General features: G+C 38.4%; 5 protein-coding genes across 11 annotated transcripts; 2 read left to right on the top strand and 3 right to left on the bottom strand.

The window, feature by feature from the left end:
- Nucleotides 1–22,383: 22,383 nt before the first annotated feature.
- kcnf1b (potassium voltage-gated channel, subfamily F, member 1b) lies at nt 22,384–25,702 on the bottom strand. Its single transcript, XM_088433257.1, has one exon. It carries the CDS (start codon nt 25,569–25,571, stop codon nt 24,231–24,233), a length of 1,341 nt encoding a protein of 446 aa, XP_088289383.1. The 5' UTR covers nt 25,572–25,702; the 3' UTR covers nt 22,384–24,230.
- A 1,817-nt stretch (nt 25,703–27,519) lies between these two features.
- atp6v1c2 (ATPase H+ transporting V1 subunit C2) lies at nt 27,520–36,382 on the bottom strand. 7 transcript variants are annotated; one of them, XM_088433162.1, is made up of 17 exons: nt 36,288–36,370; nt 36,175–36,196; nt 35,656–35,748; nt 34,957–35,040; nt 34,617–34,795; nt 34,159–34,226; nt 33,699–33,784; nt 33,442–33,504; nt 33,182–33,276; nt 32,772–32,863; nt 32,598–32,693; nt 32,412–32,480; nt 31,430–31,522; nt 31,249–31,354; nt 30,442–30,539; nt 30,227–30,356; nt 27,520–28,021 (listed from the first exon to the last, which is right to left on the bottom strand). In XM_088433162.1, the coding sequence occupies exons 5-17, from the start codon at nt 34,743–34,745 to the stop codon at nt 27,890–27,892; spliced, it is 1,257 nt and encodes a 418-aa protein (XP_088289288.1). In that variant the 5' UTR covers nt 34,746–34,795; nt 34,957–35,040; nt 35,656–35,748; nt 36,175–36,196; nt 36,288–36,370; the 3' UTR covers nt 27,520–27,889. The 7 variants fall into 7 exon arrangements, with proteins under 7 accessions (XP_088289288.1, XP_088289291.1, XP_088289290.1 ...); XM_088433165.1 differs by having other exon boundaries at nt 34,957–35,037; XM_088433164.1 differs by lacking the exon at nt 35,656–35,748 and having other exon boundaries at nt 34,957–35,037; nt 36,288–36,382.
- nol10 (nucleolar protein 10) lies at nt 36,331–49,605 on the top strand. The gene is made up of 21 exons (XM_088433160.1): nt 36,331–36,545; nt 36,753–36,798; nt 37,296–37,394; nt 38,472–38,549; nt 38,650–38,687; nt 39,376–39,512; nt 39,619–39,684; nt 39,783–39,843; nt 40,833–40,918; nt 41,031–41,109; nt 41,283–41,432; nt 41,622–41,688; nt 42,343–42,395; nt 43,869–43,995; nt 45,607–45,686; nt 47,151–47,249; nt 47,754–47,846; nt 47,922–48,092; nt 48,217–48,536; nt 48,658–48,760; nt 49,069–49,605. The coding sequence occupies exons 1-21, from the start codon at nt 36,480–36,482 to the stop codon at nt 49,216–49,218; spliced, it is 2,169 nt and encodes a 722-aa protein (XP_088289286.1). The 5' UTR covers nt 36,331–36,479; the 3' UTR covers nt 49,219–49,605.
- A 6,346-nt stretch (nt 49,606–55,951) lies between these two features.
- On the top strand, nt 55,952–60,843 carry odc1 (ornithine decarboxylase 1). The gene is made up of 11 exons (XM_088433970.1): nt 55,952–56,115; nt 56,871–57,020; nt 57,102–57,229; nt 57,315–57,488; nt 58,471–58,643; nt 58,738–58,954; nt 59,149–59,232; nt 59,324–59,486; nt 59,559–59,674; nt 59,754–59,968; nt 60,064–60,843. Exons 3-11 carry the CDS (start codon nt 57,137–57,139, stop codon nt 60,197–60,199), a joined length of 1,371 nt encoding a protein of 456 aa, XP_088290096.1. The 5' UTR covers nt 55,952–56,115; nt 56,871–57,020; nt 57,102–57,136; the 3' UTR covers nt 60,200–60,843.
- A 405-nt stretch (nt 60,844–61,248) lies between these two features.
- LOC148413140 (G protein-coupled receptor family C group 6 member A-like) lies at nt 61,249–66,860 on the bottom strand. Its single transcript, XM_088433440.1, has 6 exons — nt 66,670–66,860; nt 66,288–66,585; nt 64,582–65,397; nt 63,039–63,251; nt 62,830–62,953; nt 61,249–62,356 (listed from the first exon to the last, which is right to left on the bottom strand). Exons 1-6 carry the CDS (start codon nt 66,828–66,830, stop codon nt 61,434–61,436), a joined length of 2,535 nt encoding a protein of 844 aa, XP_088289566.1. The 5' UTR covers nt 66,831–66,860; the 3' UTR covers nt 61,249–61,433.
- Between the last annotated feature and the right edge of the window lie 527 nt (nt 66,861–67,387).

The raw sequence follows: 67,387 nt of genomic DNA, 5'->3' as shown, positions 1-67,387 counted from the left end.
TGATAATGGTGTGTGTGTGTGTTTTTGTATGTATAAATATTTCTCTATAAAACAAAAATACATGGCAAATACATTTAACAAAAGTACATTTAAAACAAAAATCTTCATAATATTTTGATATGTTTGCACCACAGTGGCTGACTGTTTTTCACATTCAAACTTTACAACTCTGCTTTATTTTCATTGAGAAGTCACATGCCAGCTAAAAATCACTGGCGCTGCTGACACCAGTTTGGCTCTCCTGTTAAGCAGGTGCTGCATGTCTGTGAGTCTATTTTATCATTAGTCATCAGCATTTGTCATGCCATTTGGGTTGAATAGAGCCTCAACTGTTCTTGTATGTGTGATGCTGGAGGAAATTTGGAATAGTCTTCTGCTCACTTTAGTGGCAAATTTAACAAGTGGACACACAGAATTAATGCCAGACCAGCACATGAAGTTTAAATGTACAAGCAGCCAACTAATAGTTACATAAATTTAACATACAATAATTGAGACTTGAACATTGTCAAGCTTTTCAATCATTAGATATTTCTATATCCTGTGAGCTCCTGGCAACCAGTCCAGGGTTCAGTCTGCCTTTTGTTACAGTTTTACAGACAGGGTAAATTGTATAGAAAATTGGTGGATGGGTATAGATCAGTGCTTCTCAATTTTGCCAAGCTCCCCCTAGGAAAGAGAACCCCACCCACCAACTCGATGCACTGACTATAAATAAGATTATTATCTATAAATACTGAAGCTTTCGATTTGTATGCAAAAGTAAACATGGATTCAGCCTGCACACTTGTCTACTGGGTTGATCATCTGTCAACTACAAGGCAGAGAGCCATTCACACCAAATGCTAATTTAGAGTCGTCAATTTACCACATAGAAAAGGCCAGGCAAACTTCTTTTGATAATGCAAATGTAATGCTTTTGAGTGTATATAATTTTGTTCAATGTTTTATTATTCGTGTGCTATGTGGTGAACCTAACGAGGACAAGTTTTATGGGAAATATATGCATGGAAGTTTCAAGTAAATGCAGCTTGATCTGCCTTGAATTTGACCTTTACATTCTTCCTAAAGGACTAGTAGTTTCAAGACTGCTGGGAGGCTTATCCTTGCTTTTTAAACCCAATCAGGAAAAAAACACGAACAGTATAATCTATGTTGTCCAGAGTGGTCTGTCTTTGACATCAAGCACTATTGGGGCACATTGCTGTTAGCTGATATCATGCTTGAGCTCAAGGACACATGGACCTCGTCAATTGTCTATTTTCAAGTTAATCCTCAAGCTGTAATCAATTCTCCACCAGTGTGAGAGTTTGCCACTGGGGACAGCTACGTTGTTAAAAAAAAAAAAAAAAAAAAAAAAAAAAACAGAACAAAAGATGGTTAGCAACGAGAGAGGATGACAGCAATAGCAATAACTTTGAACATCAAACGCGACAAAGGCCTCTGTGGTATTGTCCTGATGATACAATGTTGTGAATGCACATTGATTGTACTGGCCTGATAATCACTTTCCCAGACAGACCTAGGGAAATTCATAATGGCGTTTGGGCTAGAATCCACAACAATTGTTGTTTCATCTGAAAGTACTGTACAAGCTAGTTCTTGTTCTACAAAACATAGCATTGGACTACTTTCATTTTAATCGTAAATTATTCAGTCGTTGCAGAAATAAAAACAATGTTTATTTAACCATATAATGCAAACACTTCATAAAGTGTGCAATAACTCATCCATATTGCGCTATGTTGCTAAATTTTCAAGTATGCATAATTGAATAATAATATTCATAGTTTTCATGTGAAATGGTGCATAATAATAAGTTGGTATATCGGAGCAAAATGTCAAGGATGCAAACATTACATGAGGATTGAGCATAGATCTATAAATAAGTAAACATTTCACATACTGTCGAAACTGCATTGACCTCTCGCTCAATGCACAGTGTCAGTCAGATGAACAGCCTGACAACTTGAGGGAAAGGTTCTGGTTTCTATTTTTACCAGTTTAGATGGAATCCTGAAGAATCTTTAGATGTACAGCAGATGTTAAGTATGTCTTCTGAGACATGAATGAAGTATTTTATGCAACATTTTAGTAAATTGTTGTCCTTGGTGATCTGGACTAACCACCCGTGTGTAATGCTGTAGGGTGTTGCAATTTGATGCAGTGCACATTTCCCATCCAGGTGGTGATGCAGCTGCTAAGGATACTCTCAGAGGTCCCCGTGTAGAATAGTGTGGGAGGTGGGACACATGGTTTGTTTCCTCAGCTTGCAATGACAGTAGAGACGCTTCCAGGCAAAGTTGGCGAGTTTGCCTGCCAGATGACCACCGACAGAATCTTACACAATCAACTATTTTGTGTTGCATAAAACCTTTACAGAATTCATTCATTCATGGGCCAAATTGTGTGTTATTTGAATAATTCCTGCTGAAAATGACACAAGAAAATGGAAAAGTGTTTGTAAAGCGGAGAACTTTGCATTCTACAGGATTAAATCTAAATGATTTTGGTCATTTGCAAAATAATACAGGGCACTGTATTATAAGCAGTTTTACTAATAAATTTCACACACTCAACACACCGCGTCTCAGTTTACTCACAATTTGACTTGTTGCATATAACCAGTGGAGCTGCTGAAATAAAGACAAAGCATACAAACTCACCACAAGGCAACAAACAGATGCTTCTCAAAGTATGTATGTTGCTGTAGATCAGTGGTTCTCAACGTGGGATCCAGGTACCCCCAGGGCTCCATGACTTGACTGCTGGGGGTCCGTGAAATAATTTGGGTGTTTTGGACCTGATTTAGTTTATCTTGTAACAATTACAGATGTGTGCTTTGTTTGGTTTAGCCTTTGTTTTTTTGTTGTTGTTTTTTTTTTTACGTCATCTGCGGCCGCTGTTGAAAGTGCATTTTGTGCTGGGGAAGAAGGGTATGGCTTCATTTGGGAGAAGTTGCTGTTGGTGCATACGTGTTGTTCCTTCTCGTTGTGAGATCTGGCGCACGAGTGTCTGTGAGTTGTGTTTTCTTCGTTGGAATGTTGTCATTTATGATAATATGCCCAAAATTAGTTGTTTGTAGGTCCAACTTGTGACTGTAGATAACATGCTAGCTAATGTTTTTTTTTTTTTTTTTTTAATCTTCAGTATGTTATATAATGTTGCCTTGTATGTGTTCAGCTCATTAGCATTTTAGTTTGTGCTAGGTATTTCGTTTTGGTAAATGTTAGCATATGCAAATGTTTTGCAATGATAATCATACTCGTTTGCATCTACAGTAATTAACAATTTGTATTGAAAAGAATATCAATTGTAATTCAGTTATATGACTGATTTAATCCATTTGGCATATGGCATTTACCTGAGTTATGTTTGGTTTATTTTTTTTCTTTACAGTTTTCAATATAAATGATTGAGCGCTGTACTACTGACACAATTATTAGGTGTGTCTACAATTCCTTGCTAATGAGGCAATAAAGCCAGCAAAGCTAAAAAGGCATTTTATTTTATAATGTTTTTTTTTATTTACGAAATAATTGACCGCAACCTCTATGGGGTTGACCCGGTTTGCAAATTGAGGCGTGCTATTTCCAATTTTTATTTTTTAAACTTCAGTATCTGAAAAGTAACAAATATACCTGTATATTTGTTATATACTTGTATCCAGTGCATTTGAATGGATTACATGGATTTTTGCTATTCCTGGGCAGGCACACATTTTGTCCATATTTAAAATGGCATATTTTGATATGGTTTTACATATTGCTGCATATTGGTTCCCCCCAGTTGTCCTGGTGAAATATTGTGGCTCTCTTCATCATTTAAATTGCGCATATCTGATAAAGAACTTCAGATATTCCCTTGTTTTGTCATTTCGAAGTTGAAGCTTCTTTCATCCTTTTGATCATTACAAGGGGCAAAGAAGCTACTCAATAAGCAAATATTTTGAACTGTGGTCTTTACTTGGCCTTACTCAGTCCAAAGCATGAGCCAAAATGGCATAAAAACGAGTGGGTTCTTCACTTAATTTGTATTACACAAACGTACTATTAATAAATATCAAATCAATATAAAATTTAAAAAAAAACATTTCGAATTAGCTTCCCATGTAAGGGCATGCAAATCTGCATGTGGTGGTCCTGTATAATTTAATCAATTGCCATCTTTCTTTTTACACTCAGATTAACGTCCGATGTAATTAAAAAATCATGATTTGATGAAACTTGAGAATGGATTTTACTTATTTTAAGATTCTCTCATCACGACAATTTTCATTTGATGAACGGCTGTCTGCTGTATCACATCAGTGGAGTTGTTCCTGACCGGCAATAGTTGAGGATGTGCCCATTGACCTATATGATGACCCACGGCAGGATGTCCCAACAGTCATGGTCTGCCTCATTTAAAGGCGCTATTATTAACTTCTGCAGAGGTGAAGCACTTTCTAGTTCTAGATTAATGAAAAGGTAGTCAGCAAATGAATAATTCAAGTTTATCTTCCTGATTCATTGCTGAACTCTCTTTGGGCACTTAATTCCTCAGTTATTTTGCCTTTCAGCTGCTCTTCATTGCATAGCTGCACAGTTTTGAGGGAATGTTTTGTTGCAGTCTTATGAATAAGTCATGAATACAAACAAAAAAAAACTGTATAAAACTGTAAAAAGAGACGAATTCTAAGGATGGCCTTTCAGCTAGTGAAAATACCACTCTTTGACCATTTGCCCTTCATATTGAAGTTCTAAGCCAAGGGTAATTAAAATTCAAAGACATGCTGAGAATGCAGATATGGAAATATTTGTAAGCCATTTCAGCTTTTCATTTTGCTTTTGCACATTTTCCCTCCAGGATTTAGTGCCGACTAGGGTCATTAGAATGCTGCAATGCGGTTCCCTTCAGTATGACCTTGTCATGAAGTTTAAATTACAGTCATCATTCTCAAAGTGGTTTTCCACAATGTCAGAGGATTACAAACACTATCACCTAAAAAAAAAAAAAAAAAACCCCAATACTTACTTGTAAATGAGACTTGTTAAGAAAAACTGAATTTTTGAAGACTTGTCTGCAAACAGTTAGTGAATGAAATAACCCAACCAAGTAAATATTTTTTGAGTTGCCCAGTTCCAGGAATGCGACTAAAATAGAAGATTGGCACAGATTCACAAAGCGACATCCTATTTGTAATAATTCTCGTGGTAAGCAGAGCTGCACTGAATTACTAACATCTAAGCGGCACACACTTTGGACCTGTTGGATCTTCTTTGTTGCCGCTAGAAGGAGGTCTTTTAAAATTTCCTATAGTTCAGCAGTTTGGTGGCAAAGTATTGATATAAGCCGTCAAAGTAAAATCTATAGTATCTCTGAGGAGGTTCACTTTGCACTTTTTTGACTTGACGTGAGAAGACCACCACTCTAAGCAGGGTAATTTCACAAAGCCAAATAAATAGAGATGCCAAGTGTCCAGTAATTCTTGATCATAATAAACAAATGATTAAAGAAAGCAGTCAAACAAGTGCAACCAATCATATGTTGCCAAACCTTCACCATGGATTGAAATAGTTCCTACCTAATTTTGCAGCCGGTGGCATTTTAAAGAGTAAAAAAAAAAATAATGAGAAAATGAAGCTCTATCAGCCATAAGATTGACTTTTCCCTCATGTCCTTTACACTATCCTTAAAACTGTCTTAACTACTGACTAGGAGGGCATGCAGCTCAGAAGCTATGACGACAATCCTCTGCAGGGTTTTTTCAAAGTTAAATTGAAGTATTAGTCATAGCTGAAAGGGCACCCACTTTTTACATAATGACTGAATTGCTGAAGCTCACTTGTACAGCACCTTCTTCTCATGTCAACACTTGAATAAAGTGAACATACATGTGAATAAACATATTGTATTTCTCCAAGTATTCCCCAAGATTGGACTAATTAAAGTATAATATATATATCTATATTAATATATATATATATATATATATATATATATATATATATATATATATATATATATATATTAAAAAAAATATATATATATATATATATATATATATATATATATATATATATATATATATATATATATATATATATAAGAGGGGTGCACAAAACAAGCGACTTGGCATGCTTGTAAGTGAATGAAGCCACACTGTGCTGGATTCGTATAGACTCGATTTATTTAAATAATCAAACAACAACAACGAGGGTGAGACTATGTGGGTTTAATTAAGCTAGTTAAATGTGGACAACGCCTCAGTTTCGCTCCCTCATTATGTGCACTGACCGTATTCTGCATTCTGCAATGCTACGTTATACATGTTATATGCCGTATTTTTGAGGCCATAAGCCGCGACTTTTTCCCCATGTTTTGAGCCTTGCGGCTTATAGTCAGTGTGGCTTATCTGTGTTTTTTTTTTTTTTTCTGTTTCAGGTGTCAATTTTTGGAACAACTATCAAATAGAACTGAAGAAAATGTGAATCAAACGCTGTGCTCAAAAAGTATTAAAACAATATACTGTATTATTTTAAAAAAAGATGTGAATCAATGGCTGTGCTCAAAAAGAGTTAAAACAATGTATTATTTAAAAAAAATCTATCTTTCTATCCATCTATCCATCTCTCTATCTATCTATCTATCTATCTATCTATCTATCTATATATATATATATATATATATATATATATATATATATATATATATATATATATATATATATATATATATATATATATATATATATATATATACAGTGATAACTCCTACTTCACGGTCTCAGATATTGCGGTCTCAGTACTTCGCGTTTTTTTCCAGGAAAAATAAAACATATTTCAAAATAAAAAATCTTTTAAAAAATGTGCAAAAATGTACAAACATTGAAAAAAGCAAAAAAATTACATCATACAGTACTGTATTCATCAAATAACGAGGTAATATTAGTTAATAACTATGTTAAAAATTCTTAAAGCATTAGAGTTCGTGATGTGTTTTTATCTTATTTTGAACTGCATGCTTTTAATTTTTCGGGTCGCGTTGCATTTCGGTTTCTTGTTTTACGTTCTCTGTGCATTACTCGGCTGGTTACGGTGACGTAGTGAATGACAACGTAAGCTCATATTTATAGTTTATTATCATTTATGTTGATAACGCACGCTACTGCCTGTGTTTAGTAAGCGATGAGTGTTTATTGTGTTTATGTGTTCGTTTGTGTAGAGGTTGCACTTTATAGTTAGTAGTTAGTTTTTGCTAACCCGCTAATGTCGGCTAAAAATACAATAAATTCATAGATTAAGTGTTTATATGTTAGTTTACTGACTTTAAGATTGTTGTTGATTTATTATTCAACAGATACTACATGATACACCAAACATGAGCCAAAATAAATGTGAAGTTTATGTGATGACTTGCGTACTCTTTCACCGGAGTCTTGGTGCAGATAACCAGTCCTGAGAACAAATTTTCAAAAAACTAAGTAATATTAGTTATTTAATGAATATACAATAATGTTAATAAGGATAATGTAATGTTAAATAATAGGAGAAAGGAAATAAAATAGGCAAAAAATACCCCCCCCCAAAAAAAGGATTGTTTATGGTTACTGCGGCTATATTGGGGCGTACATAGAAATCTAGGAACTGATACCCTACTTCGCGGGTTTCAGACTTCGCGAGGGGTTGACAGCTCCCAATAACCGCGAAGTAGGGGGATCACTGTATATATATATATATATATATATATATATATATATATATATATATATATATATATATATATATATATATATATATATATATATATATATATATATATATATATATATATATATATATACTGTATATATATATATATATATATACTATTGAAGTATTGATTTTGATTTTGAACTGCTATGTAACTAAAAGATATCCATCCATCCATTTTCTATAAATATGTTGGGGCTAAACATGCAGGCATGTTCAGTCTGTTAAAGAGAGGATGTTGCTGTTGGTGGACAATTACAATTACAAAAAAGTAAATAACTAAAAAAAAATGATAAACTTCATATCCCATATATATTACCTGCGGCTTATAGTCCAGTGCGTCTTATCCGTGACAAAAATCTTTTTTGTTGTTTTTTTTTTTTTTGCTCATATTTTGCTGCAGTTTATATACCAGTGTGCCTTATAGTTCGGAAAATACGTTAGTTATGGTTTGCGTGGTTCGTTCGGGACCCAGTTTAATTAGTCCAGAGGTAAATTCTCCTTCACTTTAGAGTGACAACGTAAATGATCTCATTCACACGCTCACGAGAATGATACACAGTTCCGACAGTGAGTACAAGCCGCTTCAATAAATAACCTAATATCCTCAGAATAGGAAGACATGAGACACGGCATGTTAGTTTAATGACAGACAAGGAGAAAATTATTAGACAGAGCCTGTGTTGTTGCTGCAGTTTGTCTCACAACCTAGCGATTAGGGTAATTAGCAATTGCTTCTCAATTAGCTTGTTTGTTAGCCATAAATTGTGCTCCATTCATATGTTCTTTTCATACTCGTCATATAAATGATGGCTGAAAATGTTCAACTCTGGATCAAATGCACCTGCTTTCTCTGTTAGATGAGGACATGAGTGGTAAATCTTGCACAACATTTAAGTGTGTGTCATGCCACGCAAAACTTTGCAGGAAAAAAAGTGTTCAGCTCAGGTTGCTGTCATGGGTAAAAGTTAGGTATGGTATGTAAATGGGAAGGGATGCACTCAACGTTATGCATCAGTGTTTTCTGTCGCGCATGCGTACCACTTATGTGCATTCCTGTATACACACGCACACGCGGACACACGCATACACACAATTGTCTGTCCATCTATCTATCTATCTATCTATCTATCTATCTATCTATCTATCTATCTATCTATCTATCTATCTATCTATCTATCTATCTATCTATCTATCTATCTATCTATCTATCTATCTATCTATCTATCTATCTTTCTACCTACCTACCTACCTACCTACCTACCTACCTACCTACCTACCTATCTATCTATCTATCTATCTATCTATCTATCTATCTATCTATCTATCTATCTATCTATCTATCTATCAACAGAGTTATTTAATAAATCATCACTTGCTTTATTTGAGGAGCGTAATTTAATTTGTGGAACATTTTTTGCAGGTTTATCCCAACGACCTGAAACAAGGCTTTTACTAAACAATAAAAATATGACTTTAACAATTGATTTGCTTGTTTATATGCTCAACAGTTTATACTTACTGAATTCAGACAGTAATCAAAATAAAATATGAACTATTACAGTACTTGTTTATCTTATATATTACTGTATTTTAGTAAGATAAGTAAGATAAATATATATTCTTAGTCATTTTATAAACTTGTCAATAAAATGGTATGGGAATGCTCCTGTGGAGGCTGTTTTGTTCCTGGTATCTAAAGAGTAAATTCCTTTAAGGGGACATAGGCACTTTGTTTAATCATCTTAAATGGTTATTTTCAAAGTAAGATACGATTTATTTTCATTTTTAATTTGCCTGGCAGTCTAATGAATCACCTGTAACACCGGCTTGTTGGAGAAAAACAAGCCCTCTCATTAAATTGGTGTTAACGATGAGTTCAAATTATATGTGCACTTATTATTCGATTTATTATTCTGAATCTTATCTGGAATGTTTCAGGGGGCGACCCTGTAACTCTGTATAGGATAAGCGGTGGACAGATGGCATTTCACCTCCACAAAGCTTGTCAAAAAACACATTCTTCAGATGGCTACATATTGATGCAATGCTTCAAAAGCTATGGACCTCTATCCAACTGTGCCATTTTCAGAAAGGTTGTGCTGTATTGACCAGGAAGTGCTTTGCCAAACTAAAAAAAATGGTACACGAAGAGCCTCCGGTTGGGGAACTAGAGAACCAGCATGAGTGACCAGCTGTGAATAAATGGAAGCCTTGAGGCAATACAATGCAATCACTTACAGGGAGACACTGAGTGCTTGCTGTTAATCACACCAACACACTGAAAAGATTGTGACGTTTGAAATGTCACCTTCCTGCTGCTTTTACAAATCTGTTCTCCGAATCAATAACTCTACTTGCGGTTTTTCAAACCGATGTGACAAAATTTACGTCTCACACTTTCCATTTTTTTCCCTTGCCTTCTCAATTGCTTCTTGAGTCATCTGGTGTATGTGTCAGGACTAAATTCAAAATACATTTGAGATTTTAGGGCTTTAAGAATAACGATGCAACAAATTCAGAGAAAAAAAAACTAAACATTTTTCATCCTAATTTTATCTTCAAGAATGATTTGCAACAAATGCATTGTGTATTTTGTCAGCATAGAAAATACCATCTCCTGGTGTTCAAAAATGGTCTAATCTGAGTTGTTGTCAGTGCAGGTTGGTCAGAACACCTCCAGGATCATCACCCTCAACATGAGCTTTCCCCAGGGCTGTGTCTAAATCCCTCTGCTGTTCCCCCCATTTCAAAGGATGCCACCAATCAAAAGTCTATCTGAAAGCTGAAACTGTGATAAACCACATATGAATGAGAATGCACACCTGGGCTGTATCCCTGGGGCAGAAGTGCAATGAAATACACTGTTTCATCAACAACTTCAAGTACTTCAAGTTTTTTTTTAAATTTTTTTTAAGACCATTATTTTACAGCAGCGCCTACCCGATGTACAGCAATAACATTCCCGCCCTATCCTAATGTGGAATCTGAAGCAGTCTAAACAGTCTCTTAATACTCGGCCTTGTCAAGCCGCAAATAAAGTAAAATAAATTAGGACTTTTAGGGTCTTAAAACTGAACCACTGCTTGTCATAATACACGGATGGAGTCATGGCATTATATCAGAGGGTTTTGGCAACAACTCTTCACGGCTCTTACAGGTGGTGCACTTGTGCACTTGAGTGAGAGATCTGTGCAGACATATGTGGGGGAGGAGGTGTAACCTGATGCTCATCACACTCTGATGCACTTTGTGTTGTGTATTGTAAAAGAAAATAATGTTTGCGCACAAAAAGAGCCACATGCTTATTTGGTTTTCATACTCTGGTTAAGAGATCACTGGGCATGGGAAAGAAAGGTAAGCAAGGTTTTATTTAACACATTTCATACTCTTTATTTATGTCTGAACAATGTCCGTCATGGGGGTAAATTCTACTTGCAGAATTCCTTTATCTTTCACATTTAGGTTTCTAGTCCGCATTAACCACAAAAAAAAAAAAAAAACGAGGGGATAAGTTACTCAGGAGAATGTGCTACCTATCAATCTACTGCATTAAAGTAAAACAGCTAAATGTGCAAAGGTAAGCCAATGCTTCAAAATTAACTGTACCTTTACAAGTTTTATATCAGTGGTCCCCAACCTTTTGATCACCGCGGCCCGGTCAACGCCTTAGATTTCGACTTTTTTTTTAATCGCGGGAGGAGAGGGGAGGGGAGTGGACAGAGCTTGCTGTGCACTTTACAGTAGATCCGGAAGGAAGAGTATTGCTGAGAACGTTCACTTTTCTGGGGTGTGACAGAGCCAATATTTTCACCGACAGCACCTTTATTCTTTGCGGCAATACTCGCCTGCAAAAAATAAAAGTTTCAATGTCGCAATCGAGTGGCCGAGACCGTGCTAAATATTGTGCTGACAATGCTGCGCTATCGTTAGCTTAGCACAGTAACTACGGTTCAACAGCTGTTAAGTGAAGCAAACGCTGCACTTACCAGTTGTCCCAAGTTCTCGTTTCTGCCTTTCGACAAGCCAGGTGCCTTGGCTCTGTTTCGTATTGAAAGCTCAGCTGGCCGTGTTGGATCGCTCCCGGCGACCGCAAAGTGGCCGCCATGATTCATTCCTGCCCCCCTGCGTGAGTCGTTGAATGTTCCCGAAGTTGATTGGCTGTGGCGACTCGAAACGCGAAAAAAGTACATCAAAAATTACTTCATGCAAAAGGCGAAATTTCGCTTCTGGTGACCGCGCGCAGCCATTTGCGTCACTCCATTCGCTTCCATCGCATCGCCCGACGTGCCTTCGCGCCCAGTCATGCGAACTCCATTAAACTAAATCATCTCCAAAACATTATTTCGGGTGCAGCCCACGCGGCCCGGTACCAGTTGATCCACGGACCGGTACCGGTCCGCGGACCGGGGGTTGCGGACCACTGTATTATATGACACGAACGGTATGATTTTATTTGATGTTTCTCCCGGAAGCATGGTTGCAACAAAGGTCTACTTGATATCTTGTGTTCCCAGAGTAAGCAGCTTCCAACGTAAACAAAACAGTCTGAAATCACTGAAGTCAATTTAGGGTGCTAAAAAAAACAAACTGAATCGAGGACTTATTACTGACATTCTTTTTTTTTTGGGGGGGGGGGGGGGGGGGATTCTTTTTTTTTTTTTTTGTCTTAGTCACACTCCATGTAGTGCAATGTCATGCAGTTGACCAACAATACTTCAGCGGTGTTACCAGTCAGCCACTGTTGACACATTTAGCACCCCTGATTTACTCTGTTTAAGGTTGCGGGAACTCAAGCCTATGTCAGCTGACTTTCAACAAATAATCAATGACACCCTGAACTCCATGCCATTCAAGCATATTTAGAGACAGACACTTATTCACACTTTCCTTCCCACCATCACCCTACCTGCACACAAGTCAGGCAAGTATACATTACACCATTTGCGACCTCATTGCACTATAAAGTTGTCAGGGGTCAATTTTTGTTCATGCAATATACCCAGTAACTTAACTTTTTCAACTTTAAACCTTGTATTGCGGTTCTGCCAAATTATCAGAACTTCCATTGTGATGCTGTCAGCATTAGTAAAATGGCTGTACCCCACATTGTGTTTGAATTATTACTGTCAAGATATTTAAAACATTTTATGAGTGTTTTTTTCTAAAATGTACTCAAGTGGCTCAATACGGCTTGGCATGAGTCAATGCCTTTCTCGCCCTCTGCAATCTATCCCCCTAAATTACCATTTCTACTGTTCTAATTGGCGTTGAAATCTTCCTCGGAACATCTTTTGGAGCATGGCGTTTGCATGTTCTCCCCATGCTTGTGTGGGTTTCTTTGGGAGCTTTTCTAATACAATTAAACTATGTACATTGTCCAATCCCATTTCAAAACAATTTTCATAAATCAACCATAGTTGTGAATGTAAATGAGTGTGTACATGTGCTCTATGACTAATCATTTCAGTGTATTCCAGTTAAAACTGTGTTTTCCACAACGCTAATGAGAACAAGCAGTATCGAAAATGAATGAATATATCTGAATAAAGGTAGACTTGAGATTTCAGGTAGCCTTGTTTCCCATTTCCATGTCCACTTCAAAATTACCTCAAAATGTCTGCAATGACTCATTCTTGAAATGTGCATCACATAGAAAACATTTTGTTCCCTCTGACAACTTTATAAAATAGCAGAGCGCATTCAATGTGGGAGTCCATTTTAAAAGCGAGGTTTGGTTTAGACAGAATAATGAGAGAGCAAGCCTGTTATTTAAGACTGGTACCATGACAACTGTGGACCACTGCTGCTGAGCTCTTTTGAGAGAATATGATAAAAATGAAAATGCAGATATGTTGCTGATATACAGTACACTAAGGTGTTTTGTGACTATTATTTGACTGGTTACATTGTGCATTTTCAGACGCTTATCGCCATATTAGATTTTGTCTTGATTGGGTTAGGTTATTTGCGTAGTGATGAATGGCACGTGTGACATGGCAAGCATGTTGCACATTCATATGCCGTGAGAAGAGCTGACATCTGGGATCTAACAACCCCTATGTAATTATCAGAGAATTGTCACAAGAACAGACAGCATGAAAATTTGTTACACAAGGCATTCGTTCATTTTCAAAATAGTTAGCTTTGAGAATACTGGCAGGCTGGCAGTTACATGCATGCACTTTGGTTAGAGAATTGCCAGTTCTGCAAATGACCGAATTGTCTCAACTACGAGTCCTCACTCCTCAGTGTCATTATCTTGTATGTGTCAGGATCCTGTAATGAATTTCAGAAGAAAACTGCTTGCTGCCATCGATAGTACTGTATCAAAAATGACCCTTAGTTCCAAACGTACACCCAATTAAATCACAGGCATGGTAGGGCAAAAATTCAAACATGACCTTCAAGTCTTTGTGTCCTTGACAGAAAGATAAACTATTATAATTTTTCCCAGTTGGTTTGGCTAATTTCTTGAAACAGAAATCACACTCTAAAAGCAATATGGACAAATCCCTAAACCACCTTGCAAATGTTCATTGCAGAATGTCATTTCTCATTGATTTCATTTAATTGCAAATGGTGGTATGGTTAGCATTGTTGTTAGCCCCTAGCAATCATAATCTCCCAAACAATCACATGTAGCAATGTTGGACCAGGGAGCAGAATGCTCAGAATGAGCAACAAACAGAATGCGCTGTAGGATTTACAAACAGATGAAACGGTTGCAATATTTGAACGTTTGGTTAGCATTTTTGCTAGCCCCCAGCAATTGCAAATGAATACAAGGTTTCCCCTTTAGCTTGAGGTTAGCAACAAAACCACATGTACCAATGTTATATCATATATAAAAGGTAAAATGGAAACTCACTGCTGGCAACGCGGTCTGGTATTTACAAACCCTGAAGTAAAAGTTTGTAATCTTCGAACGTTTGATTTGCCCCCAGCAATTGCAAACGAATACAAGGTTAGTTTGCGGTTAGCAACCTTATATCAGGTTATGCCAGGTTTCCACCTTTTACCCAAACAGTCATGTGCAGCAATGTTATAAAGAAACTCAACACTTGCAATGCAGTTGAGGACTGCATTGGCTGCGTCCAGCCCAATTTCCCCAGCATTGGCTATCGTTCTGTGACCGTAAATGCTGTCCATCAAGTGGAACCACTTCCACGTCTTCCTTTGCTTCCCCGTTTGACTGTTATGATCTTTGACAGAACGGTGGTCGCTCTTCAACTTTTTAAATTTCTCTTGGCATTGAACCGAGGACCTACAAAAGTTGTGCCCCTCCATTTGTTTGGCAATCCCCTGGAACACCTTTGCGTTCCTCGTTGGCCCATCAAGCTGCCTCTGCATGTCATCGTCTGCTAATAAGGTCCAAGTATTAATTTGTCGCGCCGCCATTGTTCTAGATTCGTGGTATTTTTTTGCGAAAATTAATGGCGGTTGAGAATGGTGGCTGTTTATCTGTCCCGTGTCTTGGCGCAAGTCGATGACGATCTGTCTGGACCAATCAATGGCTTCCAAAGTAGTTACGTCACATTTTCAACCCCGGTCACTATTCCTCGGCCCAGCAAGGGAAGCGGTTCTGAAAAAAGGGGGTTGGGTAAAGTAGAGCTGGGTATTGTAGATAATGCCGGCGAAAACGGCGGAGAGTATACTCTTTGTCTAAGGAATCTCAGAGCTTTCTTGCAAATGGTTATGTACAAGTAGCCTACACTTATCACAGTCACTCCACATTAAGCTTATTGTAGGTCCCAGAACAGAATTCAATGACCTTTAAGGTTAGTGTATCTTATATCTCCCATAGTTTAAAACATAATGGATACTTTTAAAGTAAACACCTGAGATTTTAATGTGTCAGCATAAAAATCTGAGTTAAAATATTGTTAATAAATACTCATTTGAACCGGCAGTCTACATATATATCATATATCATGTCATGATGCCACCACACAGCCTGTTCTGGAAAGTCTGAAATCGAAGCCGCTCTTTATATGTCATCAATTGTGATAGATGTAGAAATTCCAAGTGATGGCAACATGTGGAAAAAGGAACACAAAAAGCTGGAGAAATACCAAGCGCTGATGGAAGAGCTCGAGAAAATGTGGAGACAACAGTTGTAGCCATAGTGATCAGGGCACTGGGGGCGCTTATCCCCAGGGTGGGTGAGTAGCTCCAGCAGATACCAGGAACAGCAATTGGCATCTCAGCGCAGAAGTGTGCAAAACCGGGAAAAGCTAAGTACCTGTGCAGAACCCTCAAGCTCCCGGGCCTCTGGTGAGGACCCAAGCTTGAAGGAGATACCACATATGATTGATGACAATCTTGTGGAATAAGAGAACACATTTACCGATTTTACAAATTCAGAATACACAAATTATGACTCTATTTTGTTACAGTTACAAAGAAAGAAAAATGAACATGCAATCAGATCACAGATACATTTATTATTTCTACAAGGATTGCAATTTCCCCACAAACAGATAATGTCGTTAAATTGTACCCCGAGTGCAACTAGGGGATAGATTGTCACTAGTGTTGTTTCAATCAATTAACTCAATAGGCGCCTCTGTTGGACAGCTCACAGGGTGTGGCCAGTTGTCTATCAACCTAGAACATTTAATAAACAACAAACATGAGGAAGACGACAAGGTTTTCTTGCAAGGAGAGCGGACAGAAACCTGACCTTCTTAGATCTCCGTCCGGTCTGGATACAGATCCTTTCCTAATTATTCATTTGGGATGGCCCGAGGTACAAAAGCCATTGCTGCTCTAAAAGGTTTGTGGGGAGACATCTTGGCAACAATGCAAACAATCAGTTTGTGATTTTGGGGGGTGTCGGTGAGTTTCCATGCTGTGATGATCTTTCTCAGGAACACAAAGACCAACCCCCTGGTGAGAGTCTATGCAAGTCTCATGCTTTGCACTTGAAAGCCTATGCAATTCTGTCCTCAGAGACGTGTCGTTTCCTCACAGCCCCCATGCTATGCAGGGGGTGCAGGGGATGTTCTGATGTTCTGCCCTTGGAGACGCTTCGTCTCCTCACACGTGCTTCACCAACAGCTCCAGCAGAAAATATCCATGTCTACTAATATACATGTTGTAAGAACAAAAATGGGATAAACTATTTTCAGTTATTCTAACAATTTATGCCTTTGTTATGGGAGTAAAACTGAGCTAATCATCTTTTTTACCAGCATAATTTGCAATCACCTATCTACATGACTGACATCACTAGTTCCCAGAAAGGACAGGTCATGAAACATCGTTGTAGTATCAGGACACTTTTTAACGTATCAGTTTATTGATGTTACTGTTGGCTCCGATACTGGTGCATCCCAATAGTGGCATGATTAACCTAATCAATTTATATGCTTCTTTGGGCCAAGCTGAATTGGGTGCAGTCAAGGTGTTTACATCATCTTGAGTCACCATCTCTGATTTTTTTAAAAAATTTTTCTGAGCGGAAATGCAAGAGGGTGCTTATTTGCCTTGATGACTCAACTTTGAGTCAGAGCACATGTGAATGGAGGCCACTCGTGAAAATGTTTTGTTTTATATGGCGACTTCAAATACAATTTTTGGCCACAATATTTAATACAGAGTAGTGCCTCAATAAATGATCTATCGCAGGGTAAATGAATAGATGCATGTGTTCAAGAGATTTTTTTCTATAAAATTACTAGCATTGTATGCGATTTCTGTGCAGCCGGGAAGCAGTCTTGAGTGTACACCAACTCTTGCCAAAGTCACCAGCTCAACAGTGACAATAACGATGATAAATACTATAGATGGGTGGATATAAATATATAAAAAACAATCATGGCACGCGTGGATGTTAGCAGTTGGAGGGAGAAACACAGCATAGAGCAACCGATCCATGCTCTGGTCTCGCCACAGTAGTCACTTGGGTAAAGAGGGCCTCAGCAAAGCATTTCCGAAGAGCTCCATTTCAAACAAATTGGACAGGTCCGAAGATGACTACCGGTGGAAGAGTAACAATGATATTTACGCAAATGACGAACAGGAAGGAGAGGACGTCCGGGATTTAAATGGGAAAAGCAATTTGGCGTGTCAGATAGTGGTGATGACTTTTAGGGCTTTTCAACAAATTCATATTCAGCTCTGTCAAAAAAATAAAGCATTGAAACTTCAATTTGTTTTATTGTTCCAATATTAGTTTTAGCATTTGCGTGTACATTGCCTCGCACTTGTCTTATTTCCACTCCATCTACTCCATTGTGTTTTTCGATATACGATGAAGAAATACTTCGAAAAGTATTTTGTCATTTTAATAACTCACACCATGTGTTTTAATGTCTCTCCTTTTGTTGCACTTCGGGATTTTATTTGTACTTTGTATTTTTAGATTCTTTTTCCTCACTTCTCGTTCGACCTTGGTTAAATAAACTCTTTTTGTACACTAACACTCTCGTGTGTATGGTTGGGGTCCTCAACCTATTCTGTGTCCCCGTGTGTATGGTTGGGGTCCTCAACCCATTCTGTGTCCTGGGGTTATTCATAATAACAATATCGTATTTATTGTGCATTTTAATGCTTAATCAAACTTGAATTGGTTAGCCATGGGTCCTAAGATTGATAGTGATGTCAAAGGTGAAATAAGAAGATGATTAGTTTGGAAACAAAGCTGGATATAATCAAGAAATACGAAGAAGGCTAGGCTACCCTCGCTAAGGAATATGGTCATAAGTAGCTCAAGTCACGTCACTCCAAAAGTAAATAAAATTGAATTTATCCTTTCTATATTTTTTATCTATGGTATTATTTAATTATATACATGGATATTACCTATAAATAGATTTTACTATACTATTTTGTTGCTAATTTTTAATATGTATATACAAATTTTATGTTTTTACCTGGGGTTTAGCACACATCAGTTAAATTACCAAAGGTTTCTAGTGATCGCCATACGACGATTACAGCTTAGGATCCCAACTCCAGAATGGACTAATTTCGTTTCGCGGGCTTCCCCTGTACTTTGTAGTAGAGACCTAACTCACCCACTCAGTTTTATTGATGATGACCAGTGGGAACTAATTATCAGTATTTACCTTTCAATAAAGACTACCGCCCACACACACGCACACAAACACACACACACTCACACACACACACTCTGCAGATCGTGGGAGCTCTTGCCTCTGATGCATCAAACCTCTCTGATAAAGCCCATTATTGACAAGTGGCTTTGATATGTTTGTTTACAGGTTTCCATTAATCAAATGTAAACAAAACAATGAACCCAAGTGAAATCGATGCATTCACATTGCCATATGGACTGTTTCCAATGTAGCGTTACTGTACAACCTGATGTGTCTGTGGCTCACAGTGCAGGAGTGACTCATCTGTAATGGTCAGCGATGCATAACATATAAAGTGCTATATTTGGTTGAAGTCAATCAACTTCACACCGGTGGGTCATACTTGAGTGTGAATGAGCAAGCCTTCATTTGGCTTAAACTTCCTTTGTGTCACATGTCAAAGCCACACATCAGGTAATTAATCAACATTCACTCATACGACAGCTATAGATATCACAGCCAGTCCAGCAAGTCATGCTGACAAGCTTGTCACCTAAGATGCTGGATGAAGGAATGAGCGGGCAGAGAGAGAGAGAGAAACAGCAGGGGGAATGAAGGCTTATGCGGTAAGAGTGTGTGGGTGTATTCCCGCTGGAGACGGCGCTTTCACCCAGAACGTTGCCTCACAACGTGTGACACGCAAGGCGCAAGCTTGCATTTACACATGGACAGAAAATTACATCAACAGACAGGTGAGGGGGGTCAACTTACTGACCCCTCATCAATTGTGATAAACAATTGCCGGCCACTTCATAAGGAACAGTACACTTGCTCGATCTAAGGCACAGGTTTCAAATTCAAGGCCTCGGGGCCAAATCCGTCCCGCCACATCATTTAAGATGCTGATTTGACTGCAGGTTTCTAGCTAAAATACCAAATTTGCAAGTTGAAAACAAAAATTTTAAGAAAATACAGTACTTTTTTTTTTCTCAACCTTGTCATTGAACAGTTTTTAGTGGCCTCTGATCTCAAAACTGCGAAAAAGTGTGTGACGAACACACTCAAAATGTATTCAACAGTATTTCGGCTTATTTTTTCAATCGTCAGTTCTATCGTTTATTCCATCTAATAATGGGAGCAGATTTTAGAGTGCCTTAAAACACAAGTGTCAAACTCAAGGCCCAGGGGCCAGATCCGGCCCACCACATCATTTTATGTGGGCCGCAAAATGCTGTCCCCCTTCAAGTTTCGAGCTAAAATACCAACCTTGCAAGTTGTCTTCAACTTTTAAAAGTTTTGGAGGAAGAAAAAAAAAACAACCTTTTTTTTCGGTCCCAATCTCTCTTTTGTAAAAATTTTACAGAACTTTGACTTCTAAACTAGCTAAGTGTTTGATGAACTTGAAAACTGATTTTACTTTACAGTTATTCCGGCCCTCTGACAGAAAGTATAACTACTTTGTACAATGTGGTTAGATTCTAAGGGGATCCAATTTTGCTGTGATTTACGCCGAATTAGATATTGTTTTAAAGTTGTATCCACAAGCAAGTGCATTTTGACAACAACAAAAACAGACATAAAACTGTGCTGTGCCAACTGTGTTTCATTGATCAAACTTAGGCACTGCATTTTCAGTAATAAATCTAGGGGTATTTCATTCAGTCACTCTAGAAGGTAGATAGTGTAACTGAAACATCCTGTGTCCCTAATGTGTTGTCCTGTTTGCAGATTGGGGAGCAGAACCACTGGCCACACACCTGCTCCTCATTCCAATCAGGAGACTATTTAGGTGCGGTCAGAGCTGGAGGGCATCGCCCGATTATTGCGTCTGTAGCCCTCTCGTGTACATGCCAGTTCCTCGTTGATCGTTCCCTCGATTCCTAGCGCCTTTGCCCTAGTGTTTTATTTGCTACTTTTCCTCCTTGCCTCCAGTCTGCCAGTTGGTCAGCTCTTTACTTTGTTACTTTGTATTTTCGGCGAGGCCCTCCTGCTAGTTCTGCCCCCCAAGCCTTAGTAAGTTACTTGCTTTTTTGCATAGTCTCTTTTAGTTGTACTTTGAGTCCCCTATTCATCTTTTTGTTGTACTTTGAAGTAACTTGGTTAGAAACCCACGCGGTGCGTGCTTTTTGTGTTATAAACCGTTTTCTCTACTCCACGCTGTCTCCTGTGTGCCCCGGGGTTCACAATCAACCTGCCCGAGTCACAACTGTGACAGTAACCATCTATATTATGTCTTGGTGGAAAGTTTCTCACTAATGACTAATGACTATATAAACTACTTTTTCCACTAATGGCAATGTGCATCTGTATAAAACTCAACAAAATAAAAGCAACAAAGGTGTCATTATACCACACTTTACCAATAAGTCGCTTTATGTTCTAATTAATGTGCTCTTAATTTGGAAAGAATTTGTACTGTTCCAGTCACAGTATCACAAAGCTCCAAATTAGATTTTTCGGAGTCCTGCCAAAACTGTTTTAAAATCTCACATACTTCCTGAAGGGCCTTTACATACCCCCAGGGCTACACATACCTCTATTTGCAAACTGCTGCATTATTGTATCAAAAATTATGCTTTTACGTCAGCTTAGAAGTCTTAGCATTAATGAATGTTGTATAAATGTTGCATTATTATATTCTCTCAGTCCTATATCATGATGTATTAATGCAGTGCTTCTCAATTATATTTTTGCCAAGCCCCGCATAGGTAAGAGAAAACATTTTGAACCCCCCTCCCTACTCGACGCGCTGAGTATAAATAAGATTATTATCTATAAAAATTGTATAAGTACAGTATAACTAAAACTATTATTTTTAGCATTAGCAAAAGAAAAGCAATAATCAACTTTCAACAACTGTTAATTACTTTTACAGCGTTTTCTATGTATGTTATATGTTTATATTACAGCTTAGTCTAAAACAGAACAAAATAAACAAGTACAGTACATCAAAGTGCCTGAAACTTCAAAAGGATGAAAATCACAATTTTATTGAAATTAAACTTCACATGACGAAAATCAAGCCCCTTCTCTGTGGTATTCCGCGCCACCCCAGGGGGACCTGCCCCACAATTTTAGAAGCAATGGCTTAATGGGATATTCATATTGTGATCACAATGAAGAAGTGTTTTTTTTTTGGAGCTACAGTAGTGAAAAATGCCACAGTAAATTAAAAGGTTTGATTGCAAAAAAACAAAATTGCCACTTCCCTTGCATCCCTTTGACTTTTTTTGTTTTGTTTTCAATCCTACTTTATATTAAAAATGTTACAGGACCAGAGTGTTTTCACCTCATCATTGCATTAGATTTATGAGTTAATGCCTCATGTATTTACAAAGCATTTGGAACTTTTGGAAAGTGAAACATGTTCACTGTTAATCATAGAATGTTCTTTTTTTCTTTTCTCTTCTTTTTGCTAATGAAAATGCTTAAAAGCATATTCTGCAAGGAATATTGTGCAAGAAAGAAAAAATATCAACATTGGAAAGTGAAAGATGTTCACTGTTAATCATAGAATGTTCTTTTTTTTTCTTTTCTTTTTGCTAATGAAAATGCTTAAAAGCGTATTCTGGAAGGAGTAACAGTGTGCAAGAAAGAAAAAAAGATCAACATTGATGACACCTTTATTTTATGTTCTCCAGATTTATGAGCACAATTGAATCAAAATACTTATATGATCACTGAATGCAAAAACGAACAATTAATGCATGAAATGAAATTACTTGCTCCTTTGAAAAAAATTCCACAATTTGTTTTTCATTATTTAGTTTTGTACATTATACTTCTGCACAAGTGTCTCTTTTGAATAATATTGGCAGTTATGCCACAAAGAATCGCAGAGGTGTGCATGCCCCGATGCAGTTGAAGAACATTTTCAAAGATAGTCCAGCGACTGTGACAGTTTTTTGTATGAAGGGCGTCCACTTTTGATCAAGGAGGCATAGGGTTCTTCTTACCCCAGCAGAGACCACACACCAATCTCCAGTCAACAAAAACCGTTATGTTTTGTTTGTCCAGCCGTGCAAAAATAGTCTATATACTTGCCGAAGGGGCTTGATTTGCACTGGGGGATCTACCCAACAGCCTCCTATCCCCCTTCGACAAAATATTTTTCAGGGGTTTGTTCGCCAAGGGCATCTGGCGAGCTTTGCATGCCACTGCCAGACATTCTTTATTATATTAATAATGCTTTGTTGTAAATGTCAGAGTTTCCACTTGCAATGTCATGTATTTTGTGGTCTGCAGCACAGAGAGAACTCAATTACACACACAGGCAGAGAGCAAGGGTATTTGCTGCAACTCCTCAGCTGGGATTAGAGAATGCCTTGCTCATGGGCACTTCAACAGCAGTAAGAAAGCGGACGAACAACTCCAACGGCTACTTTATTCTTTTTTTCTTTATTTTTGACCATGCCAATACTTTACGCTGAACTTCCAGTTCCCTCTTTTATCACTGTTTTAAAATTAACCGTGTTTTGTCTCACACAACTTGAATACTAGCTCTGCAACTTTAGGTTTTTTTTTTCTTTATAGTCGTGACAGTTTATTCAAAAATATTTTATGATACTGCATATATATGGATGGACTACATCATATGATTGGTGCAAGTAAGATCCTCATAAAATCATCACTTCTCAGGCACTGCATTGAGAAAAACAGATATTTTTTTAATATTGGTCATTATTATCCACACGTGTGGATTGACCGGTAGTACAGATGTAAAATATAAAATATCAGAATCAGCAATCTGTAACTGACGCCAGTGAAATCCAACTGCAGCTGCTTATTGATGGTGTCGGGCTAAAACCTCATGGAAACTTCACAGAGCGTATCCATCTTGATACACTCTGGTTGTCTCCAAGCATGAAATTAGCACTAGATTGGTCCAACCTACAACACAGGTGTGTCCAAGCTTATTCTTCCAAGGGCCGCAACAAAATTGAAGGTAGCAGTGTGCTCTTTAGCATTCGTTACCCTAAATTGAATCAACACTTTAAAAAGAATCCATGCATGTACTGTAGGCAAAATAGATGCTATGCAGTTTCTTTTTTTAATTATTGCTTTTTTTTATATAGACACCTATTGTTCATATATATATATATATATATATATATATATATATATATATATATATATATATATATATATATATATATATATATATATATACTCACACACACACATATATTTTGAACTGGATTTTGCGAAAACTAATTTTGTTTCTACATTTTTGTGAAGGAAGCAAGAGATTCAAGAAACCTTTTCCTGCCTTGCCACCAAATGCAGAAAGTTATACAATGCAGTCTTAAAGACCTTTTATTTAATGCTACTCAAAAAGGAATTTTTGACTGCAAACGGCCCTTGGACCACAGTTTGGACAAACCTCCTGTCACTTTTTACGTAGTGTTATTTTTTTATGCTGAAGTGTGAAATGTTTTATATTATCATCCTTCTAGCTGTCATCTTTGTTACTGTCTTTTCTGCGTGCACCGCCGCCAGACTTGAGCTCCATCAGTTCCACTTCATGTTTGGCTGCAGTCTCCAACACTTGCTGCTTGTTGTAAAACACCACAAAGTTATTAATGATGGGGTGTATGGGTAAGGCTATGGCTATGACCCCGCATAGGAAGCTCACGGCTGCGTTGCACTTGCCCAGTGTGGTTTTGGGGTAGATGTCTCCATACCCGACCGTCGTCATGGTGATGATGGCCCACCAGAAGGATTGTGGAATGCTCCTGAACAGAGTCTCAGGGTGACTTTGCTCCATGGTGTAGCCCAGAGCGGAGAACACGAAAATACCCACGCCCATGTACATGAGCAGCAGCCCCAGTTCTTTGAGGCTTCTCTTGAGCGCGTACGTGAGAGTTTGCAGTCCCGACGAGTGGCGCGCCAACTTGAAAACACGCGCGATGCGCATAATGCGCAGCGCCTGTACCGCCTGCTGAACGTTTCCCAGTTCCATCAGGGATGTCGTGCCGAGGTAGGTTAGACTGAGGACCACGTAGAAAGGCATAATAGCCATGAAGTCCACGATGTTCATGAAGGAGAGCGCAAAGTGTAGTTTATTGGGCGAGGAAGCCAGGCGCAGCAGGTACTCAGCGGTGAACCACAACATGCACGCCGTTTCGATGGCATCCAGAGTCGGGTGCTCCACGAGCTCTCCCTCAGCGTCTTTTACTTGTAATTCTGGGATGGTTCCCACGCACATCACCACTGCTGAGACCAGGACGGAGAGGAACGAGGCGATGGCAATGACGCGCGCGGGGAAAGAGGATCCGGGCTTCTCCATGAGCCTCCACAAAAAACGTTGGCACCTCTGCGTGCCCGTGGCACTCTGGTCCACCTCCATGTCCTCCAAAATCACCTTCACTTTGCTCGCTATCTCCCTCAGCTCGTCCTCTTTCTCATTCAAATAACTTTTGCAGCACTCATCCAAAGCACTTTGGTCTATTTTCCAGAACTCCATCTCCTTGATGAAACAAATGGGGCAAATACCGCGTTTGATGTGGATTTCATCGAAGTAATAAACATCAACGATGCACTTGAACGCATCCGGATCTCGGTCAAAGTAAAACTCCTTTCGGCCAGGGTCGAAGTCGTCACAAAGAGAAGAAATAAGTTCATAGTTCTGTGCAGAAGAGCAGCTCAGCAACTCGGCCAGTCTGCTCTCCGGGTAACGACACAAAACATCCCCGAAAAGCACCACTCGGACCCCGCCGATGTTCACAGTGATTTTAGGCTCACCATCACCACAAGAACTGCTTCTGTATCTTGGCTTCGGAATAGTCCACATTGTGACAATTGTTTTGTTTGAGCAAACAAAAAGTACTATTGCGTAGTGATGCGCACTAACTAGAGTGGATGCACACTTCAATGTGCAACATGTTTTCTTCTCAAAGCTGACAGACTGAATGACAGCTTGTATGTGTCCCTTTTCTTACCACTTCCTCTAGCACGCGCAGAGAGAAAGGGCGGGGGAGAGAAAGGGAGAGCGGCTATCTTTGAGTATTTACTAAAAGTGTATTGTGCAAAAGTTATGCCCCCTAGCTCTCAGCTATTGTATTACATTTCTTGACGCCTCGTGCATCGTTCAACCGAACAATGGGCTCCAATAGCAACGGGTCCCATCTATCCACACCGCATGTAATAATTTACTATGCATAAAATACGTTTTACAAAGCATGGATATAAATAAGTGTGATCATAGTTACACAAACTTGTCATTACAAAATGTTGTACTACAAAATAGTTTCCTCACAATTTGTTCTGGAGTGCAGTGGTTCTCAAAGTGGGGTCTGCGGACCCTTGGGAGTCCGTAGCCTGACTGCAGGAGGTCCGTGAAATAATTTTGGTTATCATTTGTGACTCTTCAATAAAGCAATCAATTCAACCAGTTTAATATATTTTTATAAATGTAATTTTGTTATTTGTCGCATAGACTCACGTAATGCACGTCATCATCAAAAAGCTTGATTATTTAGTCACTCAAAATTTGGCAGCAACCTGTTTAGGGGGAAATTGACCCAGTTTGTTTTGAGGAGGCGTGCAATTTGCAAATTTTATTTCATAAACTGGAAATTGACCCAGTTTGTTATGAAGAGGCGTGCAATTTGCAAATTTTATTTCATAAACTGGAGTATGGCTGAAAAGTAACATATATATGTTGGTGAACAAAAAGAGCACTTATGTTTGGTTGAAATGATTTATTTGTTGGTTTTGTTTCTGCAACCTTTTGCGTTGGGTGTCCTTGGAAAATTTGATTTCCAAAAAGGGGTCCCCTGCTCTGGTTTGTGAACCCCTGCTGTTGTGTAATTAAAGAGGTTACCAATTAGCCTTTACTTTTATTCATTTCTTTAGTATTGTGCTGAAATCTCAATGTAGTAGGCTTGTCAACTAAACCTCTAAAGTCAAATAAGTGAGAACAAAGACATTAATTTCTACAGGAAGCAGCCCAAGGGGGCTGGTGGCTGGCCAGACCCCTGACAACCTGACCCCCTCCTTAACAGTTAAACAAATGTCTGTGATGTCACAGGTGAATCAAGACATGTAAATTGAGTTGGGAGGGAGGGGAAAAAACTTCGGACAAAGCCTTATGAGGTGTGCGCCATCTTTGGCTAATGAGAAGTAGTATTAAACTATAGAATAAAAATCTTTCCAACCAAGATACCTGCGTCCAAGAGGTCTTCATTTCCATTGCCAACCAGCTCTGCTTGAAAGCAGATTCCAAAAACATAACACAAGTGGGACAGAACCACTGCAAGCGCGTTAAAAGAAATTCACCACAGTTCCATGTCGCCCCATTGGTCTAAACAGGGTCATGTAATTTTGCATTTGTGGAGTAAGAATGAAGCAGTAAAATGCACCCATTTTAATCCCTGTGATGGCATGGCCATTTTGCAGTCAAATAAAAATTACATAGGCGGCTTGGTGGAAGAGTGGTTAGCACATCTTTCTCACAGTTTAGAGTTCAATGAGCCATGCCTCCAGTTTAAAACTTGATCTGTGATCCTTACAAAACAATAACCATGATTCAGGCTTCACATGGTTCCTGGATTGCTCCGCAAAAACTTGTGTTCTCGTGAAGGTTGCATGCTCAATTGACATTGCACATTTGCTGTCGGACGAGGAAGAGGAGGAAAAATCATGTTATGCAGGAGAGAATCCCGCCAATAGACGGATCTCTGCAACTAGGGTTTGAAATGAGTCCTTGGGTAATGAGGGTACTTAAAAAGAGTATGCAATTTCAATTTTATATTCATTTATTTGTTGTGCACTGACATACCAAGGAAGCTGCAACAACATAGGTTGGCTACCAAGGCCAACTTCAAAATAAACACACCAAATAATACATGCAATCTGTTTTTATTTCAAGATTTTCCTTGAAAGACTGGTCGCGTTCCCATTAGCTTGACACATCTTCGCATATCCTTAATTCTTGAACATTAGTAACTAATATTAGGGCAGGTGCTTGATTCCCACTTTTGTGATTCAGTGTTTACGTAATGCACAAAATCCAAAATTTACCCCATAAACAGCAATGCAGAACCTTTTTTGTGTGTGTTTTTTTTAGCCCTGATGAGCATAATTCAATGATATGAAACATGGCTGGACTTAATAAACTGTTTTTTGTTTTGATCCTCTCCTCCTGGAGGGCTTGCTGAAGGCCTGCATGTTGATGTTAACATTAAAGCAGACGTAGGAGAAGTACTCCTGCTGGCAAAGTCCTGGAAAAAAAGACATTACCTGACAGAAACACATCAGTGCCATTAATTAGATATTACACAAAATAGTGCGACTGAAACCGAAACGTTTTACAATGTTCTTAATCTTTTCAAATATTAAGTATTGTAGTGATTATCTCAACCTATTTAGATCAAAAGTGAAACATTGGTCATTGTGACCCTGCAAAGGATGGTTACATTTTTTCAAGATGAATGTATCCCAAACAAGATTGCACATGGATGCCATTTCTTACCCACACAATATGATCAGACACATGTCACCGGAAAAAAAAAAAAAAAAAAAATGCCACAATGCAGTATTTGTCTGTATATTTAAAGTTTTTTCAATTGCGATGTTTCTTTGTATTCTGATGGGTATTGTCGCATGCTACTAGTACTCTCTCTTGCTGAGACTTACTTTCATACTTATATTCCTCTGCGCATAGAGTACTTCCACCTCTTGAGGTCCTTTTCTAACTGACCCCTACACGCTTATCTGTAACTCAATTCAATTCAGTTTCATTTAATTTGTGGACAGCAAGGCTCAGGCGAGTGGCGTTTTCTTGTGTATATTTTGTTGAAATGGTCTTGAACAAGATACCAAACTGCCCCTTGACTATCTTGAAAGGAGAAGAGGTGTACAATTGAAAGCCTATTTACATTCCTAAGTCCCCTTGCAGACCAGGAAGACCAGGAACTCTTTGGGTTCCTAGTAGTACGGGATCCTGGCCTGAGATTCTTGTGTGTAGCCAACAAGTTAGGGTTTAAACCCAGCAACAGCATGCAGGGTGGTTTATTCAGTTTATTTGAACTGATGACATGAAGCAGAGGAAAAAAAATGCAATCCCTCTCCTTTCTGACAAATGGTGTTAACTAAAAACCTGAATGACAAATTAGGTTGATGAACAAAAGAAACATTGTAATTTGTTGCCACACACCGCACAAGAATGGTGCCAAATGAGCTTTTTCTTTATTTATATTCGGCTATGTTCTCGTGATTATAATAAATTGATATACTTTATTAGCGCTGTGCAATCCATTAACAAGGGTTAACAAGGGCACTTCTGGGTTTTGCGACATGTGCTTTGAGATGCGAGGCTTTTAGGGACGTGTACGGATTGAACTGCTTTAGGCGGACGTGGGCCCATTGCAGTTGGTGCTCGGTCTGTGTTTTTTGCTTGGGGACTGTAGCACATTTTCTTCCCCAAATTATCCCGAAATTCTTTTTCTATAACGGGCCTGTTTAGCTGCCAGTTGATTACAACAGTGGGGTCTCAAAGTGGGGTCTGTGGACCCCCGGGGTTCCAAGTCCTGACTGCAGGGGTCCGTGAAATAATTGGGGTGTGTCCGAACTGATTTAGTTTATCTTTAACAGTTACAGAGTTGTGCCTTGTTTGGCTTAGTCTGTTTTTGACGCCCCCTCTGGCCGCTGTTGATAGTGCATTGATAATTTGCTGTCCTTTCTACCTGCTTTTTACATAGAACCAATTGTAAAATCTACATAAGAAGGTCACACTCAGAACATTGGGCAATCAATCAAAAAATATATATATCTGTGGTCATTTCATTTTATTTTACATGAAATTGTGAAAGTATGCAACCAATTCAACCAGTTTCATACATTATATTACTATAATTATAATAATTTTAAATCTTGTCAAAATGTGTGGTGTCTACGATTACTCGCTAACGAGGCAACAGAGCCAGTAAACTTAATGCTGTTTTTGACTAAATAATTGGCAGCAACCTTTTGGGTTGAAAATTGACCAGGTTTGTTATAAGGAGGTGTGCAATTAGCAATTTTTATTTTCTAAATTTCAGTATGGCTGAAAAGTAATAAAAATACTTGTTGTAAAATTTAATATGGTGCTGAATAAAAAGGGTACTTATGTTTGGCTTACTTTGTTTTGTTACCGCAAATATTTGCAAAGGCGGTCCTCAAAAATGTAGCTTTCTAAAAGGGGTTCCTGACTCCAAAGGTTTGAAAACCCCTGAATTAGAAGCCCTTACGGCTACAGCCAAACTGTGGTACAGCATTCACTTTCTGGACTTGGCTTTCCCATGTCCCATGGTTAGCTATGTTTTAGGCTAAAATGATAAGTCTCCATTTAAACACCATGCAATAAATGCGGGCTTGTAAAAAATATGAAACTCTGGGGCTGATAATCAGCGGCCATGATACAACCAAAAGTTTTAAAAGACAGTGGTGCTTATTACTGTGTCTTACATCTTTTTCGCTTAAAGTGGTAGTTGGGTCCAGATGCAAAAACAATGATGCAAGTTCTTGTCTCAGTTTCTGTGAATACCTCCTGTCTGACTGAAGCAGAAGGGCCTGATAGTTCACAGGTAATCCATACCTGGAGGCGTACATCATTATGGGACAAAACACTAAAAAAAAAAAAAAAGAATCATAACCAAGACACAAGTAAATAAATGACTCACCGGAGTACTGACTCCACAAAGACCCTCAATGCTTTCAGGTGAAGCCAGGCCATAAAAATCTGGCTACAATTCACCTTCAGCCAATGCAGAAATGTACTCTAAAAGAGGAAACGTATACATTTAGTAGGAATACATTTTTAGTAATAGTAATTTAGTAATAAATATAGAAAAAAAACAAAAGCAACAACTCGATATTGGCATGGCATAAGGAGTTTGTAAAATGCAACAAGCTATTCCAATATCTAAAAGTGGAGAGAAGCATTTACAGTATTTATTAATTATTGCTCCATATCATTATTACCACAATTTTCTAAAAATCTAAAAAAGATACATATTTTATAGACTTAGGCCTTGGCTACATGTAACCAGGGCTATTTAAACCCACTTCATTCTCCCCTCTTCATGTGTAATAAAAAAAAAAAAAAAAAAAAATCTATCCTTATGATTTAAATTCTGGCAATACATTCAGGTGTTTGTTGTCAGACTCAATGTTCTATTACAGGATACACGTTACAGTAAGAACTACTTTGAATACACAGTACTTCTGTACTTCTACTCAAGCCATAATTTGACTTAGCAACACAATTTTATTGATCCATTTGACCTTGAAGATGTGTACTTTTAACACAAGTACCGGGATTGTGTCTACAACTTTTCATTTCAAAGACTTTCATGGATTCTGTACATGAGTCAGCCCACTTTGTTCAAAGCCTAAAATGCCACAGGAGCTACAGTATTTGGTAAATGTTGAGCAAGGAACAGTATTTGTGGTTATTATCTTGTGAATATGAGTAGCATTTCACTCACACATTCTTTCCTGTGTACACTGAGGTTGCTCCACTCTTGTTGTTCCTTCTCTTCCTGGTCAAAGGAGTACTCACGCACAGTGAACCTGCAGTATATAGGTTGTAGACTACGCTATGGTAAACAACATAGATCGCACACTTTTATTCTATCACTCTATTTTCCAGCAATCTGTCCTGCTTACTTGCATTGCAGTGCTTTGGCTTTGAATTCATACACATCTCTTTTGAAAAGTGTCACTGAAAACATGCCCATTTCACCATCCTCACAGAGTTTCCTGGTGACCAAAAAAAAAAAAAAAAAGATGGGAAGTTTCAATTTGAAATTAAGAGTGTAATTCATTTCAAAATGTTGAAGATTTTCTGTGCATTTACTTTCTCGTTCAAACCTAAATACCACAAAGTGAGATGTTCTTGCAAACCTCTACACAGTTTATAAGTCAAGGTGTGTGTTTGTATAATTTGGTATTTATCTGCTCTTGACCATTGGTAAATCCTATTGGCTCAAAGTGGAACTATCTTTATGCATATAAAACAGTGGTTCTCAACACTTTTTCAATGATGTACAACCGTGAAATATATATTTTCAGCCAAGTGCTACTTAGCCAGTTCAAGTCAATTTTGGATGAAAACAAAAGACTTAAGTGCTGTTACACTTTTGTCTGATTTAGTAAACTATGAAACTACAATAGTTTTCTAGGAGTATTTTATTCAGTAACTCCAGCAGATCGATTGTGTAACATAACCTGTGTCATTTCTGGCTTCTCTGGCGGAAAATCACATCACTTATCGGCAATCCGTACAGTATCCATGTAAAACTTAACAATGTAAAGGCATACAATGTTTTTCAAAGGTGTCACTATGTTGCAATTTAGAAGTTGCTTCAGGTTCCAAATAATTTACACAGAATTTCTAAAGAAAGATGCACCGTTCCTGTCACAACATTTAAAAAAAAAAAACATAAGATTTGATGATATCTTCAGGCACCCTGGTAACATTTCACATACCCTTTGAAAGTACTTCACCTCCCCAATGTGGTAAAACATCCAAGCTCCAATTTCTACCATGTTCCTCAACTAAGCCACAGGACTAGTTACCAATCAAACACAGGGCAGAGCATATATGTACAAGTTCCCTTTGCTGTTAATAGACAGTTTGGCTACTTGCCTGCTTGAGCGTGGGACGACAAACTTCGACAGGGATTCATACTTCCTCTCCCAGCTCACATAATCATTCCTGGGATCAAACACATTTAAACACATAGCACAGTAAGAATGCCACAAGACCACACAAAGTTCTTCGGTGTCACACTGATTTCAAGATATTCAAAGCAGTACCGCATAAAATCCTGACCTTCTCACTACTACCAATAAAGTGGTGAGGTATTCTGACACCACCAGGTCTTCTCTCCTCACACGGCCAACCAGGCTGCAAATTTCCAAACTCCCTCTAAGAATACAAAGGCCCTGTTTATATGTGCAGATGTGAAATACACATCTATGTATCATCCGCAAAAATGTCACCTACTCGGATGCTTGCTGAAGGCACTGTATGCTCTCTTTCGCACTGTGGTATGCAGCAGCTCTGGATTTTAATTCTTCCTCCACCTGAGAAACCTCCTGACACACATATGCAGCCACTGAGAGTGTGTGTGTGACTGTATAAGGTTTAATCATTTAAAAATTAAGTAAACGTGTACTGCAGTAATATTTGTCGCAAATATGTAAACTAAAAATACTATAAATACTTTCCACACATGCATAATAATCTTCGTTGGGGGGGGTGCTACTTTGCATTTTTTCCCTTATCGCAGGGGGGTTTCTGTCCACATTAGCTGCGAAAATGAGGGGATATTGTACCGTATTTTTTTTTTTTATTAATTATTTTTTTATTCTTCTTTGCCACAACAGCAATGACCTCATTCTTATCATGAATACCTTATTAATCGTGTTGGCCAGCCCGGAGAGAGGTAGTGATGTGGGATACCTGGCATTATCCCACTGGAATCCCATCACATAGTTCATCATGTCCGCTGACACAATCACACACATACACACAAAACAACACACTAACATGAAATACATTGTGGTTGCAAAATGCAGTGAAACTGCAACAAACGGAAATACACTAAGGCAAAGTGTAACAAGGGAAAGAGGGAGTTAAGATAGTGAGCATCATACATGTGAAAATGAAATACCTCTCAGAGACTTCATAAAGGCCATCAAAGGAGACTGAAGATCTCTCTGCTCTTTGTGCGTGTCTGTTGGTGTGTTGTACATATAGGCATCTTAGTTAAGATTTTTGTGCTTGTCTCTATGTAGTGAAATAATAGCAAAAGCTCCAGATGGAATGTGTTTGTTCATGTACTGTATATCAAGCCACCACATCTAATTAACCTCACGATGTAATTACCACCCTCTCAAAACGAACATGAATGTGCTGAGTGTGATTCACCTTCATTGGCTAAGCCGTTTTCCATCTCTTTGTCACGGGCTGACTCAATCACCTCTCTTAGACACTGACATGTTCCATTCATCACACTTAAATCACACATGAAGAAGGGCAGGTAATTGCATGATTTAATGACTGGCACTCGAGCTGATAATGGTGAATTACTGTTTTTTTTTTTATTGCGTATGTATACATACTCAAATAAAGATAATGTGAAGCAACGAACCAAATTGACTATAAATGAAATGATATTCTATTTGGAACCATTTATGTTTTGACTGCACACTAGAAAAATGCTGTTAGAATGTTGATAGAATTCATATTATTTCTAAACAGTTTTACTGATAACCATTCATTAATCATGGCACACATCGTAAATGTCATTCAAGTGCTTTTTGTTGTTTCACCTTTCAGTCAAAAACATCTGTACAATAGAGTACACTTGCTTTTGTTACTGTTTTACCTTTCAGTCAATGTATCAAGTGTTTCAAGCACATCTGACACACTGAGTAGACTGTCCAGTGTTCCAACCTGGAGGATAAGAAACAAATGCAATCAAAGCATGAGCGCTCCTTAAGACAAATTACCTCTTAAAAGGAGACTGTCAATTTGAACTTGGTGAGGTTTTAGGCTCTTACAAATTACAAACATCACAGAATTAGAAAAAATGCTTTCAAATGTGATTCCAGGCTAAAGAATTCACTGATCATTGTGAGCGAATTGGGTCGGATGGAAATTTTCAGCAAACCAAAGGCAGCAACCTGAGCTTTTATCCCTTCACCAGAGAAGGACACCAAACACCGCACCCTCCTCATCTACCACCACTATCCTCAAATGACCAAATATCTCAAAGAAAACAACATGCATGTAATGCAAACAATAGTCAGTTAACTTTCATAAAAATAACACAATTTCGCCAACCTTCAAATCGGGGATGGTGAATTTGGAGCATGATGCCCAGTTAGTCTTGCCAATGAGGTGCAAAAGTTTCTCGAGACTATTTAGACTGGGCTTATCCAGTGGAACAGAGATCAACCACATGTCTCGCATCACTCCCACTACTTCACATGAAGACCTCCAATTCAAATTCCAGTTTGGCACTATACAGAGAGCAAAAGCAAAATTGAGAATGTACTCAGAAAGCAACAAAACAATACAAGGCATGCTTATATGGAAAGCGCATGTCCAAATAATTTAACATGTTCGATTTCTTAGTTAGAAAACGCCTCAATTCAAAACAAGAGCAACTTAGGATTCTTACCTTCAAGTTATCTTCATTGGGATCATGTGTCACACTGAAGGGTGCAGAGAGTCTGATTCACCAGACGACCTGACAGCCAGCCTACTAACCAGTAGAGTCATTTGAAGCCAATACATTTCCAATTACAGCATGTTTTTTCAATCTTGAATTACATTTAAAAGGTTATTACTACAAATAAGCATGTTGTGCAGGGTAAATTTGCATGGCATTAATTATTTTACTCTCAATTACATTTCTGTTCACAGTTACAATTAAGGTAATTAATTACACCTAGACATTTAAAAAAAAAGAAGAAAATGTGATCTAATGTTACATTCAATCGCATTTCTGGTTAAAAACGTGACCGAAGGTAATTCATTTTAACAATCTTTTTTTTTATATATATATAACATTAATCTGTGTTCTTTAATTGGTACTATCAAAATGTTTCTCCTATGACCTTAACATGAATTACGGGTCAACTTCAGATTATCGATCGGAACAGGTGTTTTGTTTAGTTGCTTTTTCTTTACGGGCCCGTCCTCCCGGATTGGAGAAGGGGTTTCTTTGCGATAATCCAATTTGGATCAACCAGTCCTGGACTGGCACTTTTGAGGAGGACCTTCTTCTCCGAAGGCCTCTTCCTGCCGCGTTCCAACTTAAAATGGCTTTTACTATTCTAGTTTGTATCGTTCAGTACAGCAATATGTCTTGATTTACCAATGGCATCCGTTGCGGCCGGTTGAGCCTGGAAGGAGGTCCCCGCCCACCTGCGGCTCCATCTCAAGCCCCCTCTTATGCGAAGTCAATTTTCTACGAGAGTTACGCCGACTGTCACTTTCATTAATGTAGCACGGTGAGATGATCGTCAAAATGCATTTTTGACCAGTGATAACGTAAAAGTCGCATTTTTCAATTTTGTGAAACGTCTCTAGGACTTCAAAACCTCCTGAATGTCGTATCAGCAACTACATTGTCATAAAGATAGTGACGTTTTTTTAAAGGTTGGGTCCCATTTTAATCTTCCTAAAGCAGATATAGTAACCAGCCAAACCTTTGATCTTATATAAACCTATTCCCCTCTTATAGCTACATCGCTTAGTAGTTAATGCCCCCAACCCCGATAAAAAGGGGACAACTTTGAACATAACAGCTACAGATTGAAATGCGGATTAAAATAGAGAATCGTTGAATTATTTAATTCTCTGCTGAAATAAAGCATTTTAGGTTAATACTGACCAATTGTCCAATGTGACGTCACCTGTGAACCGTTAAGAAAAGGTTTAAACCACATGTTGCTGCTGCCTGGTTATATCTAAAATGTTGTGTCCCCTATGCACATGAAATCATACCTGACGTTATTGTGACATTGCTCTCAATCGATCCAAATTTGCAGCGGGAAAAATGTAGGCTGTTTCTTGTTTCTTGACGAACACAATTGTCTGACGTACGTTTACTTCCTGTTTAGTAGTGAAGCAACGTGGGTATCGTGCAGCTTACCGGCATCTTAATTGACATGTTTATGTCTATTCGAAAATTTCACAATGCAAATATCAAGTGTGAATGATGTCAAGATTTATAACTTAAGCCATGGAAAGTCTCTTCCAGAGGTAAGAAGCGCGACTTGGTTAAATGACATTTCATCTACAAAGTTAGTGACTTCAGCTAGCTACTCTGCTAACCATCCTTGAAAATGTTTTGAAAAGGTGTGAAGATGTAGTTTTATTTCAAAATTTAAAAAGCAAAAAGTTCCATATTTGAAAATAAATGTATAAATGCAGCTGTGTATTTAAACAACATTTGCTTTGAACATCCAGTGGCTGTCAGACCGTAAGAAGAGACAACTGCAAAAGAAAGATGTTGGTAAGTTGCAATCACAACATCTAAGTAGCAAAAAAAAAAAAAAAAAACCTTTATTAATTAACATTATAAATATATCACCGAAGAGAAATTGACTTGTGAAACAAAGTGACGTTTTGTAAAGAAATTAAGAATTTGGAATTTTATGATATTTAAGTATTCCGGAAAAATACTTCTGGTTCTACTCTTAATTCTACCTTTCAGCCTTTATCGGGTCCAAAGTTGAGCCCAACTGCTGTGCTTGCAGAAATGTGGAAGTACAGCAGGCAAATCCTTAAATTGAAAACAAAGTGATTCCACTCTGTCATGTTTCAAAATAGATGTCAAACGCCATTTTTAACCAACCCCACCCCAATTTTATTAGAGGAGCTGAAGCAAAGTTATGATCACTAATCACACGCAATCACAGAACCAGGTTAATTTCTTGCATACCTGATCTAAGTATATTTTTGCTTAACCTCAATCTTTTTGGTGACAATTTATTTTATTCATTTCTTTAGACATCCAGCGCAGGATTGAGCTCATACAGGACTTTGAGATGCCCACAGTGTGTACATCCTTAAAAGTATCCAGAGATGGGCAGTTCATCCTGGCGGCAGGTAATGCTCAAATAGGAAGTGTAAGAGAAATCAGTTTTGAATTGAAATACCTCTTTTGATTTCACATCGCTATGAATGAATCACTACCTTTTAAGACTACCCTCAATGAATCGTATTGGACCATATCGTATTGTCTTAAGGGATAGATGCACATCAGGCATAAATCGGTGTGAGGTTGCAGATGATTTATTGCTTCTTTGTTTAATATGTTTGAATAATTAGGACAATGGGGAATTTTTACAGGATCTATAAATATAATCCCACTCAGTTGAAGTGAAATGAATAGTACAACTTTAAAATGTACAGTTTTTACGTCATACTGTACCCCATGTATTGAGATAAAAATCTAATATTTTATTGGAAAGATTAAAAAGCACACACTTAATCGATAGTGCCAGTTTTTGAGTGGCTATGAAAAACTTTTGAGAGTAGTATCCTTCTCATTTGAAAGACGGTCTCTTGTGTCAGGCAAGTCCCCTCCCTGTCTAACCTAAAAACAAATATAAAGGCATCCATTTCAATTTGGCTTTTGACACAAAATGAGACTCAGCACTTTATTTTTTATTTTACTTCATTATTTGTACTTATTACTTAGTATATTTGTTTTTTTTTTGTTTTGAATTACTATTTTCATTGTGTGTGTAATTGCATAACTAATGTCATCACAGGTACAACATGTACATGTATACAGCAATTATTTATTGATTTCAAAACTTGGTAAACTACTAAAACTCAGCTACACAAACTTACTATGATTTTCCATTATCTTGTCAATTGGATTTTAATCGACTTTAACATTACCACTGGTGATGTTTGAAAACCAAAACATGTGCTGTTTTTAAATTTATAATGTGTGGGTTGTCATTCTACAGTTTAGGGCACACTCAGCGAGGGCAAAATAATTTTACATGTCACAGACTTGCTGCAGAAGCACCATGATGCGGTCAGGGTACTTTTCACAACATTGAGACTCAAACGCACACTATGTTGTTCGCCACCTTGTCTTTCTTTGATTAGTATTTATTATTAAATAGATTTTTTTGCGTTTCCCATCATTAATCTGCATGATCTTTGTAGGGACCTACAAGCCAAGGATTCGATGTTATGACACCTACCAGCTTTCATTGAAGTTTGAACGCTGCTTGGATTCTGAGGGTGAATATAAAAAGACACACCATCTTCCTGAACCCCATGTCATTTAACAATTATTTATTTGATTTTTATTGTTGTTGTTTTTTTCCCTTCTCCATTGCAGTTGTGGCCTTTGACATACTGTCTGATGACTACTCAAAGGTTATTTTGGAATATTTCTTTTGTCATTGCTCAGTATAATTTGTGTTTGCACAGTTGACTTATCAAACAAATTCTGCCAATTTATTTACTACTTCTCAAAGTAATAGGGAATTTACTGCCATACCACCCTGACAATACCCTGATCTCAGAAGCTAATCAGGCTTGGTCCTGGTTAATACTTGGACGAGAGATCAAGAGCTGTATATGCTTCCAGGGTCTCGCAGGACTTCGGTCTGCAAGGACCTGGCCCATTGGGCCAACCACCCATTTGCCTGAAAAAAAATAAACATCTCAAATGGGTTCTGAAACAGTTATAAAACAACATTAACTATCTCTGCCCTATACCTCACTTGAGGCAAATAACTAAGTAACTCAAAGAAATAGTGGTGTTTTGATTGATGGACCACTGAGCATTATTGACCCATTTGACACACATCTTAGGTTTTTGTACCAGTCCTCTTGAGAGGAGTTGAACTTTATTTCACGCTAGAGATTTTCATTAGCTAGTGTTAAGTATATCTATTTTCAATCACAATAATTGTTTTCTGATTATTCCAGTGACATTTGTTTGTTGTTTTTTTTGTTTTTGTTTTGTTTACTATCAGTTAAGTGGTACCAATAATTTTGTACATGTTTACAAGGAGTTCTTTTGACTTTTCCCGACTGATATATTTCCTTTCGTCCTCAGATTGTGTTTCTACACACTGACCGTTATGTGGAATTTCATTCCCAGCACGGTCATTACTACAAAACACGAATTCCAAAGTTTGGTCGTGATTTTTCTTATCATTACCCCTCATGTGACCTTTATTTCGTGGGATGTAGGTGAGAAAATATTTGATATTTAACATTAACACTGGCGATGTTTCAAAACCAAAACATGACACTATTTAGATACATTTCAATGCATCTTTTAACATTTTTCTTACAGTTCAGAAATCTATAGACTAAATCTTGAACAAGGCCGCTTCCTCAACTCACTTCAGACAGATGCTGTGTGAGTGTAACAAAGTTTTGAGTAAAAATGTCACGCAAAATCTTTTCATAAAGTGTCAGTCCTTCTAATTTCTGCCTTTTTTTTGCCTCCTTCACCAGGGAGCACAATGTATGTGACATCAACCCGGTCCATTATTTGTTTGCCAGTGGAACCTCCGAGGTATGTGCAATATTTACTGTATGTACTATCTATGTGTATGTATTGTCACTTTTTTAATTAGAGTGTGAGAGAAAAGGTTTTGTTTTCATTTTTTGAAAGATAACTCGTAAGTTGTAGATTCATTTAACATACAGTAGGAAGATGCTCCTCACATTTCCTGTGCTGGTAAATTTTGGATTTTCATTAGCTGTAAGATAGAAACAATGAAATATAAATATCATGAAGTCAAATAAAATCACACAATTATTTAAGTATATGAGTTTCCCAATTTTCATTATTTTTCATACTGTAAGGCAAGGGTCACCAACTCCAGTCCTTAGTGGCCCTCAGCCTAACCCTAACACTCTCTGACGTACCTAATTCATATGCTCAGCTCATCAGGAAGCTTTGCAGAAGTCAGATAATGATTCTTGTATTTTGATTTGGGTGTGTCAGAACAAGGTTAAATCCAAAACATGCTGCATAGGTTCCCCTTTATAACCCCTTTAGTTAGCTGCCTCTCAATGTGGAATATAATTCACAGTCCAATCTACTGTATTCTTTTTGTTGCACACTATAAATACAACTATATGACACGCACAAGAAGAGATTTAGAGCGAAAGAAATGTGAGGTGCTGCACCACTTGTCCTGGGAGCATTTCCTTGAGATAAGAATCTCCCAACAGCTAATGCCTATTAAGAAAAAAGTCCCCCCCCCCCCCCCCCCCCCCCCCCCCCCATAGTGGGATTCGAACGAATGTACTCCTCAGTCCTTACAGACTAATCTACTGGTGCTCAATTTCTGTTAAACTGAACTCCTGAAATAAATATATTGTAATTTAGTAAGATTGTATTTCTGTAAATATTTGTATGAAAAACATTTTAAGGAACCAGGAAGCCTGCGACTCTCGTGAGGATAAGCAGCTACAGATAATGGATGGATGGATTTTCAAGTGTTCTCACTAACGGTATCCTTGCCTTTCTCTGACCCCTCTCTGCCTGGTTGTTAGGGAAAGGTGGAATGCTGGGACCCTCGTGTCTGGAAGCGAGTGGGCCTCCTGGACTGTGCGCTGAGCAGCCTCACAGAAGGAATGGAGTATGTATTCATCTGTTGCTCAGAAAGAGTTTTTACATTGTTTATACAGTAGATCGCTGTCTTACTTTGTTACCTTCATGATGCTGTGAAATTTTTATTGTGTTGTTTACAGAGTTCAGACTTTGCCCTCAATAAGCGCATTAAAGTTTAATGGTTCTCTCGTCATGGCAGTTGGCACCAGCACAGGACAGGTAGGCTAGAACATCCATCGACGACTAATGTTAAAGGCACTGAAGAGGCAGTAAAATAAATTGGCAGAAGGAAACATTTTCAAACGGCAGTACCTTCATATTTCTTGCACACCTCACACACACTCTAAATGCCTTAAGTTAATTGTATTCAATAATTCTCTTTTTTATCAAAGGTGCTGCTGTATGACCTGCGCTCCAGCCAGCCACTGCTTGTGAAAGATCACTTCTACAACCTGCCCATCAGGTCTCTCACATTCCATGATCAGATGGACCTGGTTGTGTCAGCAGACCCTAAAATAATAAAAATCTGGAACAAAGACAGTGTAAGACTGAGACACATGAGTGAAACATAGAGTAGATTTTCGTCATCCCTGTATAGGTCAATTGGATTACTTGCATTTAGTAGGGTTGATTCTGCAAGTTCTTATGTCTTAATCTCACTTATGTTAGTTCAACAAAGATGTACAAAAACAAATAAATACTGCATCTTGTTTTTCTTCTGCTCACCATAGGGCAAAGTGTTCTCCTCCATTCAGCCTGAGAGCAACATTAATGATGTTTGCATGTACCCCAACTCAGGTGAGAATTATCCCAAATAATGTCTAAAAGGTCTTCTGATACAAACACAGAAGTCCACATCAACAACAACGGATGAATGTGTATCGTATCTACACCAGATATCGCCAACCTATTTGAAAAAGATCTATGGTAATTCTTTGGTACTGAGTAATTCAAAACGCCACTTTATGTGAAGAAACCAATGCAGTTAATGATTTCTCACTGTAATTAAGGAACACCTGTAGTAAATATAGAAATCAGTGTAATTTAAATTCACATTCGCATCAACAATTGAGAAAAAAAGTTTTATCCTCTCAAATTCCTTTTCCCACTTGAATGCTGCTGTACGGAAAGTGATGGAAATTTGCATTAAACAGTTGTGTTTTATTTGTTCACCGCTAGGAGGTGCCAGTTTGCTTGCAAAATGACTTAGACATTTTTGGGTTGGAGAAAACCACATTCATTCAAGACTTCATTTAGGGTTGTAATTTACTTTTTTTGTGGTTTTTGAAGAAAATTCCCCTGAACTGGTTCACACACTTACATTTTTTTTAAAGAATATTTGCAGCTTCACACATGATGAACACATTGCAATCTTCAAACCCACAACTAAAAAGTTCAAGCACACGCTTTGCTGCTTTGTTGTCATCCTGCCTCCGTGTGTGTGTTTTATAGGAATGCTGTTTACTGCCAATGAGGATCCAAAGATGAACACATTCTATATCCCAGTGAGTGAATTTTGTATTTATTTCAACACAATCACAAACCACCAAATCGTGTGTGTGTGTGTATGTATCCTGCAGATTTTCTGGTTTACTCTCCTAAACACACCGGATTGAAATGATTAGGATAGTTTTCAACCTCCCCCAGAGTTGACTAATGAGCTAATCATTTTAATCCGGTGTGTTGAGGAGAGAAAACTGGAAAACCTGCAGGATACCAGCCTCGAGGACTGGAGTTCGACACTTTTAGGTCAAGTCCAAGACGAATCAAGAGCTTAAAGGAATGTGATTCAATTAAATATTAAACTTAAATTTTTTTCTTATCAAATTGCAACCAAAAACTTAAAAATATCTTGTTCTGTTGGTTTAAAAACAATTTCTCTATTTGCGCTTTGTCCCCATATATCCCCATTGCTTTTTTTTTCTTCTCTGTTTTCAAACATGGTGTTGTAAAAATTGTAATTGTAAAAATACATTTATAACTGAAATGCAGAGGTAACAATTGAATAATTTACATGGCCCTTAAGTTATTTTTTTCGTCTCCCAAAAATGAAAACTCGGAGTTTATGCACTGTATAAGGCCCACCAGATTAAAAGGTGCACTGTCATATTTTGAGAAAATTCAAGTACAGTGGACCTCTGTCACACGAAATTAATCCGTTCCGGGGTTGTGATCGTAAGGCAAAATCGGCACATGGCGGGCAATAGAAACCTATGGTAATTAGCTAATGCACGTTATGCACGAAATTGTATATACATATTAAAAATTGGTAACAACATTGTATACGAAGTGCTACTTACATATAATATACATGTATACAATTAAATAACATCATAAATAAAAATCATCTGAATTATTTATTTACCTTTGAGTGACGTGACGAGCTTGTAATGGCCATATTCCCTTGCGAGGGTAGCCTAGCTTAGCCTAGCCTTCTTCGTATTTCTCGATTATCTCCAACATAGTTTCCATACTAATACTAATCATCTTCTTACTTCACTCTTTAACATCACAAGCAATCTTGGGACCCATGGCTAACCAATTAAAGTTTGAATTAAGCACTAAAATGCACATTGAATACGATATTGTAAACGCTCACACTAGACGAAATCTTTAACATGCAACCATTTTGACACAGTGATTCTGACCAAAAGCAGAACAGCATCTTAGTGGCTCCGTGACGTCGACCAATGGCAGACCAGTCTTAGGGAGTCCTGACGCCGACCAATAGCTGACCAGTATTGTAGTGACGTAAGGAGTGACGCGTATAGTGACGTGTGAGCGCCGTGCTACTTGCAGTCACACACTGACCGCCGTGTTTGAGAAGAGAAGTTGTTTTTTATGTCTTAAGACCAAAAAAATATAAGGATGGGACAAAAAAAATGTTGCAGTCCACATCATAATGTAAAAAAAACGTTAGGCGGGGACACCCTAAACTGGGGGGTTCACAGTATTTATGTTATGTTTCATGAATTCAGGCTCTGGGCCCAGCACCTCGTTGGTGCTCCTTCCTCGACAACCTTACAGAAGAGCTGGAGGAGAGCCCAGAAAGCACCGTATATGATGACTACAAGTTTGTCACCCGCAAGGACCTGGAAAATTTGGGTGAGTTAGTGACGTTCATTTCTAGCCATCATCTTGAGGCAAATTATCAATGAGCAAACATCCTTCCAGGAAAGAAACAGTTTGTGTTGATTTTGCTTTGAATCAATGTTCAGAATCAATACTGATTCAGCCATATTCTAAATGGGAATATACATGTACATTTTAACTCACCTTTCAAGGCCAACAGAATATTGTGTGCTATGTCAATGTAAATTTGGTGGTATCATATGAAAGAATAATTTAGATTCCTTACTTGGACGTCCAATGAGGTAATATCTATGTTGTATGTGTGGAAACACTGTCACCCAATGGTAACAGTTATCACTACAGTGCTAAATTTGCTTATGTTAGGTAAGCATTAGTCAAGGGTGTAGGCTACTCTCCTTAAAAAAAACGTATTTGACGAGAATTTAATTATGTATTTTTGTTATTACTATTATTAAAGACGAGAATTGTCGTCCATGGCACTGAAAGAGTTAAGGCAGACGACGCGTGAGGGGTAAAAAAAAAAAAAAAAAAAAATCAGATTTTAACTGTGTTAAATAACCGTTGCTTTTAAAATCGCAATATACTGCTGGTCTGGTTATCGGTCCATGCGTCGTTGGAGACAATAGCGGTAACAGTACAAGAATTTACAGTCAGGTCCTTAAACATTTGGACGGTAACAATTTTCAGCATTCCAATACTGAAACACCGTTAACTTAATCTTGATGTGTATGCTCACAGCTCATCTCTTTTTTAAATATATTCTGGTTTTGTATAGCACTGGAATGCTGAAAACCGTGTCATTTTCCAAATCTTTATGGATTGACAGTAATTGTGTACAAGAAATTAAAAAGTACATTTTGAATGACTGGTCGGACTCACTAAAAAATCAGTTTTATAATGCTTGTGAAAGAGGGGAGAACCTCCCTATTTTACTCCAGCCTAAGGTCTTCTGTCAAATAAGTCCAATGCATGGGGGAGGGAGGTGGGAGGGCTGGGGGTTGTACCCCTTTGGAAGGGTTGAATGAACATTGGAATGCAGGCTCAGCAGTTTAGAGATCAAATGACATGGAGCAAAAGTGTGGTTGGCTGCTGTCGAATAACGGTGGACAGCAGTGGTGTTGATTTACAGAAGCGGTGTAACGTGGCCTATTACATAACCTTAAGCAAAGAACGTTTGCCTACTCCGAGGCAACACATGCATACAATTCTGTAAGATTGAGTCATCTCAGAGTGGGAAGACCCCTTCCACTCAATGGTTTGAACCGGTCTACACAGTACCATGCAATGTCACTTGTACATAGTTAGATTAGTCACCAATTGTGAATGATTACGAGGGACTGACTCAGCTGAGTCACTCACTACAGTATTCATTGCAAAGTGCTTCTAGGAAGTTAAAAGATACTGTTGATGCTATTAGTGGTTAAATTGAGTAATCTATGCCGAATTTTAAATCCTCCATTACACTGAGGTACAGCCAGTTTGTTTGACCAAAATATTCCCAGCAATTATTTCCCAACACTTAACTTCTGTATCTTACTTTGAATTATAACTGACATTAACCTTATGTAGCATTATCTTCATGACAAAAACCTTAATGCCTATTTACCTGTTTGTCTTGTGTAGGTTTGTCTCATCTTGTAGGGTCGTCCCTCCTGAGGGCGTACATGCATGGTTATTTCATGGACATCAGGCTCTACCATAAGGTATGTTGTTGCACTACAGTGTAATTTAATATGCCTTTTTCAAACTCCTATTTCCACGCATTTTTAACAAACTAGCAATAGATGACTCATAATTGCAATCAACAAAAAAATGGATAAGTGGCTCTAGAAAATGAATGAATGATTGAATGTTCCTTACATAAATGTATTCTGTCGTTATAGGTTCAGTTAGAGGCATTTGTTAACATACTCAATACTTTGACTTGCAATCTATTTTGCATGACGGCTTCACAAAATTCTCCCAAATATGAGAGATAAACATGCTGGTGTGTCATAAATCAAATTCAAGTAATAATGCAAACAAATCAGTGGCTTTATCATGTGAAACTTTTAAGTTTCATGAGACAGTGACATGTAAACATATGGACCGCACTCGAGTGCATGAATTTGAGACTCAGTAGTCATAAATAAATAATGGAAATACACATGTACTGTATATAAATTATATAAAAAGTAAATCTTACTGGGATGTAACGAGTCAGAGTAATTTCGAGTATTATCTTGCTGCTCGATAATTTCTCCTTAGTGTACACGTTGGAAAAAAAATTCCAGCCAATCGCTGTAATAATTGTTCATGCTCTGCATGACAATAAAACAGGCCAGAAGTCCGATGAGAATGACAAGTTAAAAATATATTCTACAATACGGTCATGAATGCCATTACATGCCTTTATTGTGAAGTTGTTCCCAGTAGTGTGCTGTAGCTTGACTAGTCTTCCCACTGCCACTGTTGGTCCCGACGCAATACAAATAACCCGACATTGCTCGGAAATCATTTTCAATCGCCAACAAACGACTTAATCACGCAGACGTTGACATTTACATACAGCACCCACTGCCAGTGTTTCCCGGTGGCTCAGGCTTTGTTATAGCAGTGTCTGATGCTCCATATATGCTGTAATGATAGACATAAATGACTGCACACTTTGAAAAACAAACATACTTTTTCAAATGTGCCGTTTCAGCTGGCAAATTGTTGTCATGGGCTAAAAATTTAAAGGAGGAGGAGGTAATGTTCAGCGAAGCATAGTTTGTTAAAATAAAATATTGATAATAAAAAAGTACAAAAGTTAGTTATTAATAATTCAATATATTGGGTCATCAGTGTTTGTAATTATTTTTCACCAAGCAAGAATTTTTAATTTTTTTGTCTTAAATATTGAATATTTTAAATACTCAATTATCAATTAAAATTTTCTGTTAGATATCCGAATACCAAAAATCCTCAATAGTTGCATTCCTACTGTGATTGAAATGAAGCTGAGATTTTGGTTTTATTTCCGTAAGTTGATGCCTTCACAATTTTAATGTTGCATTCTACTGCATGTCATCCTCTTTGAATTTGATCAGTTTTTCAGACCTCCAAATGGTCATTTTGATAATTGGCATGATTTCTACTGAAACAGTTTTGCATACAAATGCGGATATAATTGTTTTTATTCCTAGGTCAAAAGCATGGCAAATCCTTTTGCATATGAGGAGTATCGCAAGGATAAGATCCGACAGAAGATTGAAGAGACAAGGACACAGAGAGTGCAGGTTAAGGTGAGAATTTCCAACACCACTACAAGATACTTTAATTTAGCGTTAATAGCGCACTGCCCCACTGTGTTGAGCAGAGGGTGCCAAATTTCTGTGTGAAGAAGTAAACTTTCTTAAAACACCTTAAATAATTTGAACAGTGAGATGAAAAGACACAGCTGTTGTTTCATCACATTTTTAACTGCAAATTAACTTACGTTTTTTTAAAGACTCCAAACAAAATTGAGTGTTTGTTTTTTGTGCAGAACATCAAAGTGCTCCTCTCCCATAAACTGGAAACTTTCAAATGTGTATTAAGACTAAGAATTAAGAATAAAAATAATAGGGATCTCTGGCTTGTCGAGCTTGTTTGCTTCAGGAAGTGGATATATATCACTTATTGAATTTATTGGTGGCGGGCTGCACTATGCCCTTCATTTTGCTATGAAAAACTGAGTACTATTAAAGTAAATGACAAATTTTGTGGCATTGCTCTTGTGTGTCTGTCGAATGTTGTGCCTGAGTCAGACATTGCCAAAAGTCAACAAGGAACTGGCTCTCAAGCTGATGGAGGAGGGTGACGATGAAGTGGAGCTGACCTCCAGGAAAAAGAAGGGCAAGGTAGGCAGACTTGGAAAACAGCATTTACTGCTGTCAATGGCTCCGTCATACTCATTTTTGCTGATGATATTGCAGGCCCTACCCACCATTTTAGGTGACAACCGTTTCAAGGTGATGTTTGAAAACCCAGACTATCAGGTGGACGAGGAGAGCGAGGAGTTCCGCCTGCTCAACCCCATTGTCTCCAAAGTCAGCCAGAAGAGGAAGAAGAAGCTGCGGCTACTATCTCAAGATGATGCTTCTCAGGTAATGCTGCCCTAAATAAAGTTTATCTAGATGCAAACATCATGCCTAACTATCTTGCTACGGAATACATTTAGCCTTTGCTCTAATGTTAATTATCTCAAAGATTCTGCCGCGTTTTTCCCAGGAGGCCGAGGAAAAGGAAGGGGATGAGGAGGAGGGTCGAGCCAGCTCTGAAGAGGAAAGCTCGGATGATGATAAGAGTTGGGTGGAGGAGGTGAGGGAGCAGCGGAGACTGCTAAAGCAGGAGGAGCGAGACCGCCGGCGTCAGCATAGGAAGGACGCCGACCGCAACACGGTCCTGCTGGAGAGCAAAAGCAGCGAAGGGCGGAAAAACTCCTTCACGACTGAGAACGAGAAGATGAGCCAGCCTCAGTTTTATCAACTCAAAAACGGCGAGGAGTTCCGTGGTTTTAATGATATCTCCCGAAAGCAGAAACTTCAGAAGTATGTCCTTTTCTCAAAAGAGTCATATCATTGAATGCTTCAAAATTCAAACAGGTCATTTCTTGTCTGCTTTGTCAACACCGTGCTCATTGAAAATGTTGTTTGTTCATGTGTGCCTCAGAGCATCTCTGGAGGAGCGACTCAAGTTGGAAAAACACTCTGGAGCCAGCAACATGGCTGACGCCACAGTGGGCAGCAAGCAGCTTACTTTTAGACTACAAAAGGTACAAAGCTCTAGTCTCACTCCCAAGATATTTGGAGTCTCACATTTAAAAAAAAAACAACTTTTGCACATCACTTTCCAATGACATGCTATGATGTGGTGTGAAATACTCAAAATCTTTTTTCAAAGAAGGATATTATTAGACTGGCACCATCGATATCTTAAGAAAACAAACAGTCAGACCCAGAAGACTATCTGGCTCAAACTCTATAAACAAACCTCTGCCAAGCCATTAGATTTATTTATGTATTTATTTTTTTTAAAGCATGCAGTTGAGACAATAACAACGTCCTCTTGTGTACGTTGCAGTCGGAGCAGCAACGGAAGCAGCAGCAGGCGGAACGGGACCACCACGAGGAGAGGAAGAAGCTAAGGCGCTCGGCCGGCCACCTGACCAGTGCCCGCGGGAGGGGCTGGGCAGGCGGCAGAGGAAGAGGAAGAGGAAGAGGGCGGCACTGAGGAGGGAAGACCTATCTGCAGCTGCCTCAAGTCAAAATCACGCCAATTAGGCAGATGCCCTAAATAGCTGAAGATTGTTGTTTTTTAAAGGCCGGTGTCAAGTGGCCAAGGCCGAAACTGTGGACAGATGAGTAACACCCCTCCCATTGTGATGATTATTGTTGTTGTTGTTTTTTTCATTTGTTTGTGGAAAACACTTTTTGATACTCTATCACCATTAACTCAAGAGTCTGTTTTTGTTTTTCAGTGCAAATTATAATGGTTGCCAATTAAACCCTATTTTTAGATACAGTATATATTTATATTTTACATATGGTATATGTTCACCTGCATGCATAAAATACATTTTGAGTGAGTAGTGTGTACATTAAAATAATTCTTAATGGATGCTTGATTTAAAAACTATTGCTTTCAGTGACACAACCAAAAGCAGGCTCCTAAAACAACTCAAACTGAAATTATTCTTGCCTATTCTTTTTGCCAACTAGAGCCCGGTATTCTTTGTAGCCGTAAAGCACCTACTTGCGTCAGCAGCATTCCCCCCCTTTACAACAACTTGCAGTTCTTGGAAGTGGGAATTCTTTGTATTCTCTCCCCCTTCCTATCCCCAATGGCAAGGGTGGCGTGAACCCCCGTCTTGACCACTACTGACCTACTTCAAGGTTCAAATGTGAGGAGAGGGCTATTTGTTCAAGAGCCATCCTGTGTGGCTTCCCTAAACTCATGTCTTCTTACCATCGTGCTTTAAGCACTATGACTACCACATCAATGAGGAATTCACTAGAGCACCATGTCATGTATAAATTCATTATTATGGACATTTGTTGTAAAAGTGCAGACTTAAATTCCACTGCAAGGCGTGTAATTTTAACTTCATTGTCTGTCATACAAGACATGAACATTGATTTGTTCCACTTAAGAATGTGTTGTTGTTTTTTTAAATGTAAGAAAGGTCTGTGGGGTTTTTTTGTTTCGTTTTTTTTTTAATACTTCACCATGACAGACGCTACAAGAAGTGGGTCAACCAGTATTGACAATGAATAATGGGAATAGATGAGATTTCCAGCAGATTTTGGAAGTACAGCATGATACATTTAATTACATTGCCTAATCTAGTGGCAAAATCTTTTTTTCAGTTATGTACCCCACGAAAAATAGTTTCTCAGCAAAGTAACCCTTAACTTGCGCAAAGCATTTTGGAGATTCAAAATAAAAAAGTTGTTCTGGTAAGTTTGCATAGCGAACATAGAAGGATGCCGTTTAATTTTATTTCATTTTTGTATTAATTGGTAGTACTGTAGTTGTAAGCAACACAGTAAGCCAATGTGCTGAGAGCCTACTTATTTGTATGTACTTTCGGAACGCATATAACGCAGTTCATGGTTCTCTCTCTCTCTATACACACACACACACACACACACACACACACATATATATATATATATATATATATATATATATATATATATATATATATATATCTATCCTTTCAAGGATATTCTTAGCCGCTTATCCTCACAAGGGTCACTGGCATGCTGGAGCCTATCATGGCTGTCTTCAGACAGATGGCTGGCTACACACTAAACTCACTGGTCGTCAGCCAATTGCAGAGCACACAAAGACAACCATCCGTATTCACACACACACCTTAGGACAATTTAGAGTGGTCATTATGTTTACATGTTTTTGGAATGTGTGAGGAAACTGAAGTGCCTAGAGAAAACCCACACAGGCATGGGGAGAGCATGCAAACTCCATACAGGAAGGTTGGAACCAGAAGCAACTCCATGACCTTCACATGTGAGGCAGACGTTCTAACCAGTCTTATGCTGTGCTGCCAAATTATTTAAATAGAATAAAACTTCGCTTCAGGAGAAAAAAATGCCATCTAACCTAAATGTTACACAAAACTCCATTTCTGTATCTGAGGACAACAAACCTGTCAAATTCTTGTGCAGGTCACTTTTGTGATGATCTGTGTGTGCATTGGATCTATTTTGTTTTTTTTCTACATTTTTTTAGCTTCTATAGTTCAGAGTGAAGCAGTAATTCTGCACGTCAATGTGGGTTCTTTCTCCAAAAGGATCAAAGGAGTAAAATGTGCTGATGTCGACAGTTCATTGATCTTTCAGACCATGACTCAGATGGCACAAAAATTGTCTGTGAAAATGAGATCACTTTTTTTCTGTCTTTTTGTCAATGCCTTGCTAAGCAAACTCATTCTTGGGAGCTCAACCTTGAAAAGAATGAAGAGTTTGCATGACCTTTGCACTGATTAGATATTGTTGATTAAGTGCCAGGCACGTCTTGATACTATTATTTGATATTGTTAACAGAATTTCCCTACTGGGCATTAATATCCAATTATCAATAGATGACAAACCTGCATTGCAAACTTTAATATTACTTTAATATTACCAGTAATTGTAGTGAAGCTAGTTCAACTATATTTTTACTTTAGGAAAATGTTGTTTAAACCTTTTTTTTATCCATCCATCCATCCATCCATTTGATCAAATTAAATAACTCAAGGACAATGAACAAATTAAACAACTCATTTACTGCATAAGTTGGAAAGTTACTTGTCACATCACTAACAATTGCTATCATTTACAATTGTGTTACTGGGAGCCAGGCCACCTATAATTAGCGAAAATAAATTGTCTTTGATCTAACAATGGCAGATTATAAATGTGAAAAACAGACTACAAAACAGTAGTTGACAGTCTTGCTTGTTTGTTTTTGGGTGTAGCTATTTGGGTGGAGTCGTCTGTTTCCAGAGAATTTTAATTTGATTATTAGTGTGCCAACACTTGGCTTAAGGCTCTGCATGCACATCAACTATTTAATTTAATGTGATAAATGGCTCACAGTGAATAAATACCACAAATAGAATCTGCTCATTTGAATGTAACATCAGGCGGACAAGCGCTAGGCGCTGCAGTCTTGTAAGTAGCAGTCTGGGCCAATCAAACGCTTAAGTATTTTGAGGTCAAGACTTCCTGGGTTTTACCTGCTAAACACCTGTGTTTTTGATCTCTTACCCTCTGACCGATTTAACAGGATCAATTAACTAACTTCAGACGTTCATTGCTGGCAGATGCTCTATGGCAGTGGTTCTCAAAGTAGGGTCCGCGGACCCTCGTGGGCCCATGGCCTGACTGCAGGGTGTCCGTGAAAGAGTTATTAAAAAAAAAAAAAAAAAAACTATATTGGAATTCATTTTATATTAAATTGTGAAAGTATTCATGGCTTTTCATAAAACAATCAATTCAACCAGTTTGATATATTTAAAAAAAAATCATTTAGAAATTGTCAAATAGAGCCACATAATCGACGTCATTCTCAAAGAGCTCGATTATATTTGGCAGCAAGCTGTTTGGGTAAAAATTGACCCAATTTGTGATGAGGAAGCGTCTAATTTGTAATATTTATTTTGTAAACTTCAGTATGACTAAAAAGTAACAAATATACTTGTAGTCAAATTGAATATGTTGGTAAATAAAAGGGGCACTTATGTTTGGCTCAAATAGTGGGGCGGGCCCCCTAGGGTGATGCCAGGGGGGCCGTGGTTGATCCAAGGGAAAAGGCTTTGTTTTTGATATGTGAATTATAGTTGCAATAAAAGAAGAATTGGCATCTTTATTTCTTATTTCAGGCATTTTGATGAACTTGGTTATTTTTTAGACTAACCTGTAGTCCTGTATAAACAATGTAAAAAGTAGTAAAAATTGTTGAAGGTTAACTCAAATTGATTGAGTGTTTTGGTAAGGTTAAAAATGATACAGTTATTAATGTTATATTAATAACCGTTTTTAATGTGCCATATGAATTAAGATTCCTTACCACATAAAAAGTGAGTGCTTGAATATTTTGTTAATGGTTTGGTTTGCTTTTCTTTTCTTTTGAGTCAGTGAATTGACATATCAAACTTTGTAGTTCAATCCATCTGAAAATGAGGGGTTCACTAAATCCAATTTATAGCTCAATTCACTTGTGCTTGCCATCGCACGTGTTGTATGTGTGCTGTACTCCATCTGGTTTTCTTTGAACAATGCACCCATTTGAGACATTTGAACTGGACTTTATATAGGTTTTTGGGGGAAAAGTCATGATTTACCAATCTCTCAATGACACTATTGATAGGACATGCCAATTAAAACATTAGAGCAAACACAATTCATTGTCTCCAGGGATGTTCTGTGTCGCCATTGCTAAAGATCTAAGATTAGGTTAATACGTTTTTTTTTTCCTCTATTATATTCTAGTTTTATTCTGGTTTAGGTTTTTTTCACTATTATTTTATGAACAAGGCCAATCCCCCATAAAGAGCATGGCTTTTCTTTAAATAAACAGATTCATCAGCTTGTTTTTTTTTCAACTCATAGTAATAAAGCACAATGCAATATATGGAAGTTGCATATATATATATATATATATATATATATATATATATATATATATATATATATATATATATATATACATATATATGTGTGTGTGTGTGTTACAAACCGATTGTCTTTATTGTCTTTTGTGTGGCCTTGCAAAAGCAAGGTCAGGTCACGGCACTCTGTACCGACAGACAAATATATTACATTTTACACAGCGGAAGATACAGACACTACAAAAGCTGATAAAGAAAGACTGAGAGGAAATTCTTCATCCTGGCTTTACTACCATAATTTATATATTTACTGTGGTCTTATGATTTGGTCCAAACATACCAAAGATGCGCTTGCAAATTAATTCGCTCTCAATCGTGGGCCCCACTTCCTGCCCAGCAGGCTTTTTGCACAGTTTGGAAATCATCAATGTGCTGTATAAATATGACAATTGACCATAATAATTCACAGTTTGATCTGCTTAAAAAGAGCCATAGAAATTATACATTCATCTTCATCTTGATTGTGGTTGATGCTAGAAAGCAGTAGAATATCTGCTCTTTAGAGTGATGTCCTCTGTAAAGTGTGGAACTCAGTACTAACCAAATGTCATACACCACCGCAATGGATTTGAAACTACAGCCTTGTTCAGAAAAATATTTAGAATGATGTGTTTTATATCATGAATTGTTCCCATTTTTCTGTTCCTATTATTCAGACACAACGTCTGCAGCTCACCACTGCTTTTTATTTACTTATTTTTAACGCTGTACTTTATTTCATTTCCTTATTTTTCTGATAGTTACAGCTGTTTTTTTAAATTTTATATCAGATTCTCTGCTTGCATTTATTTCTCCTTGGAAATTATTTTGGTAGCTTCATTTCGTCTATTGATAATTGCTCAACTTCTGCTCTACTTCTGGCTTTTATCCTATTTAAGAAGCTGTGTAATAAACGCCCAGTGAAAAAAGTACCATCTAAACCACTGCTTCAAACTAAAACGGGCCCACATTATTGTTATTGACTTGTGCAGTAATGCTGTGGTTGTCATGTGCCAGGTGCACACTGTTGACAGCTTGCTATCTGAGTCATTGTATGACCTCGCTTAATCTCATCAGTCTGGTCAAAAACCTTTAGCAGTAAGTTAGAATGAGCGCTTGACGTGCTGCGGTCAATAATAGCGAGCAGCCTTTTTCAGTCTGGCAGTAAATCGGACAATCCCACAGATTAACCGTGAAACCGCAAACAGGCTTGTATTTACCCATGATATTAGAATGCTAGGTCATCAGGGTTATGATTTTGAGTTTAATCCCTTTACAAGATTTTATGCAGGCCTATACACGGTATTCGGATTGATTTGCATCTGTGAAACATGAATTAAGCAGCAAAAGTCATCCGGTTTAATCCATCTTGGGGGCGGTTATTTCGACACTTGCTGTCGACTGAAAATGACATCTCAGTGGCTCAGGGATCCGTTAATGACCAATCAAATTAATGACCGCACTTGTTTTCTGAGTTTGGTATTTGACATTCACAAGTGAAGCAGTGATTGGTCATCACAACTGGTAAAATGGTCATTCTGAGATTTCACTACTGCTAAATATATAATGATCTACATTCTTCTATCCATTTTCTTTAGCTATTTATCCTCACTAAGGTTGCTGGCTTGATGGTGCCTATCCAAGATGTCTTTGGGCAGTAGGCGGGGGACACTCTGGACTGGTTGCCAACCAGTCGCAGGGCACACAGAGACAAACAACCATTAACAATCACACTTTAGGGCAATTTAGAGTGTCCAATGCATGCTCTTGAGGGTATGGGACAAGATCAGAGTGCCCAGAGAACACCCATGCAAGCATGGGGAGAACATGCAAACCCCACACAGGAAGACTGGGGCAAGCTACAATTGAAGCCGGGATCTCTGAACTGTTAGGCCCAACGTGCTAACCAGTCTGCCACTGTGGTGCCCAATAATTTGTAAATTACTCTTGACGTAGAGAAGCAAGTTGGACAGATGAAAGGAAACTCAATACCTTATATTGCTTAAAAAGCTCATGGATCTTGACCTACTCTTACAATAGTGTGTTGGTATGTTAAATGTTCATTTTCCCTCACAGGCAAAAAAAAAGTAATGACGTGCAAATTTTGGGGGAAAAAACGAGTGCAAAACTGCTTTGCCAGGGGCACAGTCCGCTACAGTACAGCATCGCAGAAAATGAATGAAGATGATTGCTAACGGTGTTTCTCTTGTCCTCCTCCACCATGTTGATGGGGACAACTTGACAAGTCCAAACCGGTTCTTGCGTGGATGGGAGGCCGGTTTCAGCTGGCTGCGTTGCCGTGGCAACGAGCTTCCTATAAATACAGGACGGGACGTCCGCCGATTTCGCTTCAGTCTCAGCCAAGTGGAGGAGAAGTCGCAAGTTGCGGCTCCATTGTCTAACGGAAACCCTGATTTTTACACCCCAGCGCTTGCGTCTAATGGACAAACTCTTTGTAAATGCTTTTTAAGGTAAGCCGCCCGTTTATGATTACATATGGCTCCTGTTAGTCTTGAATGTTCGGTAACCGTAACTCGTGAGAATGAATGGCCGTATCCCCTGTGATCATTTAATTTTTTTTATTTATTGTTTTGGTCAGGAGGGGCAGCAGCACATTAAATGACGAATACACAAGTAACTTCAGTATTAATAAGACGCAAATAAGGTTTAAGGGGGAGTCGTTGCGAGCTAGCTCGTTGTCTTGCCTACGCACAATGCGAATTAGCCGCGTGGCGTTAATCTGATGAGCATGACAAGTTATTGCTCTCAATGTTCTCATAAACTATGTAGAGCGTGGTATATAAACGAATGATTCATTTCGTAAAATCGCCCCTCGTGTCGAGTGGACACATGGCATGAGAAACGGAACCGGCAAACTGAAATTTACGTAATTCGCCCACCTTCCATTTGTTAGTTTTGATGTCGTTCAAATAGGATGAAGGAGTATCTTTGAGGCGATTGGAGGGAATCGTGTATGGGCGGGGCCTCGTCGCAATCTTTTTTAGTGAGCATACGGTGTCAAGTTTTCCTGACTCAGTAGAGTCAAGAATGCTACGTTGCACAACTCATAAAATATGCATGTTTATCAGTCTTATTGGGATAATGATCATCCGGTTTAACAAATTAAATTGATTGAAAACTGTACATTTCTTCTACAAGACAAGCGTTCTTGATCCCTTTTAAGAACGTGCCGTCATAATTGTAATACTCGTGCTTCTTTCATCAGAATCATTACTCCAGGAGAACACACTCAGTCAGCTCAACAGGCCCTGGCCTTGAGGCTTATTTAAAGGGGTTTAATTTCACTGGTGAGCCACCTTGGATCTCCTGCACCCTGAGGGACTGACATAAAAATTCCATCTCTTTTGTATCCAAAGTAAGTGCCTTGTGTGTTTACCCTGAATCTATTTTATGCCACAAGCACAGTACTGACCATTCCTTACCTACACTCTTGCAGGTTCTGAGGGAACAATTAAAGGTCTTCTTGCAACCATGAATATTGCTGAGTTTGATTTCTCTTTTCTTGAGGAGGGCTTTTCTGCCAAGGATATTGTAGAGCAGAAGATCAATGAGTCATCCATGACTGTAAGCTCTAGTGTTGGCTTTGAGAAAGATGTGGTTTGTTCTATTTAATGATACATGTGTCAAACCATTGTGTTCAATCTTGCAGGATGATAGGGACGCCTTCTATGTGTGTGACCTGGGGGATGTCTTGAAGAAGCATTTGCGCTGGGCAAGGGCACTTCCTCGCGTCTCTCCTTTCTATGCCGTCAAGTGCAATGACAGCAGGGTTGTTGTGATGACACTGGCCTCATTGGGAACTGGTTTTGACTGTGCAAGCAAGGTATGTTGGAAAAATATGGCCAGCTCTTAAAAGGAAAAGGTGTAATATTCAGACAATTGTTCATTTTAAAAGCCCACTATGAATTTCAATAAGGTATAAATGAATGTGTTCTGTCAAGTCAACATATTTTTTAAATCTATATAATCATAGGTCTTTTAATGGCTATTTATAATGCATGAAGTGCGCCGCTCAGATGAGAGCAGTTTCTTTTAGAATTCGCAAAACCTTCGCCAAATTAATTAAAGTCATGTTTTGGATTTCAGTTTGGTATATTGTGTGCAGCCGAGCGAGTATCTGGTTTGTTTGCCGTTGGCAAATAAAAATGAAAAAAAGGCAAATAGAAGCTATGTATGCTAGTTGTAAATAAAAGGAGAAGGATGTGTGGGTTCTGCTCCACGCAGCACAATTTTCACGAGTGTGCACAACAAACAGGTTGGGAGTGAGGATGACTTGTTAACTCCATGCTTTTGAGTACACCCACCAAACACAAAACGCCGGCAAAGACATCTACGTACAACAAGAATTTACCTTTGAAAGAATGGCCAGAAAGAGCTGCTGTGGTTTCCTTGTATCGCAAACAGCCCACTGCATGCGTCGTGGCGTTATCTATTTTTAATCCTCACCAGTGTCCATACTCTGCAGCGCATGTGTGAGTCGTCATGTGTCATGATGAACTTGCCACTTTCAGCTGTGCCCTCCTTGATTATGTTGGCGGAAGCCCAAGGTATCGAACTGGTCATATTTGCCCAGGTTTTGTAGTTTCTGCGCTATATTGCACTGAAACTAATGACAAATTGTATTTGTATTGCCACCATATGCTTCCTATGTTTGGTCCCTCTGAAACACCATGGTGCGCGTGTTGCATTCATGTAACACCAGTAAACTGGAATTGTGAACTCTACACAATGCGACTTTAAGTACACAATTGAAATCTTATGATTTTTTTTTTTTTTTTTTTTTTTTTTCTACTCCTCATCTCCAGAATGAGATCCAGCTTGTTCAATCTCTGGGAGTGGATCCGAGCAGAATCATCTATGCAAACCCTTGCAAACAGGTTTCTCAGATCAAGTATGCTTCTGCCCATGGAGTCCAGATGATGACCTTTGACAGCGAAATGGAGTTGATGAAAGTGGCTCGCTGTCATAACAATGCCAAGTACGGCTTCTTTTTCCTCAACTATGTCCCTAGAAATGGGCTTACAGTGTGCCGTATTGGTCCTGTCTGAAGCCCCTGTTCCTTTGTTTTTCAGGCTGGTGTTACGTATTGCCACAGATGACTCCAAGGCAGTTTGCCGCCTGAGCATCAAGTTTGGGGCCCAACTTAAGGCTTGCCGGGGGCTTCTGGAGAGGGCCAAGGAATTGGGGCTGGATGTGATAGGCGTCAGCTTCCATGTAGGCAGCGGCTGCACTGACGCTGATGCCTACAAACAGGCTATTGCAGATGCCCGCTGTGTCTTTGATATGGGGGTGAGGGAAGAACTGTAATACAATCATGTGTAAACCTGAGTGCCTTTTTGGCCCTTGTTAAATTGAATAGAATTACTGCATTGTTTTGATTCACTTGCTAACAATTATATTTTGTAAAGACTGTTAAGTCTTGGTAGCTTTTGTTTAGTAGTTTGTTGGGCTTAAAGAAGTTAAACATCTACTCCCTCTCTTAGCATGATCTTGGATTCGCCATGAACCTTTTGGACATCGGAGGGGGCTTCCCTGGTTCAGAAGATACCGAGCTTAAATTTGAAGAGGTATATTTTTGTCTACTTTGTACAAGTTCTTGTCTAGTGCTGTGTTTTGTCTGTTTGATTTGATCTTGGACAATAATTTGCTTCTGTATAGATCACTGCTGTCATCAACCCAGCCCTGGATAGATATTTCCCTGCTGACAGTGGTGTGAGGATCATTGCTGAACCTGGTCGCTTTTATGTAGCCTCTGCTTACACGCTGGTTGTTAACATTATTGCCAAAAAGGTCCTCATCGACGACGAATCTGCCTCAGACGGTAAGGGCAATTTGTTCTCAGGAATGCAATTTGTGACTCGGTGGCGTAATAGTACCCGTGCTTTCATGACAGAGGAAGATGAAGGGATCAGTGACAGGAGCCTTATGTACTATGTCAATGATGGAGTTTATGGGTCCTTCAACTGTATTCTGTATGACCATGCTCATTGCCTGCCAACCTTGCACAAGGTGAGCTAAAACCAAAGTTGACCAAAGGCAAGATGGTACAGTTGTGGTTTTTAACTGCTAGTCTGCTCTATTTCAATAGAAACCTAAGCCAGATGAGGCCATGTATCTATGCAGTATCTGGGGTCCGACATGCGATGGCCTCGATCGTATAGTGGAGCAGTGTAACCTGCCTGACATGCTTGTGGGTGACTGGCTGCTCTTTGAGAACATGGGTGCCTACACTGTGGCCGCCTCTTCAACGTTCAATGGCTTCCAGAAGCCCGACATTCACTACGTCATTTCCCGACCAGCCTGGTTAGTAGATTAGTAGATTCAAACGTTTTGTTGCAGGTTCACGGATATTGTGTGGCGATTTCGTATTTCATCTGTGGTCACCGTTTCGGTTCTAGGCAACATGTGCAGCAGATCTGTGCCCAAGGGCTTCCGCTTCCTGTGGGATCCGGCATGCTAGATGTTCCAGCCTGCTGCGGAAGAGAGAGCAACTTGGAGATTCCCGCTAAGCCCCCTCAGGCTCATGTGGTTTAAAGGCAACATGATTTGCAACAATTAATCACACATCATTCGCCTTTTATTACAGGAGCAGCTTGTTTTGTTTTGTCTAGTGACAAATGTTGGCCAGTTATTTGGAGAAGGAGAGTGGTATATTGTTGCACGTTTTTCTGTGTCTAAGCTACCGGTACTAATTTTGATTAGCTGGTTTGCTGGAAGATTTCATTCAATAATGGCTGCTATATTATGTATGGAATATATCCTTTTGTCTTCATTTCACACAACCCTGCACTGTTTTCCCATGTTTAAGACGAACATTCTGCTTTATGATTTAGTGAAGTATTGTCATTGTCAAAACTAAATTTTTATAAACTCCTAGGGAGACTGCATGTTCCATCAAACCTATACTGAAACTGCTTATTTTCATTCGTGTGTAGTGTTGGTCATGTTATACTCGAGATCAACCTCGTTAAACAAAGCTTGACAATTCCAAATATGCAGCGGGACTCAAGACAGTAGCGCCTCTCCTTCTCAATTTAATTTTGTGGTTGTATCCTGGAGAAAACAGAATGTGATGGTTGTAAAAGAGATGGGATTGCAATTTCATGATGCTTTCCTATGGAAACGTTTGCAAGTTTTGTATTTTTTTTTTTTTTTTTAATAAAGTGGTGCACAACTGAGTGAGTGGTCAACCTTTAATTACCTGAAAGCCATTATTATGAAGCTGCACAACTATAACCGGTTTGGTATCTGCACAATTTTTCAATAGCGCCATCTTGTGGCTGGAAATTACTACTACAAGCAATTGCTACAAATCTCTCACCTTTACCCATATTATCAAATACTGTACTGAAGATGATTTTTGTGTACTCCATCACGCTTTTTAATATGGTTTGTTTTATTTAGATTAATCTTTGGTGATTCGGCACCTCAAGTCATTATTTTTGATAAATTCTAAACACAGTATCCTTGTAGTCAAAACTTGCATGCTTAGACTTTTTAATAGCTGTATAGTTTGATCTTTGCCTTAACACGGTTCCATACGACGTGATCTAAAACGAAGAGCCAATATATGCGAGGATGAAAGCAGTTACACTATATGTTTATTATTGCTTGTGTAGAGCAGAATTCTTGTACCTTCTTGTTGATCACTTTTCAAGAGATCCCCAAAACTGAGTTTGTTGATAAATTAACATTGCATTGTCAAGACATTTTCACTCGCTCCCCAATAGGTGTGGGTGCATGTGTGTGTGTGTCATTTGAATCAGGCTCATTTAACCACAGGGATCCCTTTTCCTTCATAATGCTTCCTGATGTACTCAACAATGGCTTTCTCATCATTAATTTGCTTCTTAAACACCATAATGTAACATTTGGGTGCCAAGTGACAACAAAGGATGCTGTAAGTAGAAATGAGGATTGCAGCACTCTCAATGGCTTGTTTGTATGCCCCAATCAAAAAGATGTAGATAGGGATAAAAAGTATCCAAACGATCAAATACAGCAGCATGCTGACAGTGATTAAACTTGCGTTTTTATACAGATCTGGCAATTGCTTGCCTTTAAACGCAAACAAGAAACAAATGAGAGCCAAGAGCGCATTGTATGCTAGCATAGCTATGAAGAATTCAGTAGAGCCTTTATGGCACTGCAACAGGATAGTTGTCTTTAAATTTTCCTTTGCTGAATATGGAGGGTAAAAGCAGAGCCATGGCACACACAAAGCCAGCTGGATCCCAGATACCACAGCCACGACAGCTACTGGATGGTTGACTTTGTTTAGCCAGGACTTAGTCTTCAAATCAAACATAAAACCCACTAAGATTTGCAGCAGGTTTGCGAGGATACAGGAAATACATAGAGAAAAGGTTATTCCAAAGAGTGGCATGCCAATCATGCAAGAGGCCATAGTGGGTTTCCCCGGGAAGCTGAAGGTGAGGCAGAAGCATGTCAGTAAAGAAAAGAGCTCCAAAAAGCACAAGTAGCCTCCCACAGCCTTCACAATGGGAGTGCCGCGATGAATCACAAACAATGCTGCAAAGACAAGCGTTAGAATAATGCCCAAGGCCTCCAAAAAACTCAACATGATAATGAAGGGATCTGTCCAGCCCAGGTAGTCAATTTTTTTCTCCAAACATTCATTCCTCTGTGGAGATGAATACTCATTGTCACTGCAGCGTTTACACTCTGCGCCTGGGGGAGCAATTACATTTATCATCAACAAGTGCATAGCTTCAGCAATGAAAAGGTGAATTAATTGTTCACTAAAAAAAATTCATAATCATGCTTTGTGTGTGTGTGTGCGTGTGTGTGTGTGTGTGCGTGTGCGTGTGTGTGTGTGTGTATGACCAAATACCAAAATTGTATTTTTAAAGATTGCCTTTATGTCCATATATGTATTTTCAACCCCAAAAAGGGCAACTTAATTCATACTCCACAAAAGCAATATTAATCAGAATACTGTTTGTAAACTAGTGTGGCTGCATAAAAACATCCATCCAGCAATTTTCTATAGCCACTTATCCTCACTAGGGTCACTTGCTTGCTGGTGCCTATCCTAGCTGTCATCAGTAGATATAAATACTGTAGATATAAAGGTTCCACCTAAAAAATGGACATTCTTATATTGTGCAATGACTCTATTTTGGTCACATCAGAATTCTTACCTTCTTTTGTGGAATATTCTCCCTCTGCACATGGAACACAATCACTGCAACACTGCATCAGTTTATTCTGCTTCTTTAACTCCTGCCCAGGTTTGCAGGTTTTAGAGCAATTGTAAGCCGTCAACTGTTAAAGGACCCAAATGCGTCAGAAAGCAAAACATTGAATTGTGATTTTGGCTCATAATAAAAGATAGCAGTGCTAATTTTACCTTCACACTCTGCATTTTTCGCACAATGTCCTCCGGGACCACGATATTTCCATTTGGCCAGTATTCTCCAATTCTTTTGATGTGATCTTGTTGTGTCTTGGCTGCTGTGTCCCAGTAGAAAATGTCATATCCTAGACTGGGGTCCCCGTTACTATCAAAAAATAAATGGGTCGTGTCCACGGTGAAGTTGACCTTCTTTATTTCTACGAGAAGCTATGGAGATGAATATGAACAGAATGCAAAAGTAAATCAAGGCCTTAAAAAAAAAAGGAAAATGGCAAATGGTTTTCAAGGTATTAATAGTACATGAAAAAGAATATCATTATCAAATTTATTATCGACTAAATTAACTTTGTATTGCTGAAATGGCTAAATTAGTAAAAAAATGTTCAAATCCAACCCCTGCTTTCACATTTGTGCTGCAAACATACTCATGTTTTTTTGTGAGGGATGGGGACCCGCGGTGGTCCGTGGCCTGACTGCAGGGGGTTTGTGAAATACGGTAATTTGGATGTTTTGGAACTGATTTAGTTTATCCTTAAACAGTTACAGTTTTCTGCCTTATTTGGCTGAGTCTTTGTGTTTTGGCACCACCTCTGGCTGCTGTTGATGGTGCATTTTAGGGCTTCAGTAGGGAGCGGTTGCTGTTGGTGCGCAGGCTTTGTTCCCTCTCTTTGTGAGATCTGGCCCACGAGTGTCTTTGAGTTGTGTTTTCTTTGTTGGGATAATGTCATTTACGTTAATATGCCCAAAATAAATAATTTATTGGTCCAACTTGTGACTGTATATATCATGGTAGCTATGGTTAGTTCTGATCTTCAGCATGATACAGTATATAGTGTTGCCTTGCACGTGTTTAGCTCAATGTTTAACATTTTCGTTTGTGCTAGGGATTTCCTTTTGGTAAACTTTATCATATGCACATGTTTTGCATTGATAATCATACTCGTTTGCCTCTAATTAACAGGTCGTATTGAAAGGAACATCATTTGTAATTCAGTTATATGATTGATTTATGATTGACGTTTTGCATTGATAATCATACTCGTTTGCCTCTAATTAACAGGTTGTATTAACAGGAATATCATTTGTAATTCAGTAATATGATTGATTTAATCCAAGCAATTTGTGTACATTTAGAAAGATATATAATTTTTGCATATGGGACTTACCTGAGTGATGTTTAGTGTATTTTCTCGTCTTTACAGTTTTACAATATAAATGAGTGAGAGCTGTACGATTGGAAGGTTTATATTGGTGGCAGGTTTATATTAACGCCTATATAACAATAGTTTAGAGTATCCGTTCCGTATACAGTGCAGCCACATGTCCAGATTATTTACTGTCCTTAAAATTTCAGTCTTTACCCCCTTAAATATTTATTTTTATACTTATTTTTTTTTTGCGGTTGAAATGGTCAATATTCAAATGGTTTATCCTTTCCATAAAGCTGGAAAAAATTCTGAAATGATTTATCGTGATCCCTTTGTTACATCTCCAACACAAACAGGTTGAAAAATATGCTCTTTTGAAAACATATTACCTCCAGGGCTGTGAAGTCAGCATGACGTTTACACTTTTGATGGTCACATTCCAGCAGGCGTCTGATTCCCTCAGCAATGGCTTGCACAGCTAAGAAGATATTATAAGCTTCATCCTGATCCATATGACTGGCCAAGCATTTTATGTCCACACATCGACCTTTCACATGAATGCTATTTGTAAATTCACAACTGACGCTTCCGTCTTCCTTTGACCAGTTGGAACAAAGTGGATAATGAGTCAGGTGATAATCGAGGATGGCGTTTGTTGTTCCATTGAACATGGACAAAAGATAATCTTTAAATCCGGGCACCTCATTCCTCTTGGAGTTGATACCATATACCTGCCCAGCCATCTCAATATCAGGCAAAGTCGCAAGCTGTGTAGAGGTGGACCAGGAGTCACTTGCAATCCATGTTCTGTTCAGCTTGTATTTAATAGCAGCCTCCATTAGAATATCGACATTGGAACCCTTGGTGAAAAGGACAATGGCCTCAGCAGTGGATTTGTTGATGTTTTCCACAAGACTCATCAGCCTTGTGTGGGTTTGGGAATTGTTCTTAGAAAAGTAACCAGGCAGAATGTCGACGAATTCGATGCAGACGTCCTTCAGCTTTCTGAAGTTATATGTAAGACGATCACTCCCGTATCTCCCATACTCATCGTCACTGCCTATAATGGCCACGGATTTCCAGTTGAACATTTTCACCAGCTCCGCGATAGCCTTTGTCTGATATTCGTCACTTGATATTGTTCGCAGAAAAGTGGGGAACTTCAACTTCCTGCTGAGCAGCTCGCTGGTTGATGCATAGCTAATCTGTGTCATGCAAGACAAGAGCTTGTTAATACCTATTGTTCTGCAGTCGGTATAGGTTTTTGATAGGCCAAAGGACAAAATAGTACGGTAAGACAAACTAGAGTCGAAATTGACTGTATATATTCCAGTTTGAGGCTCAGGTATCAAACTCAGTCTTGGGCCCCAGATATGACCCGCCCCATAATTTTATATGGCTGTCCCATTACCACCAATTCTAAATAAAAACAAACAACAACAACAACTTCACTTTTAATAGATAGATGGATGGATGGATGGATGGATGGATGGATGGATGGATGGATGGATGGATGGATAGATAGATAGATAGATAGATAGATAGATAGATAGATAGATAGATAGATAGATAGATAGATAGATAGATAGATAGATAGATAGATAGATAGATAGATAGATAGATAGATAGATAGATGAAGAAATAAGGCTCAATCACAGAAGTTCCACAATAAATTGTTAATCCAGAAGGGATGCATTTTGAATAAAAATGTTTTGTGGACCATGGACCACCTGTGATTTGGCAGATTTTCTCTAAAAATAAACATTCAATAAGATAAAAAAAATAATCAAATAATCATCATTCAAGACCAGAGATCGCACAAATTTCTCACTTGTTTTAGCTTGTTGTTTTGGCATTTTTCCCCAGAGTTATTAATGTTCTGAACAACAACAAAACAAGAACACACAGAAAATATTTAAAAAAGTATCGCATCTCTGTGAAACTAAACTTGCATTCTATTCTATTCTATTCATTCTTTTTACTGTCCATATTTATTTAACATGCACCAATCAAGCAACCAATCAATTGTGTCCGCATGGCGTAAAATGACAATAAAGGCATTTAAACTCTAAGTTAAACTACAGTGAAGACTAACCTGGGTTAATGATGACAGAGCAACAATACGGGACACAGCGATTGAGACCTCCGAGAACCTTTCACCAATCACTGCCATCACTTTAGGCTGCACAAACTGAGCATTTGTTGGAAGTAAACATGTTTGATGATCCTTTACAAGCTCGAGAGTGGACCTGATGGCTAAGGTGACATCTCCGCATGTGTCATAGATGTGATAGCCCAAGGTGATGTTAGGGAGAAGCCTTGGTATGCGTTGGTTCACTTCCATAATTGCATATATCATCACTTGAGATTGGAGAAACATTTGGTAGCTATAACTGAAATGTAGCACAGCACAGATTACTAACATTACAAATGATGAATGTGGCGTATGTGCCAGGTTTTAATGAAGTTCAACTTACTGGCTGCAGGAAACAGGTCCAGGTATTGTGGTTCTGTTAGTTTGTAAGTGCACTGGGATAAGTCCTCCAATGATGATGTCACCTGGAAAGAATGCATTTAACAAACTGTCCTCTGATTTGAGCACAGCCATTATAGTCACAATCACACCAAAGAACAACATTATTGTGAATAACGTATGTATTCACGTGCTTCCCTCTCTGAACAATGAACAAATTCTGGGGAAAAGGACCGTACTTGTATATAGCAACTTCCGCTAATGCAGTGCTTCTCAATTATATTTTGTTGCCCCGCCCCCCCTTTCAAAACTTTCAAAAACAGCATTTACACAGGTTAAAGGTTTTTCTAAGCTAGAGGTATCAAACATACAGCCCACGGGCCGGTTCTGGCCCACAAATGATTTTAATCCGACCTGCAAGACGATTTGTAAAGTATAAAACTGAGCTGAATTTTTAGTAAATGAAAAACTTGAAATGTTTTATTATTTTCAGTAATGTTAATGTTTAATGATTTAATAGTGATGTTGTGCTTTTACTAATTTGGAAAGTTAATAAAAAATAGTAATACATTCTAAGTTGTTGTTTTAAAGTGATGTAAATATATACCATGATTTTATTGGCCCGGCCCACTTGGGAATAGATTTTTCTCTCGACAGCTCACAAGCTAAAACAAGTTTGATACCCCTGTTCTAAGCAGAAAACCCCCCAAAGTGCACCAAAG

This window comes from Hippichthys cyanospilos, chromosome 14 (assembly GCF_059441005.1).
Source record: "Hippichthys cyanospilos isolate Australia breed blue-spotted pipefish chromosome 14, RoL_Hcya_1.0, whole genome shotgun sequence".
NCBI lineage: Eukaryota > Metazoa > Chordata > Actinopteri > Syngnathiformes > Syngnathidae > Hippichthys > Hippichthys cyanospilos.
The sequence above is the reverse complement of the archived record's forward strand: the minus strand, read 5'-3'. Positions and strand labels throughout refer to the sequence as shown.

Excerpts from the sequence above, each read along its gene's own strand:
- kcnf1b (XM_088433257.1), bottom strand. The coding sequence starts at position 25,571 with ATGTGGACTATTCCGAAGCCAAGATACAGAAGCAGTTCTTGTGGTGAT.
- LOC148413140 (XM_088433440.1), bottom strand. The coding sequence starts at position 66,830 with ATGTTGTTCTTTGGTGTGATTGTGACTATAATGGCTGTGCTCAAATCA. Across the intron at positions 65,398-66,287 it reads CTCTGTCATCATTAACCCAG|ATTAGCTATGCATCAACCAG; the intron begins GTTAGTCTTCAC and ends TGCATGACACAG. Across the intron at positions 62,357-62,829 it reads AGAATATTCCACAAAAGAAG|GCGCAGAGTGTAAACGCTGC; the intron begins GTAAGAATTCTG and ends TTGCTCCCCCAG.
- odc1 (XM_088433970.1), top strand. The coding sequence starts at position 57,137 with ATGAATATTGCTGAGTTTGATTTCTCTTTTCTTGAGGAGGGCTTTTCT. Across the intron at positions 58,955-59,148 it reads GCTGTGTCTTTGATATGGGG|CATGATCTTGGATTCGCCAT; the intron begins GTGAGGGAAGAA and ends TCCCTCTCTTAG. Across the intron at positions 59,675-59,753 it reads GCCTGCCAACCTTGCACAAG|AAACCTAAGCCAGATGAGGC; the intron begins GTGAGCTAAAAC and ends CTATTTCAATAG.
- atp6v1c2 (XM_088433164.1), bottom strand. The coding sequence starts at position 34,745 with ATGCGAGACATGTGGTTGATCTCTGTTCCACTGGATAAGCCCAGTCTA. Across the intron at positions 33,785-34,158 it reads CTTGATACATTGACTGAAAG|TGTGATGAATGGAACATGTC; the intron begins GTAAAACAGTAA and ends GTGTGATTTAAG. Across the intron at positions 31,523-32,411 it reads GTCGTCCCACGCTCAAGCAG|GAAACTCTGTGAGGATGGTG; the intron begins GCAAGTAGCCAA and ends TTTGGTCACCAG.
- nol10 (XM_088433160.1), top strand. The coding sequence starts at position 36,480 with ATGCAAATATCAAGTGTGAATGATGTCAAGATTTATAACTTAAGCCAT. Across the intron at positions 39,844-40,832 it reads TTGCCAGTGGAACCTCCGAG|GGAAAGGTGGAATGCTGGGA; the intron begins GTATGTGCAATA and ends CCTGGTTGTTAG. Across the intron at positions 45,687-47,150 it reads ACATCAGGCTCTACCATAAG|GTCAAAAGCATGGCAAATCC; the intron begins GTATGTTGTTGC and ends TTTTATTCCTAG.